This window comes from Camelina sativa, chromosome 17 (genome assembly GCF_000633955.1).
Source record: "Camelina sativa cultivar DH55 chromosome 17, Cs, whole genome shotgun sequence".
Classification (NCBI taxonomy): Eukaryota; Viridiplantae; Streptophyta; class Magnoliopsida; order Brassicales; family Brassicaceae; genus Camelina; species Camelina sativa.
In genome coordinates, this window is record NC_025701.1 from 27,679,175 (window position 1) to 27,734,552 (window position 55,378).

The 55,378-nt window shown below is 37.7% G+C and overlaps 9 protein-coding genes across 15 annotated transcripts; 5 read left to right on the forward strand and 4 right to left on the reverse strand.

The window, feature by feature from the left end:
• On the forward strand, positions 4,458–7,033 carry LOC104758151 (probable inactive receptor kinase At1g48480). The gene is made up of 2 exons (XM_010480972.2): positions 4,458–5,958; positions 6,120–7,033. Exons 1-2 carry the CDS (start codon positions 4,593–4,595, stop codon positions 6,710–6,712), a joined length of 1,959 nt encoding a protein of 652 aa, XP_010479274.1. The 5' UTR covers positions 4,458–4,592; the 3' UTR covers positions 6,713–7,033.
• LOC104758154 (probable serine/threonine protein kinase IRE3) lies at positions 8,067–15,284 on the reverse strand. Of its 2 annotated transcripts, XM_019239704.1 has the most exons (18): positions 14,481–15,284; positions 14,322–14,386; positions 14,050–14,232; positions 12,611–13,969; positions 12,342–12,514; positions 11,879–12,122; positions 11,648–11,740; positions 11,431–11,571; positions 11,251–11,343; positions 10,831–11,017; positions 10,437–10,522; positions 10,103–10,191; positions 9,818–9,869; positions 9,676–9,732; positions 9,392–9,565; positions 9,215–9,292; positions 8,402–8,523; positions 8,067–8,317 (listed from the first exon to the last, which is right to left on the reverse strand). In XM_019239704.1, the coding sequence occupies exons 1-17, from the start codon at positions 14,965–14,967 to the stop codon at positions 8,464–8,466; spliced, it is 3,621 nt and encodes a 1,206-aa protein (XP_019095249.1). In that variant the 5' UTR covers positions 14,968–15,284; the 3' UTR covers positions 8,067–8,317; positions 8,402–8,463. The 2 variants fall into 2 exon arrangements, with proteins under 2 accessions (XP_019095249.1, XP_010479275.1); XM_010480973.2 differs by lacking the exon at positions 8,067–8,317 and having other exon boundaries at positions 8,401–8,523; positions 14,481–14,967.
• On the forward strand, positions 19,483–22,488 carry LOC104758155 (protein TIFY 6A). Of its 2 annotated transcripts, XM_010480974.1 has the most exons (7): positions 19,483–19,727; positions 20,918–21,090; positions 21,192–21,313; positions 21,411–21,504; positions 21,721–21,937; positions 22,025–22,085; positions 22,175–22,488. In XM_010480974.1, the coding sequence occupies exons 1-7, from the start codon at positions 19,652–19,654 to the stop codon at positions 22,278–22,280; spliced, it is 849 nt and encodes a 282-aa protein (XP_010479276.1). In that variant the 5' UTR covers positions 19,483–19,651; the 3' UTR covers positions 22,281–22,488. The 2 variants fall into 2 exon arrangements, with proteins under 2 accessions (XP_010479276.1, XP_010479277.1); XM_010480975.1 differs by lacking the exon at positions 21,721–21,937 and having other exon boundaries at positions 21,999–22,085; positions 22,175–22,213.
• Positions 22,736–25,582, forward strand: LOC104758156 (surfeit locus protein 1-like). Of its 2 annotated transcripts, none has more exons than XM_010480977.2 (6): positions 22,736–23,065; positions 23,154–23,240; positions 23,381–23,610; positions 23,836–24,031; positions 24,130–24,416; positions 24,516–25,582. In XM_010480977.2, the coding sequence occupies exons 2-6, from the start codon at positions 23,166–23,168 to the stop codon at positions 24,772–24,774; spliced, it is 1,047 nt and encodes a 348-aa protein (XP_010479279.1). In that variant the 5' UTR covers positions 22,736–23,065; positions 23,154–23,165; the 3' UTR covers positions 24,775–25,582. The 2 variants fall into 2 exon arrangements, with proteins under 2 accessions (XP_010479279.1, XP_010479280.1); XM_010480978.2 differs by having other exon boundaries at positions 24,133–24,416.
• On the forward strand, positions 25,887–28,510 carry LOC104758158 (surfeit locus protein 1-like). Its single transcript, XM_019239731.1, has 9 exons — positions 25,887–26,072; positions 26,218–26,309; positions 26,395–26,627; positions 26,865–27,042; positions 27,142–27,434; positions 27,529–27,687; positions 27,782–27,940; positions 28,035–28,193; positions 28,288–28,510. Exons 1-9 carry the CDS (start codon positions 25,925–25,927, stop codon positions 28,346–28,348), a joined length of 1,482 nt encoding a protein of 493 aa, XP_019095276.1. The 5' UTR covers positions 25,887–25,924; the 3' UTR covers positions 28,349–28,510.
• On the forward strand, positions 28,413–30,652 carry LOC104759843 (phosphomethylethanolamine N-methyltransferase-like; the record flags this gene model as incomplete). The annotated part of the gene is made up of 10 exons (XM_019239007.1): positions 28,413–28,559; positions 28,665–28,802; positions 28,878–29,021; positions 29,129–29,233; positions 29,335–29,476; positions 29,543–29,823; positions 29,930–30,091; positions 30,186–30,239; positions 30,313–30,387; positions 30,483–30,652. Coding segments are annotated over 10 exons (1,347 nt in total), but the record flags the coding sequence as incomplete, so codon positions are not given.
• Positions 30,746–32,539, reverse strand: LOC104758157 (probable phosphopantothenoylcysteine decarboxylase). Of its 4 annotated transcripts, none has more exons than XM_019239732.1 (3): positions 32,330–32,539; positions 31,802–32,138; positions 30,746–31,190 (listed from the first exon to the last, which is right to left on the reverse strand). In XM_019239732.1, exons 2-3 carry the CDS (start codon positions 32,126–32,128, stop codon positions 30,897–30,899), a joined length of 621 nt encoding a protein of 206 aa, XP_019095277.1. In that variant the 5' UTR covers positions 32,129–32,138; positions 32,330–32,539; the 3' UTR covers positions 30,746–30,896. The 4 variants fall into 4 exon arrangements, with proteins under 4 accessions (XP_019095277.1, XP_010479282.1, XP_019095278.1 ...); XM_010480980.2 differs by having other exon boundaries at positions 31,802–32,160; XM_019239733.1 differs by having other exon boundaries at positions 31,802–32,130; positions 32,330–32,538.
• LOC104758159 (putative DNA-binding protein At1g48610) lies at positions 32,721–35,168 on the reverse strand. Its single transcript, XM_010480983.2, has 4 exons — positions 34,916–35,168; positions 34,028–34,524; positions 33,374–33,436; positions 32,721–33,071 (listed from the first exon to the last, which is right to left on the reverse strand). The coding sequence occupies exons 2-4, from the start codon at positions 34,517–34,519 to the stop codon at positions 32,985–32,987; spliced, it is 642 nt and encodes a 213-aa protein (XP_010479285.1). The 5' UTR covers positions 34,520–34,524; positions 34,916–35,168; the 3' UTR covers positions 32,721–32,984.
• LOC104758160 (formin-like protein 20) lies at positions 36,130–38,915 on the reverse strand. The gene is made up of 4 exons (XM_010480984.1): positions 38,466–38,915; positions 37,456–38,370; positions 36,841–36,915; positions 36,130–36,733 (listed from the first exon to the last, which is right to left on the reverse strand). The coding sequence occupies exons 1-4, from the start codon at positions 38,691–38,693 to the stop codon at positions 36,509–36,511; spliced, it is 1,443 nt and encodes a 480-aa protein (XP_010479286.1). The 5' UTR covers positions 38,694–38,915; the 3' UTR covers positions 36,130–36,508.

The window sequence follows — 55,378 nt, forward strand, 5'->3', positions numbered from 1 at the left end:
AAAAAAAAAAAACGGGAAGGGTTGTTTCATTTTGACACTATTAAATGGCAGGTAAGTCACATTTATTGCATCTTTACTCATATTAAGATTTATAAGTCTGACTTTATTTGGTAGAGTGTAACAAGTATATTCATTTGTAGGAATGAAACTGTAAAGTGTCTTGCAATGGATTACTATGCTAACCTTTTCATATCTTCATGGGAGTCATCTGGATGCCATCTCACATATCAAATTGAACCGGTGTTTTGTGTACTGCGTTTCTGGAGGGTTGGAGAGTATGAAGGTATGTACTATTAATAGAATTTGCTAGATTGAAAAAATTCTTAAGAGTAGGTTGTATACTCATCTAATTATCTTTTTAACACTTAAAACATCCCTAGGTGAACCGTGTATTGTAAACACGTTGGCCTCCTCCAAGATCTATTTAAAACCGGAGTTTGTAGGACTTGAGAATCACAAGGCTATGTAAGATTTTAATGTTCAAAAATATCAAGTGGTGTATCATGTTAGGGTCTAACTTATGGATGTGTTTTCTATTTTTTTAGCTCGGAATTTGCTGGACGTTATTACATTAAGCACATAATGCAGCATGAAGGGTAAACTGGAGAAGTTTAAGCTGAAGGCATATTTGTTAACAATCTTTTGTATATGCTAACTTTATAATTATTTTGAAGGTTTGTATGATCAAGTACTACAAACCCTTTTAAGGGTTGCTTTCCAAATTTTCTTGATGGTTTAAACGAAATATTAAATTATTCTGACCCAACTTCTACCTAATTTAAATTAACCACATAATATGGATCAGGCTCAATGGATTTTTCCCATTTTGCAAATGGGCTTAAAAAATTTTTTAACAAGATAATATATATTGAAGACTTTAATTAAGGTTTTATTAAATACTCTTTTTAAATGTCCATTTAGAAATATCAGATTAAAAGTTTAAAATACAAAATTAATTACAATTTTGAACATAGGTTATTTTTTTTGACATTTAGTNTGCGTTTCTGGAGGGTTGGAGAGTATGAAGGTATGTACTATTAATAGAATTTGCTAGATTGAAAAAATTCTTAAGAGTAGGTTGTATACTCATCTAAATAATCTTTTTAACACTTAAAACATTCCTAGGTGAGCCGTGTATTGTAAACACATTGGCCTCCTCCAAGATCTATTTAAAACCGGAGTTTGTAGGACTTGAGAATCACAAGGCTATGTAAGTTTTTAATGTTCAAAAATATCAAGTGGTGTATCATGTTAGGGTCTAACTTATGGATGTGTTTTCTATTTTTTTAGCTCGGAATTTGCTGGACGTTATTACATTAAGCACATAATGCAGCATGAAGGGTAAACTGGAGAAGTTTAAGCTGAAGGCATATTTGTTAACAATCTTTTGTATATGCTAACTTTATAATTATTTTGAAGGTTTGTATGATCAAGTACTACAAACCCTTTTAAGGGTTGCTTTCCAAATTTTCTTGATGGTTTAAACGAAATATTAAATTATTCTGACCCAACTTCTACCTAATTTAAATTAACCACATAATATGGATCAGGCTCAATGGATTTTTCCCATTTTGCAAATGGGCTTAAAAAATTTTTTAACAAGATAATATATATTGAAGACTTTAATTAAGGTTTTATTAAATACTCTTTTTAAATGTCCATTTAGAAATATCAGATTAAAAGTTTAAAATACAAAATTAATTACAATTTTGAACATAGGTTATTTTTTTTGACATTTAGTTTTTATTTAACTCTTGCCCGCACAAGCGTGCGGGTAACTCTCCTAGTTAGATTTTATTAACTCTTTCCCCCTTTAATGGTAGAATCTCATGGTTCTTAAGAAAAAAAATTTGAATTTTCTAAAACAATATATGTATGAAGTGTTGATAAACATTCAAAACAAGATTCATTTGAATACACATCAAAGACGAACTATACAAGTTTGCAGCAAACCATAACCTGCAGCAACATTCATTTTCGCATCCTTAGCGACTTCCCCCACAAAACTACCAGCTGATTGCTTGGCTTCGTTCCTAATTCAGTAAAAACCATCGTAAACTTTCCACCACAAACATACACACACACGCGCCAAAAAAAAGGGAGATTAGTACAAAAATCATCAAACCTGATGAAGAAAAACCTACTAGTCTTCTCTTGTCATTGTTGTGAGGATAGAGAATGCATTTTCCAATACCAAAACCTTCTTTCAAAAAACGATACATAACTTCTTTTAAGTCCAGCAAAATGAAGTACCTTCCACCTGCAAATGATCCATTTAGTCACACTAAAACGGACAATTTGTTTATACAATGCCAACAATTATAGCTCTACATACGAACCATCTTTACCCAACGACAACAACACAATCAACACAATGAGCAGCGTAAATCGTTGTCGCGCCTAGAATTTAACAATGACCAGAAGAATAAGAGGATTCCAAAGGCAATTTTCTAATATGTAAATGATTTAGAGAACCATAAATTTTTAAAACCGGACATATCTGTAGCCTATTTGAAACAAAGAGCATTTAATCTACATCATCCATCACCACATGATATGTCACAAAAGTTTTCCTAATGGGATTCAAGTAGACTACAAGGGAAGAAGGACAAACAACACCCATCACGAGTTCGGAATCGGGCAGCAAAAGTTTTCGGCTTTGCCTTATCCCATAGAGAGACAATCCTAAACAAAATTAACCTATGACATTAGTCTATTACATTTAATCTGTTTTAATACTTAAGCAACTTATAAGCAACTTATTAGACACATTGATGGAGATGGTCTTAGAGCTTGAATTAAAGATATATACTCATTTGTTATAAATAGAGGTTGCATGCCCATATTAGACTTGGGTTAACGTTAGCTTATAGCTAGAGCGATCTCATTATAAGAAATGGACGTATCTTGTGGGCAGGTAAAGTCAGTAGATACGTTCACGAAATTCATGTACAATTTAACTTAAAAAAAAACTTCTTGATTGGTCCACATGCACGTATACTTTATCAAACATACACTATATATATATATATATATATATATATATATATTTAATATATAATATCTGTAAGTCCATGCATGAGCATGACGTATATGCATATTGTATTTTTAATCCGGTATTTTCTTCATCACAGTAACAAAATCAATATAAACGCCAAGAAAAAAAAAGTCATTTTTTCTTAAAAGGTTTCTAGAAAAAGTCATTTAATATATGATCTTTTACGAGAAAACAATAGAATTATAATTTCTCGAAACTATCTAACAAAAATTCTCTCCAACGACCAATGAAGAATAATCAGTTTTTATAATTTTATTTTTGTGGCTTTGGTCTTTCACGAGTAAATGAAAGTTATTATTTAATGGATTTTGGTGAGAAGAATAGGAGCTAAAAGCACATGAAAATAAAATGTAAGTATTAAATGGTAGTTGTCGTTTCCTTTCGTGTAACGCCCAACCATGTATCCGCAGCACGTTACGACTACCTCCCTTTTTTTGTTGATCTATGTGTGTTAATGATCTAACCTAACACTACTATTACAGAGAAATAAAACTATATATTCCTTTGTCAAAATACTAAATTCCAGCAAAATCTGACACATAACCATATACTATTTAAAAAAGAATTTGCTTACATTTACACCAACAAAAGAAAAACTTAAATAAGAATTTGTTCTTTTTTTTTTTTCTTACCACAAAACGAAGTAGTAAAACTAGCAGATCTCATGCAAAAAACTTAATAAACAGAAAATAAAACGTTACAATTTACAAATGATTTTATTGATCATGATAGTCATGAGCCATCATCGACAAAGCATGCATTAGCATTACATGCACTTGAAAAAGTGATAGTTCTTTCCCTATAACACAAGATATTCAGTTAATTACCAAATACTAGATGATAGTATAAGAGTTTCCATATTTTGGCTTATAGTTTCTACGTTTGAATCCAATATATGATAACAGATGCGCATGCGAAACTTAATTATACTTTCATCTAAACATAATGGTCCCGAACAGTAGACCAATGTCGAGAATTTTCTTAGATACAAAACAAAACTAAAGAAGTTTTCTTTTACCTGTAAAATACAGAGTGGCAGAGACAGACACACAACGAAGAGTTTAATTTCAAAAAAAAAAACTTTAATGTAGGCAAATATGGTTGTGAATGTGATCATCTTCTAACATGTTACGGTCCTACCAATTCTCTCTAGTCTCTACCCACCCCTTTTCATTTTTCAAAATTATATACTACTAATAATTATAACTAACTCCAATCGTATACTCCATAGTTTAATACTATTATTAACTCTGTGAAATGTTCAACTAAACGAGTAGGTAGGTTGCTAAATCATCAAAGAATCTTTCGACGAATGCTAATTAGAGAATTTTGACCAATTTTATTAACATAATACTAATAGTACTATTAAAAGAGGAAATTGAAGAAAACAAACATGGGAAAAGAGGATTAGGCTGTTGACTGCTTTCACTCCCTTTTACACCTCTCTGTCTCTCTGTTCTTCTTAATAAAGTTTTCATTTTTAAGCTTTCTCTCTCTTCTTCTTCTTCTTCTGAATCGTCGTCACAACAACACAATGCGAGTCTTTCCCAACTCGTCCATGGCGATTCTCTCTGTTTTTCTCTTAACCCTTCTCCTCTCTTTCCCTCTTCCATCAACACAAGACCTCAACGCCGACAGAGCAGCTCTTCTCTCTCTCCGTTCCGCCGTCAGAGGCCGTACGTTTCGCTGGAACATCAAACAGACCTCACCGTGTAACTGGGCCGGCGTCAAATGCGAGAGTAACAGAGTCACCGCCCTCCGTCTCCCCGGCGTTTCTCTCTCCGGCAACATCCCGGAAGGTGTTTTCGGTAACTTAACTCAGCTCCGTACACTCAGCCTTCGTCTCAATGCTCTCTCTGGCTCACTCCCTAACGATCTCAGAACTTCCTCCAATCTCCGACACCTTTACTTGCAAGGAAACAGATTCTCCGGCGAGATACCTCAAGTTCTGTTCAGTCTTACAAACCTCGTGAGGCTTAATCTCGCTTCCAACAGCTTCACTGGAGAGATCTCCTCTGGTTTTACAAACCTCACGAGGCTCAAGACTCTGTTTTTAGAGAACAACCAACTCTCTGGTTCAATCCCTGAGTTAGATTTACCGTTGGTTCAGTTCAACGTCTCTAATAACTCGTTGAACGGATCTATACCTAAGAATCTGCAGAGGTTTGAGTCTGATTCGTTTCTACAGACTTCGCTTTGTGGCAAACCGCTTAAACTTTGCCCTGATGAAGAAACTGTACCGAGTCAGCCTTCTTCTGGTGGAAACAGAACACTACCACCAAGTGTTGAAGGAAGTACGGAGAAGAAGAAAAAGAGCAAACTTTCCGGTGGAGCTATTGCCGGAATTGTGATCGGATGTGTGGTTGGTTTCGCTTTGATTGTTCTGATACTAATGGCGCTTTGCCGGAAAAAGGGTAAGGAGAGATCAAGAGCTGTTGACATTTCAACTATCAAACAGCAAGAAACTGAGGTTCCCGGCGATAAAGAAGCGGCGGATAACGGAAATGTCTACTCGGTGTCGGCGGCTGCAGCGGCGGCGATGACCGGGAACGGAAAAGCTGGAGAAGTTAACGGTCCAGCGACGAAGAAGCTTGTGTTTTTCGGTAACGCGACTAAAGTTTTCGATCTTGAAGACTTGCTGAGAGCTTCAGCGGAGGTTTTGGGGAAAGGAACGTTTGGGACGGCGTATAAGGCGGTGCTTGACGCGGTGACGGTTGTTGCGGTGAAGAGGCTGAAGGATGTGATGATGGCTGATAAAGAGTTTAGGGAGAAGATTGAATTGGTTGGTGCGATGGATCATGAGAACTTGGTGCCACTGAGAGCTTACTATTTCAGCAGAGATGAGAAGCTTCTTGTCTATGACTACATGCCTATGGGAAGCTTATCAGCTCTCTTACATGGTGAGTTTTTACATCAAAAACATTTAATAAGCTTCATCTAGGGTTCTTGTAGATTTAGTTTGCATTTACAATAGCTTTAGTGCTTAGTCTCGATTGAATTAGCATTGGGTGCTTTGCTTTGTTTAGTTTAGTTTTTATAATTGTCTTTTATCTGTTTACAGGAAACAGAGGAGCGGGAAGGAGTCCACTAAACTGGGACGTCCGATCACGAATTGCTATTGGTGCAGCTCGTGGGTTAGACTACCTTCACTCACAAGGCACTACGACCTCTCACGGCAACGTCAAATCCTCAAACATCCTCTTAACAAAATCCCACCATGCTAAAATCTCAGACTTTGGCTTAGCCCAGCTCGTTGGATCATCAGCAACAAATCCAAACCGTGCTACGGGTTACCGTGCGCCAGAAGTAACCGATCCAAAACGCGTGTCGCAGAAGGGTGACGTGTTCAGCTTCGGAGTTGTGTTGCTCGAGCTGATCACGGGAAAAGCTCCTTCGAACTCAGTGATGAACGAGGAAGGAGTTGATTTGCCGAGATGGGTCAAATCAGTGGCGAGGGATGAGTGGAGAAGAGAGGTTTTCGACTCGGAGTTGCTTAGCTTGGCGACGAAGGAAGAAGAGATGATGGCGGAGATGGTGCAGCTAGGGCTTGATTGTACGTCACAGCATCCGGACCAGAGGCCGGAGATGTCGGAAGTTGTTAGGAAGATGGAGAATTTGCGACCTTATTCAGACCAAGTTGACGAAGCTGATTAAGTAAAAAATGTTTAATTATTGAAATTTTTAATTATTTAATTTTAATGAAATGGTTGGGGGAAAAATCAGAAATGAAGGGTTTTTAATTTTAATTTAAAATTTTTGACCCTACTTGTCAAAAAGGAAGAAGGGTTTTAGTGGTTAACTCTGCTGGCAATTGAAGTTGTGTTGTGTTTGGGCGTGAAGGATTTGGTGGTGATTTTTGTAATTATTGTTGTTGCTTAAATCTACTTTTCTAAATTGTTGCTAATCATTTTGTCTCTTATGTTATAATCATACTCGTGACTTCATATCGTAATGTAAAGTTGTGTATATAGTGGCAAACGCAGTTGGTCAGTGTTTTGTGAAAATGATGTATTCAGTTTGTCGAACAAAAATACAAATCTGTTTGGATTTAAAATATATTTTTGGTTGGCCACTTGTGGATCGCCCTTTTCCGGCAGATTTGATGCGTTTGATAGGTTTGTTGTACACTTTAGCTTTATCCACTAGAGAATAGTGTTATATCCGAAAACAACATTAGATCATTCGAAATGAAAAATTAGTTTAAAACTACTTGTTTAGGTTTCGCCTGTTTAGCACTTGTTCAGCTTATTATGGTGTGGTGGAAGTTATGTGTAATTTTATGATACCAATACATTAGTTTCGTCAACATGTGATATATAAAGAACATGCTATATAAATTATCTTTTGCTATCACAGAGACCCACATCCAATTTTAGTTCCGATGGAGAGACAGCTAATTATACCCAAAAATAAACACTTAACACATGATCTATAGAATGAATGAATCAATACAAATTTGCTATTACTGAAATGTGGACAACTCTTCAATTAAGTATACCGAACTTTGGAATAATTTGTTTTTTTTTCTCTTTCACAAAATCACTACTATGAGTAAAGAGAGGTTGGCTAGCAAACATTGGCAGCTTTATGAGTAAAGCATTTAATGCAAAAGGTTTAAATAGGTAGGAATGGGTGCAACTGTAACAGTACTAAGGCTGCTATAATTGTATGACTCTTTTCACAGAGGTCCCAAAGGTACACACATGATATAGGGGAGGGACCATAAAGAGAGAGAGAAAGATAAGAGGACTTTGAGAAACTGAGATGATTCTAATATATGAGCAACCCCAAAATAGGGTTTATGAAAGGGTCCTTTTTATAGACGTGGTCTCTTATACCTACATTTGCGGTTAATGCGGCTGCTAATTGCCTACACTTTTAGAAACCCGCAAACGCAATGGCTAACTGTGTATGGGTTTAAGAAGTTTGGACTGTGTCCATCAATTATGATAGGTTTTAAAACTTTGGTTTGGAAATGGTATCTCTCGTTCAGAATCTAATGAAAATATGCTAAAAGAGACAAATTGGGAATCTTTAATAATGAACATTGACATCCCTTTTCACTCGGTTTACTTTAAGACAACATTTCACAACCTTCTGTGAAGGTGGAACGCAATAGCCTCAGACCATGTACATAAATATGTTAAACCACAAATCTTAACAACTATCAAACCGCAAAACAACAATAAACCACATGTGCGGCTGTGCGTTGTGCGACCAAATAATGTTTTCCTTTTGCTTTTGTTTTTCTTCCTGTCTCTGCATCAGAAAGAGAATAACTCAAAACAAAAATCAGCTTGTTATGGATACCACAAATTTAGTAACCAATGATGACTGACTTACATGTACAGAATAATAAGTTATGTTCATTTGTTTGCTATCTTCGATGCGAACTTGGTTGAGTTTCATTCTTTGTGACCTTTGGACATCAGATCATAGTTGATATATGCCAGCTGCGAGAGGTTCTTCATACCATAAAAAGAGCTAGTCAGAATACTAAAACTGGTTCTTCTCTCTTGAGAACACCAGTTTCAAATGCTACTCGAATCACTTGCCATAATGGTACAAACTACAAGCCAGTTATTGACTTGAATTAGGTAGAAGCACAGCCCACAAGTTCATGACCTAGCAGTCTATAGTCTCAACCCAAACTCGAATCTATAGCCGAAGGATTCTGCAAGTCTGTTATAAAAGCTAACAGCCTATGTTTTACTTGAGGTGATGATACTAATACAAAGCCATCTTTGCAACTTTTACCAGGACCCAACTTATATAACTAATAAAGTTTGCAGCAAGATCTCAATTCTAAAATGAATATTTCTAGGGACTTTTTATACAACTGTATAAAACTATGATCAATCGTATACTTGGGTGACAAGGTATCTTAGGAAGAAAGTCATGAGACAATACCTTGAACGAGAAATTATTGAATGGGTAATTTTCAGAGATACCAGTTTCAGACTCCGCAGGTCCGCGGGGTATATCAACCTGCATATCATCATTGATCCAATTCAGGGACTTTATACATCTAAAAATTTAACGTTAATACTTCTGAGGGGGGAAAGAGAGTGGATCAGCAGATATTACCCCCTCGTCGTGATGATTGTTCAACNTTGGGTAACAAGGTATCTTAGGAAGAAAGTCATGAGACAATACCTTGAACGAGAAATTATTGAATGGGTAATTTTCAGAGACACCAGTTTCAGACTCCGCAGGTCCGCGGGGTATATCAACCTGCATATCATCATTGATCCAATTCAGGGACTTTATACATCTAAAAATTTAACGTTAATACTTCTGAGGGGGGAAAGAGAGTGGATCAGCCGATATTACCCCCTCGTCGTGATGATTGTTCAACCGACCACTGCTGCCACTCAAACTGTCACCATCACTAGAATCTTCATTCTCATTGGTTGATAAACATTCTTCATCCGGATATTTCTCCGAGTAGCGACTATGGAAGTAACTTGTGTCAAAAGCATTTTCTGAATCCGGCACAAATGCAGCCTAGAAAAAACAAGCATTAAAATGTCTAAAATAAAGAAAAAATAATATAATAACATGAGTATGAGCTTTGCAAAGCTTCGACTTTAACAGCAAAAGATAAATGAATGCACCTTCTGCTGTGCTAGAGTATGCCAGTTTATGTCTTTAAAGAAGATGTGCTGCTTGACCTGGGTCATGATATTTGTTTCATCACTACACACAATTTACAATAAACTAGAACCAGGCATCCAAGAAAAAAGACATCAATGTCACCTCAGCTGCCCCTCTAGCTCCAAGTCTCTGGTGAGGATCTTGCGTTAGTAACCTAGATAAAGCACATGACACGGTGTTACAGAAAATACTACTTGTCTTCTTCTCGATTTTGTTATAAGCTGATCTTGAACCAAACACTAAAATGGGCATTTACTCAGTCATAACTCGAACAAAACATGAGAAGTGAAGGGTTACTTATTAATGTTTACAACGGAGCTGGTGACAAATTTTGTAAAGACTATTCTTACTACGCATATAGAGACTGAACAGAGGATATTCACATACCGATCTATCAAATCACGGGCTTCATGGCTCATATCTTCAGGAATAGTAGGCCATTGTATATTACGGTTGAGAATATTGTCAAATATTTGCTAAAACCCAACAAAGAAGATGCAGATCAGATATGAGGGAGTTGGGAAGTGAGACTAGATATTAAATACTAGCTAGCAACATATGATGATGCTAACTGGTAGTGTTTGATAGTTAAGAGGCCAATACCAAACACATGACATTTGATGACCAGCCAAAATTATAACAATAGTTTTCAGAACCTTGAGAAACCTCTAGTTCCTCTAACAATATACTTACAAGAACGATGCAATATCTAGTCACTGACCTGAGGATAGTCAGCATTGAAAGGTGGAATCCCCACAATGAATTCATACAAAATGATGCCAACAGACCACCAATCTGCAGTTGCACCTGAACAGTTATGAAAATATATGTCTTTACAATTTTGGTATGTAATAACAAAAATTATATAATCTGATACTATAGTCAGACAGGTAGCAGAACAACAATTTAGTATGAACCTAAAGTTGGGAATAAGTTACGTATTCGAGCTTTCTACTTATACCACCACCAGATAAGTAGAACTGTAATCAACTTGATATATCACACATTGTTATTTAGATAAACAATCTCAACCAAGCACCAATTTTTATTCAAAAGTAAGATTTGGAATGATAGAAAGTAGCAAACAACAAGATGAGAAAGAAATGTGTATGCACCATGTCCTGTCCCCAAAAGAATTTCTGGCGCTAAGTAGTCAGGAGTGCCCACAGCAGACCGCTTATCCTCCAACGTTGGCCATTTTGGTTTCTGCTCAACAAGCAGCGACGTTGCACTGGAAACTGGCCCAGAAAGATCATCTGTGCTGTTGATGAGGCCAACTTTTGAAAGCCCAAAATCTGTCAACTGCTCAGACGAAACAAAACGGTACCATAAGGTCTACAGGGAAGCGTGGTTCTGATAATTTATCCATGTATTATATATACAGATTATAAATGCAGAGGCTAATTATCTGTGTGGATTTTACGAGATTCAGATAGGACTATATAATCGCCAGATCATCACATTGCATGACATCAACAAAACATTCTGAAGGCCTGATATATTCAATACAAGTTCCCAAATGGTTATTGTATTACCTTAACATGACCATCATGGGCGATCAACAAATTGTCAGGCTTCAAATCACGATGCACAACACCCTCGGAGTGTAAATACTCCAAAGCAAGGACCTGACACGAATAATCGACACTAAATCACAACATCTAGATAAATTACTTGTTATTACGGCATGATCTGTGAGAGCCTTCAACACTTACAACTTCTGCAATGTATACACGGGCATTAGTTTCATCCAAGCAACCAAATTTTCTCAACATTGAATAAAAATCCCCTCCATTAAGATATTCCATCACAAGATACAGGTTTTCGCTACAAGTAAAAGAATAGAAGAATCGAACCTGGTAAAAAGAAGGTTACGTTAGCATGAGAAATCTCAGCAGAGGACAAAATATACTTAAAGCTAGAACAGCTCACCACAAAAGGATTGCGGGCATGGATCAAAATATCTCGTTCAGCATGTATACTTTCCACAGCATTCTTGCGGATCATATCTGCCTTCTTTAGAACCTACGGAGTATGGCAGCACCAAAAAACAAGATTTAGAAAAACAGTTTGACTGATTTTGGTAACCAAGTCAGGCTTACTGCACAGACAAAATCTTTCACAAAAGTAACAGAAGCAAAACGAACTGAAATTTTGGAACACCTTAATCGCAAATAGGTCTCCTGTAGTTTTCTTACGAGCCAAGATAACATGCCCAAAAGCTCCCCTACTAATTTCTTTTACGAAATCAAAATCATCGACGGATATGCGGTCCCGCGGATGTACTGGGCTGGTCCTCAAGCTGCGAACAACATCATCTTCCAAAGGAGCATCTTCATCAATTATGGTGCTTGATAGATCAAAATTTTCATCACGCAGAAGCTCCCACAGCTGAAGATACTTTTCCCTAAATAATAAAGAAAAGTATTCTTTTTTTTTTTTTGGAACAAAGTAAAGAAAAAAATTCATTCAATAGATTCATAGCCTGAGCTATTCTTGCCTCAACTGACAAAAGAATAGTTCTGGAGACCAGAACACTTGCATTCCAATTTTCAAGCAAAGACAGCACTGGGTGAGAGCCAACAAATATATATTCAAGACAAAAGTGGTACTAGGAGGAACTCACCGTATCAACTTTTCTATGCGTGTACCAAAAGTTTCTATTATAAGTGCATCGAACTTTCTGTGCTCAATGACAACCCTCAAGTCTTCAAGACAAGAAAGTAAGAGTTGAATAGATTGATCATCAACTGGAATAGCATTTGATGCACATCTTGCAATATCAGCAAGTTCACTCATCTGCATCATCAGTTATCCACGGCTTTATTCGTCAGTGCACATATTCAATAACAAAAGACTGGGAAGATATGAAGATAGAGCAGAACCATCACAAACCTGTGAAATATCATCCTGGTCATGTAATATACCCTTGCCTACTAATATCAATTCAATTGGATCGCGTCTAGGGGTTGGAATAGGGGAATTAGGAGTCATGCTACCGGCAGATGAAGGAGTCATGCCTTGATCAGACTTGGGACCAAAACGAGTTCTGCATGACATTGAAGGTAAACATCTTATATCATCCATGGAAACTAAATTATTAGCGTCTGGAAGACAGTCAAGCATATCCTCCGACCCTCTTCGCGACCAATCACTTAGCTTCGGGGAGAGAACATCAAATTCTTCGCTAAAGCTTGCGTTAGATATTTTCATACAATCTGGGCTTTCTACTACTGCTAGGCTATCCTTTTGTGTTAAGTTCTCGGTTATCTTTTCAAGGGTTACAGCAACTGCCGCCAGCCGCTCATCAACACTCGCACCCTTTTGGTCAGATACATCAGCCAATGCACAGATTCTAGAGTGATCTTCCACATGGGTGGTGGGAACTTCCTCCTCGCATATACGGCAAATAATTGAGTTTTCCTCAGAAATACATGACTGATCTCCCCAATAACCCCAACAAATATTGTGCGGATGCTTGGACATATGTTCTTGAAGAGTGTCTGGAAACTTAGAAACAGCCATATCATCACTCATAGCTACTCGATTTTTAACGACCTGTGGAGGTTCAAATTTGCTATCATTCTGCTTTTTAGATACTGCAGCTTCTTTTACACACTTCGATGCTGGAGATGGAAGTCTTTTCCAAGATGACATTTTATCGATGTTTGCAGGCGATTCAGAATCCTTTGACATTTCATTGTATGGAGAGGAGAGAGATGCTGGACTAACAACAAAGCCCTCGTTCCAATTCAAACCACGCTGCTCCTGACAATAAGCTTTCTGGGTGGATGGTACCTTTAAGTTATTGGCAGAACTTGAACCCATACCGTCCCTAACTTCTCCAGTGGGGACTCTTTTATCAACAGGATGCAAGACTCTTGACTGACATAGTTGTACGGCATCTTCCTCCTGCCCCCAACTTTCCTTATGAAACTGAAGTAATCTGGTACATCTGGTAAGGATAAAAAGTATCCGAGTGTGAAGTTGCTTGAGCACGCCCGGGGGAAGCTCTTGACGTTTATCATCTAAGTCTTGTACTATGCCCTCACACTTACGCCAGAACTCTTCCGAAGTAGTCTTAGCACAAACCTTTGCCAAAACCAACAAGTCTTCAATTGTTTCTAGCAACTCAGGATGACTTTCTTTTTTTTTATCATAAATATCCAACAGATCCCCACCAAATGCAAAAAGGTCCGAATTTACTTCTTCCTTTGCTTTGTCAAATTTTGTTCGAATTAGATCCAAGATTTCCTGCATAAGACAAATCATTAGAGAAAGCACTGCACAGATTTTAGATAAAAGTAATACAAAAACAGGAGCGTCAAAACTACCTCCACGTTATTTGACCATCGAGGCTTCCAAAATGGAAAAGGCCGTACACCTTTAGAGTTGAGCTCATGAGAAAAGCTCTTGATGTCACCAGGAAGCCTCTTTCTTGGAGCACTGGTCATACGAAGTAAGGCTTGATAATGAGGCGACTCTGACACTTTTGTTTTTTCCAATTCATATGAATTCTAGAAAAGATAGACATCAAGTCACCAAGGTCACTTAGAACTGTCTATATATATACATAGCACATACTTAGTAAAAGAGAAAGGAATACCTCTGGCGTGCAAACTCCTGAGCTTCCTTCAGGGCTAGATATGCTAGGTAATACCTTCAGTTGACCTGCTTAGTAACATCAAAATCAAACTTGAGAGAAGCAAAAAAAACTGAAACATCAACGGGTGCCACGATAAAATGCAAGAAGTATTAGCCATACCATTTCCGATATCAGGAGATTTGTGATCAGCTTTGCTACTCCCAGCTTCCTTCTTGCCACTACCCGAACTAGTATCATCAAACTTCGACAGCTTGTAACACGGTAAGACCGGAAGTTCATTATCATTCCCAAAATTGAAGAAATTTTCCTGCGGCAACGGGCCAGACCTCGTCTTGATTCGATTCAAACCAAGAGACGAAGCCATGATAGGCGTTTCAGCAGCTAGCTTCTTCTTCGCCGCCTCAGAACCTGAAGATGACAGTTTCGATTTTCCAGGACTAGAAGAGTGAACTTCTTTACCCTTTGATGAGCCATCCTTCTTCGGGTAAGGGCTCCAAGTCTCCTCTTTGGAATTCGATTTCGGTTTCTTCTTATCGGATCCTCCAACCGGAGAATTAGAGCCAACGGATCGAGGACTGTTTGCGTTATTGGGACTAGACGATCCTGATTTCTTCGAGGAGAAGAGGAGTTTACTCTTAAACACCATTTTTTAATATTTCTTCTCCCAAGCGGAGAGATTTCAAAAAAACCTAATCCTTTACAATTTACAACACAACACGCTACGGCAAAACTCCAAACACCATCTACAATTCGAAAGAACAAATTCTCTTAATATCTTCAATCTCCGTTTTGAAAACCTTGAGAAATTTTCAAAACGAAGCTTTTCGATGAACCCGACGAAGAAGACGATGGACGTAACTGTTGTTAGGTGCGAAGCTAATCCTTTTTTTTAATTAAAACGAAGAGAGATTAGGGATAAACTAGTCAAACCTGTTAAAGACGCAGCTTTGACTATATAATGATTAAACGTTTAATGACTCTTTCAACTTAAGATTAAACATTTATATATGAGAGTAGAGGGGCAAAATTTTCTTATTTATATGAGTAGAGTTGATAAGATTATGATGAACATTGAACACTTTTTTATTTTTTCTTGAGGATTTTGTCATTAATGAATTTATTGTGTGACTTGTAAGTTTTCATTTGTTGAGAAAAATATACAAAGAAATTTCTAAGTTTTCTTTCTATTACGAGATTTCGCGCGTCATTTTGTATTTTAAACGAACAAATCTAACTAATTTTAGAATTTTCATGACCGTTGAGATTTGATATATTCACCTCTAATCGAATTATAATTGGTACATCCCCAAATTTTTTTTTATAAAATTATAGTTTCGATTGATATAAGAAGAGATTTCCTACGTTTTTTCTAAGTTTGAATGTATAAATCCAACTAATTTAAAACTTTTCAGTACTATCGAGATTTGATATAATCACATGAACAAGTAATATTTTGTTAGATAAAAAATTTAAAGCTATAGTTTTTGATTATCATAAGAAAACTTCTCCAGTATTTTTTTTCTAGATTTGAATGAATAAATCTAACTAATTTTAGAACTATTAATATTGTTGATACTTGATATATTTAATAATGGCTAGATACAAATTTAAAACTAGATTTGAATGAATAAATCTAACTAATTTTAGAACTATTAATATTGTTGATACTTTATCTATTTAATAATGGTTAGATACAAATTTAAAAAGTTATAGTTTTGATTAATACGAGAAGATTTCATGCCTATATTTCTTTTTATATTTGAGTTGATAAGACAAAAAATATATATAATTAATGATTGATATTAAAAATTTCCTTGAATAATAAGCATGTATTTTTGTGTATATTTGAGTGTATAAAATTAAATTATTAATACTAATTAATTTATTCAGATTTTATATTAATATTTGTTAAATTTAGTTGATATTTATTAAAATATTTAATACTAAACTGACGGTCTCTAATTTATTGCAATAGAGTTAAAAAAATGGGATCCAGTAATTTTTTACTCCCTCTGTTTCACTAAGAGTGTCCTTCTAAATATTTTTCCCTGTTTGATAAAGAGTGTCACTTTACAATTCCAATGTGTTTTTTACATTAAATTTTCTAATTTACCCTTTAAACCAAAGTTCATTTTCATTGAATTTAAACCATTAGTCATTTATTAAATAGGGGTAATCATGTATAACTATATATTTTCTTAATTTGTGTGCATTTTGTCAAAATGATACTCTTTGTGAAACATGAGTAATGTGTTTTTGAACCTTGAGGATTAGTAGCTGGGTAAGCGCTTATATCTCTCAAAGTATGCGGAACATCCGAACATGACACCTTTGAATGAGTTATAGTAACAATGCGATATATACAGTGTTAGATCAGGTTATTGGGTGGAAACTCATGTCCATACTAAAGAAGATGGAGAGATTATCCCACCTCCTGTGGCTCAGTTGCTTTAAAGAAGAAAATATGGGGACTGCAAATTGCTCAAGAGATTCGACATTTCCTATGGCGATGCTTATCGGGTGCTCTTGCAACACTAACTCAACTTAGAACAAGAACATTTTTGGTTGATCTCATGTCAAAGATGTCAAAAGAAGGAAACAATAAACCATATATTGTTTACGCGTACCTTTGCTCAAGTTATTTAGAAATGTGTAGACAGAAATGACAAACAATTCATAATATCAGATGGTCTAGAAGACAACGTTGGTTCTTACATGTTACTAAAATAATGGCGGACCTATGTAAAAGGAAGGGGGTCAATTGACCCCCCTAAAATAATAAGGGCCTGTTCGTTTCTCTATTTGGATGATTCAGTTGAATGGAAATGAAAAATGATGTTCGCTTTTAACAATTTAACAGACCATTTGGATGTATCAGTTAGATGACTTTTTCTAAAGTCATTAAAAAAATATGAAAAATCTGGCTGAGTCTGATTGGTGCATTCAACTGGAGATGATTCAGCCATAACTATTAAATGTCCAAAATACCCTTGCCTAATTTAAACAATTATACTATGTCACCATCTCTTTCCCCCGACACCGTAAAACACAGATCTAGGTTTTTTCACTCTTCGCCAGATCTCTCGCTGGAGTAATCATGTTTATTTCAATTCCCCTCCCTCTCTCTCGCTTTCTTTCTCTATCTCTACTTGTAGATTGCAACAAGAATACGAATTAGTTTTTGGGTATTGGTTACTTTGTTTGAGAAGGATTTTGAAGAGTATGAACTGGACTCAGTCTTAGGTTTGATTATTGATTTGAAATACTAGTCCAGATCGATATTGATATTGAGATTTTTGTAGTTTTGTTTGGTGTTAATGTTGATTTTTTCTTTATTGGAATAACATGTTTTAAATCTTATAAAAATTTGTATTTCATGAAAATGAAAATTTAGAAATGTCAAAAATAGTAATTTGTAAATTATTTAGGTGTATATATATTTTAGATTAATAATTAAAATTAACATACATTAAGATTTTTAAAAATGGTTATATCAAAACATGGGCATTTTAGTCATTTTTATTATCAAATCCATCTTAATGAGAAATGTAAATAAACAAACAAACACATTTTCATTCAAATGCATCATCCAAGTGAACCATATTTTTGTCTTGTTTGGTTGATCATTTGACATCCAAATGATTCATTTGGATGAATCATTTGAAAGGATCATTTGAATGGAAATGCCAAATGACTAAACAAACAAGGCCTAAGAGGAAGTTTTTTGCATGTAAATCAGTCAAGTATCTGTAGCACAATTGGTTTATTCCCCCTAGATTGACCCCCTAACCACATATCAATTCCCCCCTAATACACCAAAACAAATTATTTTTACATTTTAACAGTTTTCTAAAACAAATTGACCCCCCTAACTTTTTTTCCTGGGTCCACCACTAATAATCGTTACTCTCCACCAGCGTAACTACCGTTTTTGATTATGTGGAGACTTTGGAAATCGAAACGTTACGTTTCTCTTCCAAAATAATGCAGATAAAAGGATAAAAGAAGCGAGGTGTTCAATTTTAACAAAAAAAAAAGAAAAAGAAGCTAACAAATGGATAGAGAAGCAAATAATGATAAGATGCATGAAATGTTTTTCACTCCTCTTGGAAGTAGACTATGAAAAGAGACAAAGGCTATCAATGGTCTCCACCTCCAAATGGATGGCTTAAGTGTAACGTTGATAGTAGATTTTTGTTCATGCATGGTCGTTCTTTTACAAGTATATGTGGCTGCTTGGATATATAGTTATGGACATGTTCTCCTGGCGGGTTATGCACAACAACACGCCTCAACTAGTCCGTTACAAGCCGAAACTCTCGGTTTTTTACATTTTCTTAAAATGGTGTGGACTCATGCATGGTCTGCGATATATGTGGTTTGAAAGCGGTAATAAAGTGTTAATTAACCACTCTAATTAACGGTGGAGAAGTCCTATGTCTTATTGGGATCTTTATTATATAATATACGATACTTGATGTCAAAGCTCCCCACCTCATTTTTTAGATCATGTCAACCGAGAGAGAAATAGTGCAGCGGACAAACTTGCTCAAGCCCATACTTTTTTCTCTCAAGTCTTACTTTGTATATATACGTTATACTCTGTTACACCACCTTTGGTTGGTTAAATTATTATACACCATCATATGTATAAACAAATTACAATGGAATGACTTGGGCCAGAAGCCCCGTAACCTTTGCGCTCAAATGGTTAATTGGCAAGTGGCAACCACATTAAACAAATTACAGAATTGAAAAGAGGTAGCTGAAACTTGAACCCTCGACAAAAAAGAAGATTAATATTTCCTTAATATTTTAACAATTGTCTAAACATATTATTTATAGTATTATACCACATAATTAATTAACTACCATCATGGTACCATGTTGTGTAGTAGAGAATGAGTCAATGCACTTCGTGTTTGCCCTCTTTGAATTTAAGAAGAACGTTTCATGTTATAATTGGTTTATCTCAGCAGCTTTAAGCTTTAGTATACTTGAAATATAAATAAATTAATTAATTAAAATATGATTTCTAAGTCCAATGATTAAATTTGTAATATTGGAAATCTTTATTCCGGAACAGGAAAGCAGACCTTAGATATAGTATATCGCATGGGTTGATTTGTATATTATTAGAAGAAAATTAAATTATATAATCTCGGCGGTGTGTGTAACTTCAACTCACGTTTTTCATTTTTTTTTCCTCCAAAGTCTCTTTTAGTCGTTTATATTCTCTCTATCATTTCTTGATCTCTTCTCCGATCCGGCGACTCTTCTCTCCGGTGAAAGCTTATTAATCGTTTCTTGGTTTCTCAACGATTTGCGTGATGGAGAGAGATTTTCTCGGGGTTGGATCAAATCTATATCCGAAAACTGTGAAAGAGGAAACTAACCAAGATTTAGGTAAAATTCCCCTACCAAATCCTCTCATTATGATTACTTATAAATCATAGCTTTGATTATGGAACACTTTATCGTTAAAGACGTACTCGATTAGGTTTTTTTTTTTGGTGGTTGTCTTGTTGAAGCTTGAACTTTTACGTCCTTGCTTGGGACTTCTATTTTCATGTTGTCTCTCGGGAAACGAAAAAAAGAAACATATTAGGTTAGCCAGACCTTATAATTTGTTTTACGTAGTCGATCTGTCGATGAAAGCATGTTTTTGGTCATCGATTGTTTAAAAACTCATACGTTTACTCGTGAATTTGTTGTGTTTTTTTTTTTGTTTTTAAGCTTGAGTTTCTAGAACTGTTGCCTGTTGGTGTTGATCGATCAGTGTTCTCAAAATAAATTTTTTTTCTTCTAACAGCCGACAATATAGATGCTGTTCTTTTTGTTTTTGTTGTTTCTTACGAAATCATATATTGGTATATGAGCAGTTTTCTCTATATGTATCTTTTTTTTCTTCGTCTAATTAGCCTGATTAGATTGAGAATGAAAACACTGGTTGCTCTTTTTGAAAAGTTTATATGCCATCGTTTTATTAATTTAAACTACTTGAATTCTATATATAATTTAAAAACGAAGACGTGAAATGTTGGGAAAAGAATGGATTAAAATAGCGACCGGCTGACGATTGAGAATTTAACAACAAATGCAAGTTGAATTGTTTAACTAAAATATATGCGATCCATCATCCATACATGATTTAAATATAAGCCAAGATTGATTGTGACTTGATTAATATCATTTTTTCTTTCCAATTGTAGACTAATTGATTAAGTTAGAACCATGTTGGGTGTTAAATTTAGCTTAATTTACAAATTTGGATGAATGATTTACCTAACCACGGGGAATTTAATAGTTCTTGTTTTATATTCTGAAACGTGCAATTTCTTGGAGGTAGTTGGGATTGTTATGTGTGTTTGGACTTTAATATGAGTCTCAACTCTAAGTATTTTTTAAAAAATATTGTGTTTTTGAAGTATTCGTATGATCCTTATATTCCCCAAGGTGTTAGCTTATTCAGATTTGTTTCATTGTTGGTGGATCTTTCCCTTCATCTGCGATGTTTCAAACTTAGATAAGAGTTGTCCACTTTTAACTTTAGCATTGATCTTGAGTGTTCTTGAGACATATTGCTCATGTTTCAGCCCCAAGTAGAGGTATGATGGAGTGGTCATTCTCAAGCAAAAGCTGTTCTGCTCCTCAGATTCTTTCTTTTGGGACATCCCATCAAGACAGGTGTAGAACTTCAGTCAGTGACCATTTGCTTCCTTGTGGTGATACTGATGTAAACCGGAGAACTTACTACAGCTCAGTTCAGGTTAGGGTAATTCTTGGAAAAACAAAACTGTATTTATTAAGTGTGATTTATTGACCTTAATTGTAAAAAAAAAACAACATGGCATTTGGTTTGGTATCTAGAATAAGAAAACTTTCTTGGGAGGCAAAAGCTTCATCAACGGTTTCTTGAACGACCAAACTTTGAGAGGATCTCCTACCATGGCACCTCCAGTTTCAGTCTTTCAAGCTCCAACCACTATTAGGAACGCAATGCTTTTATCTTCCTCTTCTTTACGTAGAGACACAACTCCTTGTCCCGTAGTTGACTCGAGCTTTCACTCTCTTTTTTTTTTGTTCCAGATGTTCTTCAAATCCTACAGGGTCACCACCTGATCAGTTGACAATCTTTTATGCCGGTTCAGTATCTGTTTACCAAGACATATCTCCTGAAAAGGTAACCATTTCCCCCATGCCAATATACATTACATTTTCAAACCACTTTCAACGTTGGAAGCTGTCAATGAAAGAAGTTAGAGTTGGTGGGTGTGTTAGTAACATTAATTATAGGCTCAAGTCAGAAAACCTCTTATCTGGTTCCAGTTAGAAGGTGAATGATTCATTAATCTGATAAATAGTATAGTCTGCTTAAATCTCCATTTGTCCCTCATAGGCCCAAGCTATCATGTTGCTAGCCAGAAATGGACCTCAGGCTAAACCGATTTCAATGCCTAAACCTCAAAACCCGGTTCATCACTCTCCTGCGACCACTTACTCTCCAACTTCATTTCCCTCTAACCGAATCACTGGACTTGTACCCAGACAAAATATGGCGAGCTTAGTATCCACGTACAACAACCAAACCGATGCCTTAAATATGGCTCCACCAGGTTTACAATGAAGTCTTAAGATAACCTAATAATATTTTGTCGTCAAATTTTTTTATGTCAGCTTGATATTGCTATGATCCAATACAGTGGGTTTACCGCAAACGCGCAAAGCATCTTTGGCTCGGTTCTTAGAGAAACGCAAAGAAAGGTACTAAGCTACAAGATCATTGATCACTTCTTCACAGTGATCAAGTGTGATCAACACATGTATTCTGTTTTGCTTTTGTTTTCTTGCAGGGTCATTAACGTATCGCCTTATTACGTAGACAACAAGTCAACAATAGACTGTAGAACACTAATGTCTGAATGCTTAAGCTCTCCTTCAGCTCATCATCTGCGCTAAGACCAATATCCCGTCATGGTTCTAAAAGGCTTTTTCTTTTTTTTCCTCTGGCTATTTTAAGTATCTGTATCTTGTAGACTATATAGTATAGTTATAGCTTTTGTTTCTTCAGATTTGGTAGAATGTGCTTTGTAAGCAAGTTATAAGTTTAATTTTGGAAACTGTCTGCTTTTGTCTTTACTTTTTGTATATATGCGCATAAAAAACGTTAAGATAAAACTCTTCAAGATTTTGTTGAAGTCTACTTTGTTTATAATTCTTATTCCAATAATAGTTATAATAAAATATTTCCATATATTAGCGGGTGATATATAATATTAGATATAATATTAGACAGTTGAGGCCATGTGCAGCAAAACATAAGATAAAGATTTAATCAGTTGACCCAAAAAAAAAGAAAAAGATAAGGTCTTCCATCTTACTATTCTAGCTAGATTCTACTGGAATTGAATTCATCCAAGATTAAATGCCAGTAGACTGTCGACTAGTGTTGAAGGTCCAAGCTGTACTCGACTCATCATAATTTTGTTTTTCTATACCTTACTCATGTGAAACCGATGATGAATTACATGACAGTTGAATAACTTAATCAAACGTAGTCGTCGTCATAGATTGAATCTTGAAGGAGACAAAGATGACGAAACTCTTTTCTAAGACTTTAACGAGGTTTATCTCTTACAGTCAAAGGTCTTCTTCTTCTTCTAAAGCTACTACCAAACTCTCTGCTGCTCCAGAAACTCCCAACCTTGAGAGCAAATGGATTGTTTCGGTTACACCACCTGCAAGTAAGTATCTCGTGCGTGCTCTCTCTCAGCCAAATTTGTGATTAAGCTCTCAATCTTGTTGGATTTTTGTTTTTTAAAATGTTTGCAGAGATGAGAGTCAATGTTGTTATGGTACTTGGTTGGATCTATTACCTACGGTATCGGGGAGGTGTATAAGTTACAACAAGGAGAAGTGGTCTGTGATTTTCATTTATATATTAAACTATTCGATATATGTGTTGTTCTCTTTTCATTTGTATATATATATATAGATATTTCGAGTTGAATCTTTTGATCTGCTAAAGAACTTGTTCACACCCGATCTCTTGTTTCAAGGCCAAGAAACATGTGGATTTCAGACGACAATGCTTGGAAACAAAACCAAGGAAGCTGAATACAATGAAGAAAGTGGATGAGTTAGGATTTCAACGGGTTGTATGCAAAGGCGTTTTCGATGTGAAAAGATCGATCTATGTTGGTCCAAAGCCTAGATCCAAGTCTAAAGATTCCGAAGATGGGTTCTATGTTATTACATCTCTTTTGCCAATCCCAAATGAACCAAATAGGTGAGGGCTTTTGTGATCTCAATATCATCTTGATTCAGATATATCTTGTTGCTTGTGTATTAAGGTGTTGATTGTGTATGTGTTTGGATGCAACATCTAGACTACATGCATATTTTGCACGTTTCTTTATTTGGATTTTGATACTAATAAGATTGCACTCAAATGCAAATAAAAAAACAAGACTAACATGCTCTAATAATTTTTGCTTCTTCCTTTTGTAACTAGTGTGAAGTCCCCTGTTCTAGTAAATCGCGGATGGGTTCCTTCGGATTGGAAAGAAACGTCTTTAGAATCTCTAGATCCTGGTGTTGTTGTTGCTGCTGCGGAGGATGAGTCAAGAAAAGCTAATAAACTAATATCCTCTCTACAAAATCCCTTATCGAAGTTTTGGTACAAGTTTAACAACCCAATGATTTCTGAGGTTGGTATTTATTTCATAAGCTTAAAAAATAGTACTTAATCTCTCGTTAATTGTATATTTTGATATCATATAGATTAGTTTTGTGGGGTTTTTTTTAGCAGGACCATGCCTCTAGGGCTATGCATGTGGAAGTGGTTGGTGTGATTAGGAAAAGTGAAACTCCAAGCATATATACTCTAGTAAATTATCCAAGGTCGTTTGGGTGGTTCTACGTTGATGTTCCTAAACTGGCTCAAGCCATGGGATTTGGTGAGGACACAATGTATATAGAGAGTAACCACAAAGATATGGACGAAAGCAAACCTTATCCAGTTCCGAGAGACGTTATGAACTTGATCCTTAGTAAAGAGTTACCACTGGGCTATTACTACCACACGTTGTTATGGTAGTGAACAACATAACCTCAACTTTATTTCACTCGTTACAAGTTTATATGTTTGGTTAGTTTGTTGATGGTGGTGCGCGTGATTGTTTATATGTGCAGTTTTTGGAGCTCCCTGTTTTGCTTTGGCAAGGCCAAACTGATTCTTTTGGAGAAATATACAATTTATAGTAGTAAGCCAATGTTGATTCTAGTAATTTTTGTCTTTTATATACTTACCAAAATATACAGTCTTCGTAGCCTATTTAGTCAAATAGACACAATTGGTGTTGGGTGTGTCACTAAACTCGACTCCAACGAACACATCTGCCATAATGAAGGAGGAATCAGTTCGACAGATGTGAATCTTCTCAGTCCTTAGTCATTCTTCTCTTATCTTTTATGCAATTTGGTTTACTTGCAGTCCTGTTTTAATCATCCATATATGTAAGTTCTACGGCCAAAGGAAGAAATCAATCAACTATCTATTATTCAAACATATGTATTCTGTTTTGCGTTTGTTTTCTTGCGGGGTCATATTAACGTATCACCGTATTACGTAGACAATAAGTCATTAATAGACTGTACACATGGATGTCTGAATGATTAAGCTCTCCTCCGGCTCATCATCTGCACTAAGACCCAATTTAGACCCCTCATGGTTCTAAAAGTTTTTTTTTTTTTTTTTCTCTGGCCAGTATCTGTATCTTCTAGAAACTATAGTATAGTAGTGCATAGTTTATGTTTCTCAGATTTTGGTAATTGGGCTTGTAAAAGCAAGTTTTAAGTTCAATTTGGAAGCTCTCTGTTTTTGTCTTTACGCTTGTATATGTGTATTAAAAACATTAAAATAAGACTACATGCTCTCTGAATTATTGCTCAAAGTCCATCTTACAATTGTAGTATCAAGTGTAATCAAGTAATCAACATGTGTACTCTGTTTTGCTTTTATTTTCTTGCAGGGTCATTAACGTATCACCTTATTACGTAGACAACAAGTCAACAATAGATTGTAGAACAATGTCTGAATGCCTAAGCTCTCCTTCAGCTAATCATCTGCACTAAGACCAATTTAGACACCTCATTGTTCTAAAGGGTTTTTCTTTTTCTCTGGCCACTTTAAGTGTATGTATCCTATAGACTATATATAGTAGTATAGTTATAGCTTTTGTTTCTTCAGATTTTGGTAGAATGGGTTTGTAAAAGCAAGTTATAAGTTTGATTTTGGAAACTGTCTGTTTTTGTCTTTAATCTTCTGTATGTGTATAAAAAACAATAAAATCTTTTAGATTTTGTTGAAAGTTCTAATTTGTTTATAATTTTTCTTTCGATAGTTGTTATAAAATATTTCCACCTACGGCAACACAGATGATAATAATTTTATAAGTTGGTGCCATGTGCTTTATAAATCAGAAAATAAAACATTAAATAAAGAGTTGGTCAAAGCTCGTCGAGTCGTCGTCGTCGTCATTATAAGATTTAGAATCTTGGACTTGGAGGAGACAAAGAGAAGAATCTTGAAGGAGACAAAGATGGCAAAACTCTTCTCTAAGACTTTAACGAGGTTGATCTCTCACAGTCACAGGTCTTCTTCATTTTCTACGACTAGCAATCTCTCTGCTGCTCCACAAACTTCCAACCTTGAGAGCAAATGGATTGTTTCGGTTAAACCACCTGCAAGTAAGTATCACGTGTGCTCTCTCTAAGCCCCATTTTTTGATTAAGCTCTCAATCTGGGTGATATATATATATATATATATATATATATATATATATATATATTCTCAAGGATGAAGATGGAATTTTGTTTTCAAAATGTTTGCAGAGAGGAGAGTAGGGTCAGTGTGGTTATGGTACTTGGCTGCATCCATTAGCTACGGTATCGGGGAGGCGTATAAGTCCCAACAAACAGAAGTGGTCTGTGATTTTCATTTATATATTAACCTATCCGATATATGTGTAGTTCTGCTAAAGAAACTTGTTCACACTCTTTTGTTTCAAGGCCAAGAAACTTGTGGATGTCAGACTAAAATGCTTGGAAGCGAAACCAAGGAAGCTGAATACAGTGATGAATGTGGATGAGTTAGGATTTCAACGGGTTGTATGCAAAGGCGTTTTCGATGTGAAAAGATCAATCTATGTTGGTCCAAAGCCTAGATCCAAGTCGTCTAAAGATTCCGAAAATGGGTTCTATGTTATTACACCTCTTTTGCCAATCCCAAATGAACCAAATAGGTGAGGACTTCGTGATCTCAATATATATCATCTAAGATTATTCAAATATCTTGCTACTTGTGTATTAAGTTGTTGATTGTGTATGTCTTTGGATGCAACATCTAGACTAGCTGCAGATTTTGCACGTTTCTTTATTTGGACTTTGATACTAATAAGATTGCATTCAAATGCAATAAAAAATCAAGACTAACATGCTCTAATAAAATTTTCTTCTTCCTTGTGTTACTAACTTACTAGTGTGAAGTCCCCTGTTCTAGTAAATCGCGGATGGGTTCCTTCGGATTGGAATGAAAAGTCTCTAGAATCTCTAGGTACTGGCATAGTTGTTTCTACTGCAAATGAGTCTAGAAAAGCTAATAATCAAAGTCTCTTGTCGAACTTCTGGTATAAGTTTAACAACCCAATAGTGGCTGAGGTTGGTCTTCGTTTCATAAACTTAAAAAGTACTCAATCCTTCATTGTATAATTCGATCATATCATATAGATTAGCTTTGTGTGGTATTTTTTTTAGCAGGACTATGTCTCTAGGGGCCCTAGGGCTATGCATGTGGAAGTGGTTGGTGTGATTAGGAAAAATGAAACTCCAAGCGTATATACTCTAGTAAATTATCCAAGGTCGCTTGCGTGGTTCTACCTTGATGTTCCTAAACTGGCTCAAGCCATGGGATTTGGTGAGGACACAATGTATATAGAGAATACATACAAAGTTATGGATGAAAGTAAACCTTATCCAGCTTCGAGAGACGTTCAGAACTTGATTCTTAGTAAAGATTTACCACTGGGCTATTACTACCACACAGTGTTATGGTAGTTAACAACATAACTTCAACTTTATTTCACTCATTAATTACTGGTTTTTGTTTTTGTTAATGGTGGTGTGCGTGATTGTTTATATGTGCAGTTTTTGGAGCTCCATGGGATTTGGTGAGGACACAATGTATATAGAGAATACATACAAAGTTATGGATGAAAGTAAACCTTATCCAGCTTCGAGAGACGTTCAGAACTTGATTCTTAGTAAAGATTTACCACTGGGCTATTACTACCACACAGTGTTATGGTAGTTAACAACATAACTTCAACTTTATTTCACTCATTAATTACTGGTTTTTGTTTTTGTTAATGGTGGTGTGCGTGATTGTTTATATGTGCAGTTTTTGGAGCTCCATGGGATTTGGTGAGGACACAATGTATATAGAGAATACATACAAAGTTATGGATGAAAGTAAACCTTATCCAGCTTCGAGAGACGTTCAGAACTTGATTCTTAGTAAAGATTTACCACTGGGCTATTACTACCACACAGTGTTATGGTAGTTAACAACATAACTTCAACTTTATTTCACTCATTAATTACTGGTTTTTGTTTTTGTTAATGGTGGTGTGCGTGATTGTTTATATGTGCAGTTTTTGGAGCTCCATGGGATTTGGTGAGGACACAATGTATATAGAGAATACATACAAAGTTATGGATGAAAGTAAACCTTATCCAGCTTCGAGAGACGTTCAGAACTTGATTCTTAGTAAAGATTTACCACTGGGCTATTACTACCACACAGTGTTATGGTAGTTAACAACATAACTTCAACTTTATTTCACTCATTAATTACTGGTTTTTGTTTTTGTTAATGGTGGTGTGCGTGATTGTTTATATGTGCAGTTTTTGGAGCTTCATTACACCTCTTAGCTATGGATTCTTTCATATTTCTAATCAAGTGTAGGAACGTGTGACATACTCACCTTTCAAAAAATGGTGATAAAAATGAACTTAGCTAATGTGTTTATTTGGTTCAGGTACTCTCTTTAGTCCCATCATATGAAGGCAAGTCTGTGCTGGAACTTGGAGCTGGTATTGGTCGTTTCACTGGTGAATTGGCTCAAAAGGCTGGTGAAGTTATAGCCCTTGACTTCATCGAAAGCGCCATTCAGAAGGTTTTTTTACTACTTTGCTAGCTGTTGTTATGTTAAAAAAAGTTTCTATGTTACCATGGCTGGCTACTCATGTTTGTTTATTTGGTGATGTTTTGTTTTTTGCAGAATGAAAGTGTTAATGGGCAATACAAGAACGTTAAGTTTATGTGCGCTGATGTAACAACTCCAGACTTGAAAATCGCTGATGGATCTATCGACTTGATTTTCTCAAACTGGTTGCTCATGTATCTCTCTGATAAAGAGGTGAAATCTGATTCTTATTTTACTCTTTTTGACTTTCTAGAGAAGAACTAATCTTTTGGATAATGATGATTGCAGGTGGCACTAATGGCAGAGAGAATGCTTGGATGGGTGAAGCCAGGGGGCTACATATTCTTCAGAGAGTCTTGCTTCCATCAATCTAGGTACAGCAAGCGTGAATCAAACCCCACACACTACCGTGAACCAAGATTCTATTATAAGGTTCAATCTTTTACATATCACTATTTATGTTACTGAGATCTAAATTTTTATATATTGTACACGAGTGTGAGACTAGCTACATGGGGTGACAATGTAATGTAATGCAGGTTTTCAAAGAATGTCAGACACGTGATGCTTCTGGAAAATCATTTGAGCTCTCTATGGTTGGCTGCAAAAGCATTGGGGCTTATGTGAAGAACAAGCAGAATCAGGTAACAAAGTTTCCCTTATCAGAGAGTTTAGTTTCTCCTTATCATTTGATCGGATCAAATTGATCCCATAGAGTTACAAGAGATCCTCTATGCGCTGGCAGATTTACTGGATATGGCAAAAACTTAGCTTGGAGAATGACAAGGACGTCCAGCGTTTCTTGGACAATGTTCAATACAAGTCTAGTGGGATCTTGCTCTATGAGCGTGTCTTTGGGGAAGGATATAATAGCACTGGTGGATTTGGTAATTCCATCTTTTAACTCTTATATTCATAAGGACATGCGTCTAAGTTCCTGGTTTCCTTAACAGAGACAACTAAAGAATTTGTGGCAAAGATGGACCTTAAACCTGGACAGAAAGTTCTAGATGTTGGTTGTGGTATTGGTGGAGGTGACTTCTACATGGCTGAGAATTTCGATGTTCATGTTGTTGGAATTGATCTATCGGTCAACATGATCTCTTTCGCGCTGGAGCGTGCCATTGGACTCAAATGCTCAGTCGAGTTTGAAGTCGCGGATTGCACCACGAAAACATATCCCGACAATTCTTTCGATGTTATTTACAGCCGTGACACTTTTCTGCACGTCCAAGTATAAAGCAAAACTACTACACACAACATATCTCCTCTTTTTCACTCTTGAAGATGCTTTTTTGGGTAATCATCCGATCCTCTGCATCATTTGTCTCTTTGTTCAGGACAAGCCAGCTCTATTCAGGAAATTCTTCAAGTGGCTTAAACCAGGCGGTAAAATTCTCATCACCGACTTTTGCAGAAGTGCTGGAACTCCGTCTCTTGAAGTCGCAGCGTACATGGAACGAAGACGATATGATCTCCATGGTGTTCAAGCTTACGGAAACGTTTGTGTTTCTTTTCCTCATCAAACCTTTCATCATTTTCTGAATTGAGGGGACACTTTATTTTTATAGATTCATGGAAATCTTATACCTGTAGATGCTGAAAGAAGCAGGCTTTGAGGATGTGATTGCTGAGGACCGTACTGATCAGGTGACTCCCACATACATTTTACAGTATACACATTTCTCAAAATGCTGATTCTAAACATAACCATTTATTGCAGTTTGCACAAGTCCTCAGGCGTGAATTAGAAAAAGTGAAGAACGAAAAGGAAGAATACATCAGCGACTTCTCAGAAGTAAAAAGAAAAACATTTCTCACTATTAAATACATTGCCTAAAACACCTTTGTGTTGCGTTAATTTCTCCTATCAATTCAATAATCTTATTACAGGGGGATTACAATGACATTGTAAGAGTATGGACAGCAAAGCTTCGAAAGGCTGCATCTGATGAACTAAAATGGGGATTATTCACAGCCAACAAGAAGTAATATCCATGTTTGTTTTTACCCACAAATCTCTATAACCTATCCTCTGGTGATTCTCTACACTTCAATATTATCCTGGAAATGCAAATTGAAAGAAATGTGTTGTTCGATTTCTACTCCAGTCTTTGTTACGGACAAAATCTGCATTGCTTTGATTTTCATAGACATTTAAAAATATATGCATGAGATTTATTCTCCAGAGAATTCATCAAGCTAGGCTTGTTCTCAGTAAAATCAAGAAAGAAAAAAAAAAAGATATGGGATGAGTGATAATATATGACTCTACAGACAAGAGAGGAATTAATGTCCAAGTAAGAGTCAACTGGTTCCATCACTTTGTTTATGAGCCTGGGACTCCCAAAACAGTCTAACGGTGGAATAGATCAGAGAAGGCTCGGCCATTGCGCCATTACCGTAATCTCCACAGGCCAGTTTCTTCTTGATGGGGGGAATGAGAGTAATTCCAAGTTCATCAAGCAACACAAGGTGCCGTTCTGTGAAGGGATTGTTCCACATCAAAGTGTTCATCGCAGGTGCAACAAACAACGGTTTGCTATAATCCCACGCTCTTACTATACATGTCAACAGATTATCACATAACCCACCAGCAATCTGTAAAAAAAGAGAAAGAACAAGAGTTTTTTAGATCATGAAGAAACAGAAAAATATGGAGCCAAAAAGCTAAACTCTACATCTTCTTCTTCAGCTACGCACGCTACAGTTCATATGATTCTGTTTCTTGATGATAAGAATATGACCCAAAGATAACAAAAATTTCAGAACAGCGGCGACATATAAATGAACAAAAGAGAAGTAAATTTAGATCATTAGAAGCAAACAATCTCCAGAATTTGTAAAAGCTATATCTTCAGCTATAGCGCTACTTTAGGATCTTGAAAAAAGCAAAGAATATGGAGCCAAAGAACTTAACTCTAAGTTCTTCAGATACACACTACTTTGCATTTGCATATGGTTCTGTTGCTTGATGACAATAATATGACCCAGGGACTTACTCTAGACTATAGCTGGTATTATCAAACAACCTTGTAACAAGGATGTATCTGCTAATGGCGATACTTATATGATCAAGATAGAAGTAAGTCATTGCCAACTTTAGCTCTTCAGCTAAGTGCCTATGATTCTGCAGCTACTCTAGAGTCCACACTACTATCCAATACTAAAACAGGGAAGATCCATCTTAATGAGAATAGTATTTGTTATACCTTGCCTAAAGTGTTAGCAGACAAAGGAGCAATGATCATAACATCAGCCCAGCGTCTAAGCTCGATGTGAAGCACGGGATCACCAATCTTGTTCCAGCTAGACCATTCATCTTCATCAGTATAGAGAGTCACGTTCAGAGGAAGAGAAGGTTTATCCACGAAATTGAGAGATGATTTAGAAGCGACGGCTTTGACATCAGCCCATTCAGAGAAACAATAGCATAGATTGCTGAACTTAATCGCAGCTACACTTCCACTTGCAGCCAGTAAGATACGAGGCTTCCTTGTTACATCATCATCCACTTGCATATTTATCTCCGCCTCCATCTCTAACAATCTCCTGAAGAAATTGATCGAATCTATCACACACGGTCGATTATATATATATATATATATATATATATATATATATATATATATATCAATTCGAACATGGATGTTACATGAAATCGATCAAAACGATCCTAGTTTGTGAAATCGGTAGCGAAACGAGAGAATCAATCAATGGATTGTTGTTACAGACGTTACCTTGTAAAGCCGAGGAAGGAGGAATCTGCGAGAAACCCTAACTGAAGGAGAGAGAAATCGAAATAAAATGCCGCGAGGGTTTTGTTTTGAGTTTCAAACAAAGACGGGAGAGACAGAGAAGTTATCACTGGTCAGTGGTCAATCTAGTCGTTGACTGACTGAGTCGGCAGAAATGGGCCTTACTAGGAACAAGAAGATTTCGATAGTATACGATCCAATCACCCAAATTAGGGAATTACACATACAGTAATGTTGTTTCTTTTTTTTGAGAATGCAGTAGTGTTGTTTTTATCTACAGATTTAATGTGATTGGCCGGTTAATTAGTTCAAAATGTGAATTTACACTAAAAATTTGAGAGTTTCAGAATTATGATTTTCAAATAAAGCCCTCTTTTAAATCTCCAAACAAATTTCATAAACCTCAAACGAAAATGAATTGTTAAAATTGTTGACGACAAAGACGTAGCAAATCTAATCGGAAAAGTTTCCCTACATCTCAGAGCTACACAAGGACCATTAAGTAACACTCTTCTGATTTAACCTCTGATAGCAAATCTCAACGAACGTACAAACAAACAATCCTAATGTGAAATATCAAACATCAACCAATCAGTCTTTCTCCCAACGAATGTAGATGAAGTCAAATGATAGCCTTTTACATCCCAGCCACTAACGCTTGGATCTCGTCAATTGCTGTAACTGCTGTTTTCAACTTGGCTGCAGCTTCCTTCACTTTCTTTTGCTGCAACAATTTTCAATTTCAACAACTTTATTATCAGATTCTTTCTTTTTTAGCTGAAAACTATATATACAATAAAAACCCAACCCCATCTTAAAAACCAACCAAATGACCATTCAATTCCATCTCCTAAGGGATACTGCATAGATGATAATGTACAATTCTCTCGAATATTAATGCTATACCATCTTTTGTGATCCACACAACATACATACATAATGTCTAAACCAAATTGATGCAAAGGATAGTGCTACCAGGAATACAGTAATGTTGACCAAGAAGCTAGTTGGGTATAGTTGACTTACTAAGAGTGCGGTTCTTTTCTTGAGATCTCCTGGGGCTGCAGCTACCGGTGCGACTGAAGTGCTCTTTTGTTCATGCACAGAAAACCCGATTTTGACATAAGTATACACAGTTGTATAAGCATCGTTGTGTCTTACATGAACTAAACATTTGTAGATAGATATTTACTCAAATGAAATGATAACGACTTACCACATAGACCAATCAAAATTTCATTTCACACATTATACAAAAAAATAAGATTTATGAAATACACCAAATCCAGATAAGTTTTTCAAAAAAATACAAATAATTTCTGCACTCATAAACAGACCACATTTGAGACCAGAGACAAATAAACACATTACTCTGAACTTTTTCCACTCTACGCAGAAGAAACAGTCAAGAAGAACTAAATAGTATACGACCGTTTTTACAAAATTATACAATCAAGATTTTGGAAAATATATCAAAATCCAGATAAAGATACACATTTTTCTAAATTGACAACATTAAAGACAAGAATCAAATAACACGTTTCCCTGAACTATTTCTACACTATATCTACGCAAAACAAACAGTTAAGAACAATGATGTAATTTGGTATAACACCTTTTTCTAAATCATTTTTTGACATTTTGTGGATAAAATGATAATGAAGTTGACATAGATAATACCTTCCTAGTCCTGCGCACAGGCTTTGCAGCAGCAGCAGCTACTTCAACATTAGGTTTCCGTCCACGTTTTTTAGCCGGAGCCACTGAAACAGTTGCAGCCGCCACGTCATCTCTCTTTGGCCTCCCTCGTTTTCTTGAACCCTCTCCAGTAGCAGCAGTAACCACAGACGCCGTCACAGACCTCTTTGGCCTACCAGGCCTCTTCTTCACAGCCGCAGCTACAGACGCAGTGGGAACAGCTGGAGCTGCGTTTCTCCTCGGACGACCAACTGGTTTCTTACTCGGCTCAGCAGAAACGGCACCGGAGTCAGATTTAGCCTTCGGAGGTCGACCACGGCCGCGTTTCTGAGAAGAAGAAGCAGTAACATCAGTGGCTGGGACGCCGGAGACATCAGGTTGAGGTTTGTCGCCAGACGGATCTCCGGGTGTATCGGATCTTGGAGCTTCGGAAACTGTGTTCCTCCTGGGAGAAGAAGAAGCTGTTCTCGCCATGAGATCTGTAGATCCGAATCAGACAAAAAAATGTGAAAACACGGCGGTTAAATCGGAATCTAAATCCTAGAAAACGAACTTCAACGGAGACTAAACTTAAGACTAGACAACCAAAAAAAACTCAATTTCGATATCACAAACCACGAATCTAGAGATGAAGCTAGTAAAATGCAGATTTCAAGCTCAGAGAAGAATTAATCGGAACCGGAACCCTAGAAAACAGACTTCAATGGAAGATTTCAAAGACTTATAAGCTCGATTTCATCGCTAAAAGCCAAAATCTAGAAACGAAGATAGTAAAAAGTACAGATTCAGAGTCTCTCGCGTAGCAGCAAGGAAAAGATTTCGTTTTTTTTTTCTTTTGAGAAAAGTTAGGGTTTTCGCAAATGTACGTACCTTGTTTCAGCTCAGGGAGAGAAGGATTCGCGAATGAGAAATGCTAAAGAAAGCTTGAAAAATTCTGGAAGAAGAAGAAGAAAGAAACTGGCGAGGAGAATCTTGACGGAGAAGAAAGATGAAAGAGACAGAGAGAGAGATGGTTATCGCGGTTAGAAGAAGAAGGTGACCATGGCTGGAGCTTGGAGTCTGGGAAAGAGCAGCAAAAGAAAACAAACGAGCCGAGAGGTTCAGAATCCGTTGCGTCAACCGATATGGGTCCACGCCTTTAGTCCTTCTCTTTTTTATATTATCGATAATTTTTGTTTTATCGGAATTAATTTTTTATAGATTTAAAAAAAAATAAATCACTTCATATTTAGGGGTTGCTGGATTTATTTTAATTTAAAATTTTTGGTTGTATAATATTTTAAAATCCTTTTTTAATGTTTAGGTGAAAATGAAGAAACCTTGTTGTATACAACTGTACATATGCCAATTATACAACTGTACATATGCAAATTTGGTGGTGATTTCTTTTTTTTTTTTTTTTCTAAAAAAGTTGATAAAAAAGCAAAATTGAAATGTACCCTGCTTTTTTTTTCAAATTCAAATTTTTTTGGAGACAAAAAGTATTGAAAAAATGGTTTTCTTTTCTCCTTTTTTACTTAAGTGGTATTTCATATTATTTATTGCTTTCAAATTACAACTTATACCAACAATAGAGACACCATTTTAGAGTGTCATTAACTGTAACATAGAAAAAAAGGGTACAATTTAAACAAGTAAAACACAAAGACATGTAAAGTTTTTAGTCATATAAGCTCAAAGTGAAGAAGCCCATTGTCTGTGTTGTAAAAGAGTCATAAACCAAAACATCATCCTCTTCATCTATGCCCAACTTGCTACAAGGTGTTAAATATTCCAAGATCTACAAAACATATATGCTGCAATGATCTTGAAACCACTTCTACTCCACAAACTTTGAATATCAACAGAATCCACCAGATTGATCTTTCGAAAGTTTTACTAAAACCTAAGTCAAAACCGAGTAGATGATGATGGATCATTTTATTAAATGGTGTGTTTCGAGTAAAAAAAGATGAAGGTGAAAACAGTTGTACCTACTACCTATTACCTAATATTTGCAGTAATTACATAAACCGGATTTCGAAGTTCAAGTAAAGCAACATTTAATTTAATGGTTTTAAGAAAAAGGAAGAACGCATCATAAAAGTGGGGGACGAGGTCATAAAAATTAAAAATTACATAAGCGGTTTGATAAACATCAACAACAAACTTCTAAAAAGCCTAAAAGAGACAAAATAGAACAAGAGCAAGAGTGAGTCTAAAAAAAACATGAGGAAACAAAGAGCACTAGCCTACACAGATATGGACGATGGAGAGAGATGGGGGAGCATAAACAATGGTAACATCCTACTTCACTTTACAGACGTTACCCTACCTCTCCTTGTTGTTTGGTTAAAGACACAATCATCATTCCATTGTTCTTTTTGTAATCTCTCCTGCAAACACTCCTTATAAGATTAAATATTCCATGGAACACACAACACGACCATCATCACCACTAGCTTTTTTGTGTCAAGGTTCTCTTTAGAACAGAGCTTCTTGCATTGCCTCTGCTTCTGTTTGTCCTTGCCCTTGTCCTTGCACATGTCCCTCGTCTGGCAGCTGCACCGTTTCCATGTGCTGTGGCTCGTTTGATGTCTCTGTTTCCGTTAACCCTTCCAGGTCCTGTATGGCTTGAATCACCGCTCGATTTTCACTTCCTCCCATCTCAGATTTCAACACAATAACAATATCCTTAGCTCTCGCTTGCTGCATAAATGAGACATCCAAACCAAGCCATAAGCAATTAAACATAGAAACCAAGAAGTGACCAATAATATTGTATTTCTGTTCATTAGATGATAATAATAACTTACAAACAACTCAAACTTCTTCTTAAGTTCTCCATAGTCACCATCTTGCCGTCCAGAAACTCCCGTTGACACCACATTCTATGTTTATAAAACGCAGTAATAAAAGATTTAATCAGATAACTCATCAATATAATAGTTCCAGCAAACTGTAATAGAAAGACTTGGAAACACACAAATTCTTTAACTTTGATTGATTAACCAAATTTAAAGAAAAACACAAGTTGCTGGACGTGTGTCTCAGTCTCAGAAGGTAGTTCCTATGTAATTCCCCACACATCAACTGAAACAATAAAGCGAGCTACCAACCACTTGCTCTTGATTACCAAACAAGGAGACGTCTTAAATTAATAGTACACCAAAAACCAGATATAATTATAGGCCAAAAGCAGAGATACGAATATAATTTAAACACTGTGAAACTAATTTAGATACTCTCCTACTACTCACACGCTCGAAAGAGACAATGTTCAGAATGGAAAGAAAGTGACATTTATTCACAAGACAAAAGTTCCAACTTTTCCTCTTTATCTATATTGACTCTTAGATTATTTGAAAAAATCAATTTGTTATAATAGAGATGGCAGAGACACTGAAAACAAAAACAGAAAAAAATTGTACCTTTCTGGGTCGTCCCACGGGTCTACCAGAACGAGGAAAACGTCTCAACGGTTTCATAGGCTTCCTGATAACACCTCCGACCTTAGGAGGCCGTCCACGTCCTCTTTTCTTGACTGCAACCTCCACCCCTCCACTCCCCGCGCTAACTGGTGGTGGTGGCGGTGGTGCAACGGAGGAAGAAGCACCAGCATCAACTCTCTTTGGTCTCCCTCGACGTCTAACGCCACCATTAGCAACGTACGGGAACACCGAAGTTGGAGCTGAGACTACTGCAGGCTTCCTCTCCCTCCCAGCAGCTCTTCCACTCGGAGGCCTACCTCTTCGTTTCACAGTCTCCACACCGCCGGAAACCGTAGCAGCAGCCTTCACCGTCGGGGGAGTTCCATCTTTTCTAGGACGACCCGGTGGTCTCTTAACCGGCGCCTGTGGCTGTATCTGTACCTGTGGCGGAGGTGGAGGCGGAGGCTGTGTCTGTACCACCTCCGGTCGAGAAACAGGTAATTCAGTTTGTTGTTCCCAGGTGGGTTTCCCGTTAGTCTGAGGTTGAGCTTGAACATCGGGTTTTGGTTTTGGAGGTCGACCACGACCACGCTTCTGAGTCGGAGGAGTAGAAGAAGGCATGACCGGATCAGGTAAAGTTTGGTTCTCGTTGACTAAGAAATCAGATCTGGGAGGTTCAAGACCAGTAGCTGCAGCAGCAATAGCTACACTAGTAGGAGGAGGAGTAGCTGCTAACTTGTAAGACTTCTTAACCATCATAAGAATCCCACTGTTCTTCAAAGTCTTGAGATGGTGTGTCAACAAAGCACCATGAGTTGTAGGCATCCCAGTGTAAATCCTCTCTATGTACCTCGAAATCGCTTGCTTGCTTGACCCATCTGGTTCGTTCAACGCTGAAATCGCCGTACAAATCATCTGAAAAAAAATCAAAAATTAATTTTTTTTTTTTAAAAAACCCTAACTTTTTTTTTGAAGTCAAAATGTAAGAGTGAAGTCAGATGAGCTTTTACGTCGGAGTAAGGAGGATGGCTTAAGGATGGGTGAGTAGGAGCCGGAGATGTTAGCTGCTGCTGATGCTGCGGCGGAGCTTGGAACAGATGGTTGTTGTTTGGCGGCGGGACGGCGAAGAAGGGGTTGTTTGGAGAGGCGTAAGGGTTGGAGTTGGTGAAAGGAGGGAAAGATGTGGCGAACGGAGGAGGGTGATGAGGATCATTGGTTACAGAGAGAGAAGGATCCATGGATTTAGAGAGAGAAAAACCCAACCAAAAATACAGAGCAAGGAGGAGAGAAGGTGATGAGATTTTTGATTTTTAGGATTTTTTTTTTTTTGTTCTTTTAAATTCAGATAAAACTTTAAATAAAAAAAAAATAGATTTGTGGAAGGAGAAGATTAAAAAAAAAAAAAAAGTTAGGTTGGAGGAGAGAGAGTGGTGTGTGAGTGTGTAAGAGAGATGTGAGAATGACGAAAGGTTGCGAAGAGTTAGAGTAGTTTAAATCTGACTGTTGAAAGTGTATTTTGGTGCTGATTTACGACACGGATCGATGACGTGGCGTTTTGTTTTTTACTTATAAAAATTAAGTTTTGTGTTTCTTTGCAGTTTTTATGCTTCTATTTAACCATATTAAAGTAATATATAAACACTTTTTTTAGTTTTGAAAAAAAATTATTTCATACCAATACATTTTTTTAATTTCTAGAATAAGATTAATAAGTTTTTTTTCATCGAATAATAATTAATTTAATTCTCATAATCCAAATACAATTGTTGGGAAGATTAATAATTTTATTTAATTGAGTTTCTAACACGTCAATTTTTTTGAGATATGTTCTTATGTTTTAACTTTCTTTTAAAATAAGATTTATCATTTTTTTTGTTTAAAACGATTAATAATTTTGATTTCTAAAGATAAATTATGATGTGAATTAGCACCTGATAAATGTTGGTAGATATTATTTTTTGATTGGTTACGAAAAACTTTGAAATTTCTCCTTTCTAAATTGCTTGAGCTAATTCCTCAACTATCATATATGTATGGCCATGACTCGGTTTGGCAAACGTCGAGGCAAGAATGTCCAAGATCTCGGAGGAGTTGGTGGCATCATAGAGGTGATAAAATCAAGCAAAGCAATGTACACGAGTTTATCTTGTCTTTTTAGAAAATATAGTTTGGAATCTTTGGATTGACAATGATCGTCTCGTTGGTTTTGGTTGTTTTTGCTACTGGTGGCGCAGTGGTGGAGTCATCAAGATAGTTTGCGCATTCATAGTTATCGAACAAAGCGTTGATCTAAAGACTCCACGTCAAGTAGTTTGTAAAATAAAGTTTGGCGACATTAGAGTGTTGATATTGAAAAGCATTTGATGGTTGTTATTTATTCACCGGCAATGACAAGAGTATCATTAGCAGTAGCATGGAAGCAGTGGTGATAATTCGAATGTGAAGCCAAAAAAAATTAGTTTAAAGATCTGTGTCCCCTTTTGATCCCGATTTAACAATATTTTCTTTGTATTTCTAGTGTCTTTAGTTCCCATTCCATAGAATAGAAGTGTGGTCACTATTTGGATACACTTATATCCATTACCCTAAATGGATTGGATATACTTCTATCCTCCACCTTGTTTCTGCTTCTTTTTCCAGGTTTTTGGTGAAGAGCACTCAATCGCCATACTTGTTTCTGTGGCGGTTCAACTGCTGCTGTTGTTTTGAGCGGCCAGCATTTGTTATTAAGGGGTGCTTCCCAGAAACTTCTTTCTCTGATGGTTTCGTTAGCTTGTCAGCTTGGTGTCCTGTCACCTTTGTCGCTGCAGCCCAATTGTGGATTGTTTTATCTGCCCATGGGGTAGACTCAATCTCGTGCAACATCTCATCTCAGGTATGTTGTGTTGTCCAAAGTGTCTTCTCACTTATCTGCTTTATTGTTATCAAGGATCAAGGTTTCAACAATTTCAGTTATTGTCGATGTGTTAGGATTGCTTTGTTCTATCAATCTATCTGCTTTTATTCGGTTATTGATCTTGTTTTGGATCAGGGAGCTTTAGCTTTGATTCCTCCCTTTGTAACTTTCCCTCTTTGGAGGTTGATTTAGTATGATATAAAATCTTGGTGCACAAAAAAAAAAGTGTGGTCACTAAGAAAGGTGGCTGCTAAAGGGCTTTGACCCCTAATTCAAATCCATGTATATGAAACATAGATAAGAATTATAACCAATGTGCTACAGAAGATTTTTTATTATGATATGAATTCATAAAATATTTGTTTTGATAAGAATTAATATTTAAAGGAATATATTAGCAAAACATTCACTTTGTTGCTAACCGCCTTATTAAGACCCAAAGACATGAGAAGAAAGTGAAGTGACCTTAGTGCAGTGGCAGGAGGTAAGTCCATTTGAAGAAGGCACCATCACACCCGAGATCGAGTCCCGGTTCCTACGAATGTAGGAGTTTGGCTAATGGGCCGGCCAGTTGTGGCCCAATGGTTGACAAAAAAAAAAAGACATGAGAAGAAAAACAAAGGTATATTTATAAAACCTATATTTTAAATTAACAAAAATACTCCAAATTTTTTTTCCTGCTTCCGACCGTTGAACACAGAAAGCAAAGCTATATTTATTAAACATAGGTTTTGATTTTAACAAATGTGCTACAGGAGGAATTTTCATATTTCTCTTTATCATTTATCTCTAGAAATGCAAATGTAAGGGCGTATTTTTTGGCGCGTCAAGCGCGTACTTTTCCGCATCATGTTTTGTATGTAAACAGTTTACAATCCAATTGGCTCGTTTAAGATATTCTTTTGTTGACAAAAAATATACTACAGGAGATCTTTCGTTATTACTATATGATTTTATAAAGTATATATATAGATATATGCAAATATTTTGTGGTTATATTATGTACGCAAATACTTTGTTGTTAAGTGTCTTATTTAAAACGGAAGACATGAGAAAAAACACTATATATGTTATAATGTTGAATATTTTAGGGAATATATTAGCAAAGCATTCAATATGTTGCTAGATGTTTTTTTAGAACCAGAAGGCAAAAAACAACATGATACATTATAGAGTTTTAATTAAGAAAATATTAAAACAATTTTTTTTCCTACCGGGCTTTGAACCCAGATTTGAAAACCATATTTCTAAACCATAGAATTTGATTAGAACTACTTCATAAATATTGTAACAGCTTAGTTTCACGAAATATGATGGTGCATGCAAAAATGTTTAAAAGAATTGATTTGGTCACCTATGTCACTAAAGTGAACCTATATTTTTGGTCAACCATCTCAAGAGAACCCCACATTTAAACGTGCTAGAGCTGTGAAAATTTTAAGATGGGTGACCTTTCGAGAAGTGATTGTCGAAATCATATGACTGAGGTGAAGACAAAAAATGGGGAAATATCACATGGAGATTTGTTGGATCGGTAAACAAGTCTTTAAATCCTCTTCGACGTAGCAAACTGGGTATCAGATAGAGTAACCCCACAGGCTGAGAATAGAAATGCGGTCACTAAGAAATGTGGCAGTCCTAGCGTTACAATTATATATTTAGATATATTTGAATATTTTAAGAGATATATTAAGCAAATCATTCACTTTATTGTAGATGCATTCTTAGAAATTATAAAGAGATATGCTTAATTAAAGTAAAAATAAAACAAAAAGAATTTTCGCTGCCGGACTTTGAACCCGTAATTCAAATTTGAATCCATGTATATGAAACATAGATAAGGATTATATCCAATGAGCTACAGCAGATTTTTTATTATGATATGAATTCATAAAATATTTGTTTAGATAATAGTTAATATTTAAAGGAATATATTAGCAAAACATTCACTATATTGCTAGCCGCCTTATTAAGATCCAAAGACATGAGAAGAAAAACAAAGGTATATTTATAAAACAAATATTTTAAATTAACAAAAATACTCCAATTTGTTTTTTCCTGCTTCGGACTATTGAACACGGAAAGCAAAACTATATTTATTAAACATAGGTTTTGATTTTAATAAATGTGCTACAAGATGAATTTTCATCTTTTTCTTTATCATTTATCTCTAGAAATGCAAATGTAAAGGCGGATGTTTTGGCGCGTCAAACGCGTACTTTTCTGCATCATGTTTTGTGTGTAAACAATTTACAATCCAATTGACTCGTTTAAGATATTCTTTTGTTCAGAAAAAATGTACTGCTGGAGATCTTTCGTTATTACTATATGATTTTATAAAGTATATATATAGATATATGTAAATACTTTTGTTGTTATATTAGCTACGCAATTACTTTGTTGTTAAGTGTCTTATTTAAAATGGAAGTCATGAGACAAAACACTAGATATGTTATACCGTTGAATATTTTAGGGAATATATTAGCAAAGCATTCAATATATTGCTAGGTGTTTTTTAGAACTGGAAGGCAAAAGACAACATGATACATTATAGCGTTTTAATGAAGAAAAAATTAAAATTTTGTTTTTTTCTACCTGGCTTTGAACCCAGATTTGAAAACCATTTTCTAAACCATAGAATTTGATTAGAACCAATGTGTACAACATGTCCTTTCTAATCATACTACTTCATGAATATTGTAACAGCTTAGTTTCACGAAATATGGTGGTGCATGCGGAGATGTTTAAAAGAATTGATTTGGTCACCTATGTTACTAAAATGAACCTATACTTTTGGTCAACCATCTCGAGAGAACTCCACAGTTAAACGTGCTGGAGCTGTAAAAATTTTAAGATGGGTGACCTTTCGAGAAGTGATTGTCAAAACCGTATGACTGAGGTGAAGACAAAACTTGAGGAAATATCACGTGGAGATTTGTAGGGTCGGTAAACAAGTCTTTAAAGCCTCTTCGACGTAGCAAACTGGGTATCAGATAGTGTGATTCCTCATGCTGAGAATAAAAGTGGGGTCACTAAGAAATGTGGCAGTCATAGCGTTACAATTATATATTTAGATATATTTGAATATTTTAAGAGATATATTAAGCAAATCATTCACTTTATTGTAGATACATTCTTAGAATTATTAAGAGACATGTTTAATTAAAGTAAAAATAAAATAAAAAGAATTTCCGCTGCTGGGCTTTGAACCTGGAATTCAAAGCCATGTAAATGAAACATAGATTAGGATTATAACCAATGTGCTACAGCGGATTTTTTATTATGATATGAATTCATAAAATATATGTTGAGATAAGAGTTAATATTTAAAGAAATATATTAGCAAAACATTCATATTGTTGCTAGCCGTCTTATTAAGACCCAAAGACATGAGAAGAAAAGCAAAGGTATATTTATAAAACAAATATTTTAAATTAACAAAAAAGCTCCAAATTTTTTTTCCTGCTTCAGACCATTGAACATGGAAAGCCAAACTATATTTATTAAACATAAGTTTTGATTTGAATAAATGTGCTACAGGAAGAATTTTCATCTTTTTCTTTATCATTTATCTATAGAAATGCAAATGTAAAGGCGGATGTTTTGGCGCGTCAAACGCGTACTTTTCCGCATCATATTTTGTATGTAAATAATTTACAATCCAATTGGCTCGTTTTAGATATTCTTTTGTTGACAAAAAAATGTACTGTGGGAGATCGTTCGTTATTACTATATCATTTTATAAAGTATATATATAGATATATGTAAATATTTATATTAGCTACGCAATTACTTTGTTGTTAAGTGTCTTATTTGAAACGGAAGACATGAGATAAAACACTATATATGTTATACCATTGATTATTTTAGGGAATATATTAGCGAAGCATTCAATTTGTTGCTAGGTATTTTTTTAGAACCAGAAGGCAGAAGACAACATGATACATTATAGCGTTTTAATTAGGAAAAAATAAAAACAATTTTTTTTCCTACCGGGCTTTGAAATTTGAAAACCATATTTCTAAACCATAGAATTTGATTAGAACCAATATGTACAACATATCATTTCTAATCATACTACTTCATAAATATTGTAACAGCCTAGTTTCATGAAATATGGTGGTGCATGCGGAGATGTTTTAAAGAATTGATTTGGTCACCTATGTCACTAAAGTGAACTTATATTTTTGGTCAACCATCTCGAGAGAACTCTATAGTTAAACGTGCTAGAGCTGTGAAAATTTTAAGATGGGTGACCTTTCGAGAAGTGATTGTCAAAACCGTATGACTGAGGTGAAGACAAAACACTATATATGTTATAATGTTGAATATTTTAGGGAATATATTAGCAAAGCATTCAATATATTGCTAGGTGTTTTTTTTAGAACCAGAAGGCAAAAAACAACATGAAACATTATAGAGTTTTAATTAAGAAAATATTAAAACAATTTTTTTTCCTACCGGGCTTTGAACCCAGATTTGAAAACCATATTTCTAAACCATAGAATTTGATTAGAACCAATGTGTACAACATATCCTTTCTAATCATACTACTTCATAAATATTGTAACAGCTTAGTTTCACGAAATATGGTGGTGCATGCAAAGATGTTTAAAAGAATTGATTTGGTCACCTATGTCACTAAAGTGAACCTATATTTTTGGTCAACCATCTCAAGAGAACTCCACATTTAAACGTGCTAGAGCTATGAAAATTTTAAGATGGGTGACCTTTCGAGAAGTGATTGTCAAAACCGTAAAAATTTTAAGATGGGTGACCTTTCGAGAAGTGATTGTCAAAACCGTATGACTGGAGTGAAGACAAAATACGGGGAAATATCACGTGGAGATTTGTAGGATCGGTAAACAAGTCTTTAAAGCCTCTTCGACGTAGCAAACTAGGTATTAGATAGAGTAATCCCACATGCTGAGAATAGAAGTGTGGTCACTAAGAAATGTGGCAGTTGTAGCGTTACAATTATATATTTAGATATATTTGAATATTTTAAGAGATAAATTTAGCAAGTCATTCATGTTATTGTAGATGCATTCTTAGAATTATATATAGATATGCTTAATTAAAGTAAAAATAAATAAAAAAATTTCCGCTGGAGGGCTTTGAACCCGGAGTTCAAAGCCATGTAAATGAAACATAGATTAGGATTATTGTAACATCCGCAAACCGAAATCCCGGTTTAGGGATTTTATCGGTCGATGTACTATGTGCATCAGTCGATGCAAGGTCGGTTTTTCTGCGGACGAGTTAAGTTAAACGCTGCGTTTTGGGTTAGGAAAACCCTTAACACGAGTTTTGTCTCATTCGTCTTGTTTTGGCCGTTTTTGAGAAAAAGAAAGAGAGAAAAAGCTTTGCTAGAGTTCTTGAGCGTTTGGGTAGATTCTTGGAGGTTAGTGGCGTTTCTTGGTGAGATCTGTAGCTGAGATCGTTGTAGGAGCGTCCTAGGAACATTTCTCCTTGTGTTTGGGTCGGATTTCTTCTGTGGCAAAGGTAAGTGCAGGACCATGGCTTATCTAAGCTAGAGAACTCTTTAATCTGCTTGTTGCGTGATGTCNTATGTCACTAAAGTGAACCTATATTTTTGGTCAACCATCTCAAGAGAACTCCACATTTAAACGTGCTAGAGCTATGAAAATTTTAAGATGGGTGACCTTTCGAGAAGTGATTGTCAAAACCGTAAAAATTTTAAGATGGGTGACCTTTCGAGAAGTGATTGTCAAAACCGTATGACTGGAGTGAAGACAAAATACGGGGAAATATCACGTGGAGATTTGTAGGATCGGTAAACAAGTCTTTAAAGCCTCTTCGACGTAGCAAACTAGGTATTAGATAGAGTAATCCCACATGCTGAGAATAGAAGTGTGGTCACTAAGAAATGTGGCAGTTGTAGCGTTACAATTATATATTTAGATATATTTGAATATTTTAAGAGATAAATTTAGCAAGTCATTCATGTTATTGTAGATGCATTCTTAGAATTATATATAGATATGCTTAATTAAAGTAAAAATAAATAAAAAAATTTCCGCTGGAGGGCTTTGAACCCGGAGTTCAAAGCCATGTAAATGAAACATAGATTAGGATTATTGTAACATCCGCAAACCGAAATCCCGGTTTAGGGATTTTATCGGTCGATGTACTATGTGCATCAGTCGATGCAAGGTCGGTTTTTCTGCGGACGAGTTAAGTTAAACGCTGCGTTTTGGGTTAGGAAAACCCTTAACACGAGTTTTGTCTCATTCGTCTTGTTTTGGCCGTTTTTGAGAAAAAGAAAGAGAGAAAAAGCTTTGCTAGAGTTCTTGAGCGTTTGGGTAGATTCTTGGAGGTTAGTGGCGTTTCTTGGTGAGATCTGTAGCTGAGATCGTTGTAGGAGCGTCCTAGGAACATTTCTCCTTGTGTTTGGGTCGGATTTCTTCTGTGGCAAAGGTAAGTGCAGGACCATGGCTTATCTAAGCTAGAGAACTCTTTAATCTGCTTGTTGCGTGATGTCAGACTTGTTAGATCGTTGCTATGGACGTTAGGAAGCTTTCTTGTGGCTTGGGATCGAGTTTTGTGGTTGTAGGAACAAAGATCCGGTGAGAAGCTTCGGGGAAACACGTTGCTCGACATTGCGTCGGTCGATGCAAGTGCGAGGATGGCGCGTAAAACTCTAGGGTTTTTGTGTTATGTCGAGCATGCGTCGGTCGATGCGGATTGGGTGTCGGTCGATGCAGGTTACACTTGCATCGGTCGATGCAGCTTCTGCGTCGGTCGATGCATCCCCATGTGGCGTCGGTCGATGCATGTTGGTGTCGGTCGATGCAGTGTCCTAGTATGTTATTGTTGATTGTTGATTGTTGTTTGATGGTTAGAGATGACTATATTGCTTATGTGTATAGCCCAGTAGATGGGAGGATTGCCTTACTGAGTGTTTATAAAATACTCATGCATTGCAATATGTGTTTGTGGTGCAGGTAAAGGCAAAGTGTGATCGTGGAATCAAGGCAATGAAGAGGAGGATGTTCTAGGGACTCGATTGGATGTTGTCTGGCATTGCTAGGTTGCTAGAGTTGAGTCATTAGAAACATTGCTAGGTTGCTGGTTTCAAGTTTCTGATGATTGGTTATTAATGGATATTTGTTGGTATTGGTTATTCTGCTGTTGGTTGTGATTGTGGTTAGGTGGCTAGTGGGTATGGGATCACTAGCTGTAGTTTAATTATTTATTATATTTATTATTATTTTTTTTTTAAAAAAAAAGGTCGGTTGTGTGATTCCACGGTGAGTTTGTGTTTCTGTGTTATAATAGGAATTGTTTGCTTAGTCTTCTGTTCATGGTAGTGCAGATGGCTAGAGGTGATGTTGTGGCTGGTCGTGGTTGTGGACGCGGACGTGGTCGTGGACGCGGACGTGGTCATGGTAGGGGTAAAGTCCCAGTGGTTAGTGAGACTGAGGACCAGAGTGTGACAGCTGAGGGTGTTGGCGAGTCGCAGGGTGTTCCNACGGCGCGTAAAACTCTAGGGTTTTTGTGTTATGTCGAGCATGCGTCGGTCGATGCGGATTGGGTGTCGGTCGATGCAGNCCCGGGTGTGGGAGTCCCAGCGGGTGGAGTCCCTGGTACTGACGTTGCGGCTATGCGAGCACAAGTGTTAGCGCGGTTACCACCAGTGGTACCGGCTCAGGCTCAGGTAGTGCACCAGTGGTGGCGGAGGAGCGGCAGCCAGTGGCTGCAGAGGCAGGAGTTCATGGACGTTATTTGTCTATGCTCAAGGAGATGAAAGGTCTTTTCACTGAGAGGTTTTCGGGTGGTACAGATCCTACTGTTGCGGATGCGTGGAGGACGAGTGTGGAACGTAACTTCCATACTCTGAGATGTCCTGAGGAGTTTTGGGTGGACATAGGGGTCTACTATTTGAGTGGTGATGCTGAGTTGTGGTGGAGATCAGTGGCTGCTAGGAGAGAGCAGCGGGAGATGACTTGGGCTGACTTCGTCTTTGAGTTCAACCGCAAGTATTTTCCTAGAGAGGCATTGTATCGGTTGGAGGTGCAGTTCCTTCAGTTGTCTCAGGGGACACGGTCAGTGCGGGAACTAGACTTGGAGTTCAGTCGACTTCTTTTCTATGGGGGTCGGGCTTTGGAGTCTGAGGAGGCTCAGATCAGGAGGTTTTTGAGGGCTCTACGTGATGATTTGAGAGTTCACTGTAGAGGGTGGAGTTATGCTACGCGTGCAGAGCTGGTTGAGACTGCAGCAGAGATTGAGGAGGATATCTGGGCATAGTCAGTGGCGGTAGCTCCAGCAGTTCAGCCTAGTAAGGCTCAGCAGCAGGGTGGTTCTAGCAGGGGCGGTAGGCCTGCACAGGGAACCAAGAGGAGGTGGGATGCTACGCAGAGGCCGAGTGGTGCGAGTTGTTTCAGTTGAGGGAGCAAGGATCACAAGGTTGCTAGTTGTCCCAAGAGAAGTGCTCCGACGGCAGGGCCTCGGGTATGTTATCATTGTAGGGAGACATGGCACATCAGGCCTTTTTATCCCAAGTTGCAGCTGGCAGCAGTGGCAGCGTTGCAGCCGGTGCAGCCTGGAGGTCAGCAGGTGGCACGGATTGAGCAGGCGCCACGGGTTTACACGACAGCAGAGACTGGTGGAACCAGTGCCGGGGCGATCACATGTATAATTTCTGGTACTTAAACTTTATGAATTTAGTAGGTTCAGATTTTATGTGTTTCCTGTGATAAAGTGTTAGGTTCTCAACACATTAGGTTTGTGTAGGGACCTTGTGGGTGGGCAGGTTTAAGTCCCATGTTATGTTTGATTCTAGAGCTTCTCATAGCTTCATTACTCCGGAGTGTGCAGAGACTGCGGGAATCAGAGGGGATCCCGGGGAGCGTACTGGAGTTGTCAGAGTTGCGGGAGGCAAGTTCTTGAGAGTTATTGGACGAGCTAGAGGGGTTGATATTCAGATCGCGGGAGAGTCGTGGCCAGCGGATTTGCTTATCAGTCCAGTGGAGTTGTATGATGTTATTCTCGGGATGGATTGGTTGCATCGGCATATGGTGCATTTGGATTGCCATCGGGGTATGGTGGAGTTTGAGCGTCTTGGAGGGAAGTTGGTTTTTCAGGGTATTAGACCGACTTCAGGGTGTCTCGTGATCTCAGCCATTCAGGCTGGGAAGATGATTTAGAAGGGCCGTGAGGCTTATTTGGTTACTATATCTATGCCAGAGTCAGTGGGGAAGTCTACGGTTAGCGGTATTCCAGTAGTGGAGGAGTTTGAGGATGTGTTTCAGTCTTTGCAGGGATTACCACCATCTCGGTCGGATCCTTTTACCATTGAACTGGAACCGGGGACGACGTCATTATCCAAGGCTCCTTACAGAATGGCTCCAGCAGAGATGGCAGAGCTGAAGAAGCAGCTAGAGGATTTGTTGAGTAAGGGATTCATCCGTCCTAGTGTATCACCGTGGGGAGCGCTGGTGTTGTTTGTCAGGAAGAAGGATGGGAGTTTCCGGTTGTGCATTGATTATCGGGGTTTGAACCGGGTCACTGTGAAGAAAAGTACCCTCTTTCTAGGATCGATGAGTTGTTGGATCAGTTGAGGGGTGCTACTTGGTTCTCCAAGGTAGATCTGGCGTCGGGTTATCATCAGATACCGATAGATGAGGCAGATGTGAGGAAGACGGCTTTCAGGACGAGGTATGGGCATTATGAGTTTGTGGTGATGCCTTTCGAGTTGACTAACGCGCCAGCAGCGTTTATGAGATTGATGAACATCGTGTTTCAGGAGTTTCTTGATGTGTCTGTCATCATTTTCATCGATGATATCCTGGTTTATTCTAAGAGTCCTGAGGAGCATGCAGTGCATTTGAGGTCAGTTCTGGAGAAGCTGCGGGAGCAGAAGTTGTTTGCAAAGTTGAGCAAGTGTAGTTTCTGGCAGTGTGAGATGGGCTTTTTGGGTCACATTGTTTCTGCAGAGGGGGTTTCTATAGATCCAGAGAAGATTCAGACTATCAGAGATTGGCCTAGACCGCAAAATGCCACAGAGATCAGGAGTTTCCTGGGGTTGGCAGGTTATTACAGGAGGTTTGTGCAAGGTTTTGCAAGTAGAGCACGCCTTATGACTAAGTTGACAGGGAAGGATGTTCCTTTTGTTTGGTCACAGAAGTGTGAGGAGGGTTTTGAGAGCCTTAAGGAGATGTTGACTACTACGCCAATGTTGGCTTTGCCTGAGCAGAGAGAACTCTATGTGGTTTATATTGATGCATCTAGAGTTGGTTTGGGGTGTGTGTTGATGCAGCATGGGAAGGTGATTGCCTATGCTTCGCGGCAGTTGCGGAAGCATGAGGGCAACTATCCTACTCATGATTTGGAGATGGATGCTGTAGTTTTTGCCCTGAAGATTTGGAGATCTTATCTTTATGGTGCAAAGGTACAGGTGTTTACAGATCATAAGAGCCTGAAGTATATATTCACTCAGCCTGAGATGAATTTGAGACAGAGGCGGTGGATGGAGCTTGTGGTGGATTATGATTTGGAGATAGCCTATCACCCTGATAAGGCTAACACGGTTGCAGATGCTCTGAGTCGGAAGAGGGTAGCTTCGGCTCAGGAGCAGGAGATGGAGTCCCTGGTGGGAGAGATCAATGCTTTGAGCTTGTGTGCTGTTTCACAGGAACCGTTGGGTTTGGAAGCAGTTGATAGAGCAGATCTTCTGAGTAGGATACGGTTGGCTCAGGAGAAGGATTTGGGGCTGGTGAATGCCTCTAAGGATGTGGATTCAGAGTATCAGATCTCAGATAATGGTACTATCTTGGTGCACGATCGGGTTTGTGTGCCCAAGGATGAGGAGTTGAGACAGGAGATTCTGAGAGAGGCTCATGCGAGCAGGTTTTCTATTCATCCAGGAGCGACTAAGATGTACCGTGATCTCAAGAGGTACTATCACTGGGTCGGGATGAAGAAGGATGTAGCTAGTTGGGTCTCGAGGTGCGATATGTGTCAGCTAGTGAAGGCTGAGGATCAGGTTCCTGGCGGGTTGCTGAAGAGTTTACCCATTCCTGAGTGGAAGTGGGATATGATCACCATGGATTTTGGGGTAGGTTTGCCAGTGTCACGGACCTTTGATGCTATTTGGGTCATTATGGACCGGTTGACTAAGTCAGCACATTTTCTGGCCATTAAGAAGACTGATGGAGCAGCGGTCTTGGCTAAGAAGTATGTGAGAGAGATAGTCAGGTTGCATGGGGTGCCAGGGAGCATTGTGTCTGACAGGGATTCTAAGTTCACTTCAGTGTTCTGGAAGGCATTTGAGGCAGAGATGGGCACTAAGGTGCATATGAGTACAGCTTATCATCCCCAGACAGATGGACAGTCTGAGAGGACGATCCAGACACTGGAGGATTTGCTGAGGATGTGTGTGTTGGATTGGGGTGGCCATTGGGCAGATCACCTGAACCTGGTAGAGTTTGCTTACAACAACAGTTATCAGGGGAGTATTAAGATGGCTCCTTATGAGGCTTTGTATGGGAGACCATGTCGTACACCATTATGCTGGACTCAGGTGGGGGAGAGGAGCATGTTTGGTGCTAGTTTTGTTCAGGAGACCTCAGAGAAGATTCGGGTTCTCAAGCTGAACATGAAGGAGGCTCAGGATAGGCAGAGGAGTTATGCAGATAGGAGGAGGAGAGATCTTGAGTTTCAGGTAGGAGACAGAGTGTACCTCAAGATGGCCATGTTGCGGGGTCCGAACAGGTCATTGTCAGAGACTAAGTTGAGTCCGAGGTATATGGGTCCATTCAGAGTGATTGAGCGGGTTGGACCAGTGGCATATAGATTGGAGTTACCTGAGGTGATGCGTGCATTCCATAAGGTTTTCCATGTGTCTATGTTGCGGAAGTGTCTCCGTGAGGGAGAGGAGGTGTTGGCTAAGATTCCTGAGGATCTTCAGCCTAACATGACTTTGGAGGCGAGACCAGTGAGGGTTCTCGAGAGGAGGATCAAGGAACTTCGGAAGAAGAAGATTCCTTTGATGAGAGTCCTTTGGGACTGTGATGGTGTTGAGGAGCAGACTTGGGAGCCTGAGGCGAAAATGAAGGCAAGGTTCAAGAAGTGGTATGAGAAGCAAGCCGCGACTTGAGCTTGTTTAGCCTGGTCCCATCTGTAATCCGTGGCTGGAGCGGGAATGGAGTATTCCAGCCCATCTCTCTTGTTTACTCGGTCGCTTGGGGTGGTTGGTTGTGCGACTCAGTAACAAGATGAGGTGGTGCTCAGGGTAAAAAGTTTCCGTGTGGCGGGGTTTTTGGAGGAAAGTTTCCTGAAATAGAAGTTTCCAGAAGTGGAAAGTTTCTAAAAATGGAAAGTACTAAATATGGAAAGTTTTACAGAAGTTAGAATTTGTCCATTTTAGCGNGTGGCGGGTTGTTTAGCCAGAGTGCCTGTTTAGGCGGTCCTTCGGGACAGGTGGTCTTTGTGACGGTCCTTTGGGACAGATGGTCTTTGTGACGGTCCTTCGGGATGAGTGGCCTTGGTGGCGGTTCTTTTTAGGACATTTGTTTGGCCTTGGTGGCGGTCCTGTTTAGAATATTTGTTTGGCCTTGGTGGCGGTCCTCTTTAGGGCATTTTGTTTGGCCTTGGTGGTGGTCCTCTTTAGGACATTTTGTTTGGCCTTTGTGGCGGCCCTGGTGGCATGTATATGATCCTTGTGTGGTCATGAGGTATTCCAGTAGAGGATATGTGGTTGGTAGGACATTGAGATGTTTTACGCGAGCCACGGGAAGGAAACCTAGATAGGGATAGGACTCAGACGTGTTTAGAATTGTTTGCTCGCGGCTCTTGGGGAACTTAGGTTCTCCTAGTACTGCCATATTCAGAGACTTTGTGGCTTGGGAATATGGTTGGTATATCGACTTCGAATGACGATCAGGGGGCGCGCTGTAGGGTGGCAACCCGAGAGACGAGTTTTGGATGTTTCCTTATATATATTATGGCATGCAGGTTTAGGCCCGATGAGGAGCCAACATTGGCATGTAGACTTAGATCTGATGAGGAGCCAATGAAAACTAAAGGTTTAGGCCTATGAGTAAAGGGAAGTCCAAAAAGTCGAGAGCAAATAATGCCTAGAGCGTGAGTTTATCGCCTAGAGGTGACCTTCTGTAGATCGGTCGGAGGAGTGTGGGCCGTGGAGATGGTTGCACGGGAGTCCTTGGCTGATGGTTGTTCGAGATTCGAGGACGAATCTAGATTGGTGGGGGAGAATTGTAACATCCGCAAACCGAAATCCCAGTTTAGGGATTGCATCGGTCGATGCAAGGTCTGTTTTTCTGCGGACGAGTTAAGTTAAACGCTGCGTTTTGGGTTAGGAAAACCCTTAACACAAGTTTTGTCTCATTCGACTTGTTTTGGCCGTTTTTGAGAAAAAGAAAGAGAGAAAAAGCTTTGTGAGAGTTCTTGAGCGTTTGGGGAGATTCTTGGAGGTTAGTGGCGTTTCTTGGTGAGATCTGTAGCTGAGATCGTTGTAGGAGCGTCCTAGGAACGTTTCTCCTTGTGTTTGGGTCGGATTTCTTCTGTGGCAAAGGTAAGTGAAAGACCATGGCTTATCTAAGTTAGAGAACTCTTTAATCTGCTTGTTGCGTGATGTTAGACTTGTTAGATCGTTGCTATAGACGTTAGGAAGCTTTCTTGTGGCTTGGGATCGAGTTTTGTGGTTGTAGGAACGAAGATCCAGCGAGAAGCTTCGAGGAAACAGGATGCTCGACATTGCGTTGGTCGATGCATATCTTGCGTCGGTCGATGCAAGTGCGAGGAAGGCGCGTAAAACTCTAGGGTTTTCGTGTTATGTCGAGCATGCGTCGGTCGATGCGGATTGGGTGTCCGTCGATGCAGGTTACACTTGCATCGGTCAATGCAGCTTCTGCGTCGGTCGATGCATCCCCATGTGGCGTCGGTCGATGCAGTGTCCTGGTTTGTTATTATTGATTGTTGATTGTTGTTTGATGGTTAGAGATGACTCTATTGCTTGTGTGTATAGCCCAGTAGATGGGAGGATTGCCTTACAGAGTGTTTATAAAGTACTCATGCATTGCAATATGTGTTTGTGGTGCAGGTAAAGGCAAAGTGTGATCGTGGAATCAAGGAAATGAATAGGAGGATGTTCTAGAGACTCGATTGGATGTTGTCTGGCATTGCTAAGTTGCTAGAGTTGAGTCATTAGAAACATTGCTAGGTTGCTGGTTTCATGTTTCTGATGATTGGTTATTGGATATGGTTTATGTTATGATATTGGTTATTAATGGATATTTGTTGGTATTGGTTATTCCGCTGTTGGTTGTGATTGTGGTTAGGTGGCTAGTGGGTATGGGACCACTAGCTGTAGTTTAATTCACTACAAGAAAACAGCCCATTTGCGACTACCTTTTGTGACTGATTTTTTAGTCGCAAACATTTGCGACGGTTTTGTGACTATTTTAAAACCTATTAACGACCATATAAAATACGGAAATAAAACCGTCGCAAATTTACGACGAAACGACACAGTCACAAAAACGTCTCACCTTTGCGACCGAATACATACTCTTTTGTAACTGATACTATTTCGTCGCAAAACAAGATGCATTTTGTGACTACTTTGCAACTACAATTTTGGTACGTGAGAGTCGTCGCAAATAAGTCGCAATATAGAGACTTATTTGCAACGACTTTTTCGAGTATCATGTAGTAGCAAAGTCGTCGCTGTATGTCGGCAAAAAACGTTGAGAATATGGAAGATATTGTACTCAACTTTTGCGACTACATTGAAAACGGTCGCAAAAGAGTCGCACCATGTCGGCAAAAAACGTGCTTAAAGTGTGTTAGGTGAACTGAAATTTTGTGACTTTTCTATAATAGTCGCATAACAGTGGCAAAATTTCTCTTATATATATGCCACCACTTCTTCTTTCATTTACATCAACTCTAAAGAGAAAAAAACGGGAGAAAGAAAAAAAAAAATTTGTGAGAAAGAAAAAAAAAATCGAGAGGAAGAAAAAAAAAAAAAAAAAAAAAAAA

Excerpts from the sequence above, each read along its gene's own strand:
- LOC104758157 (XM_019239732.1), bottom strand. The coding sequence starts at position 32,128 with ATGGAGGCGGAGATAAATATGCAAGTGGATGATGATGTAACAAGGAAG. Across the intron at positions 31,191-31,801 it reads CTGCTAACACTTTAGGCAAG|ATTGCTGGTGGGTTATGTGA; the intron begins GTATAACAAATA and ends CTTTTTTTACAG.
- LOC104758154 (XM_019239704.1), bottom strand. The coding sequence starts at position 14,967 with ATGGTGTTTAAGAGTAAACTCCTCTTCTCCTCGAAGAAATCAGGATCG. Across the intron at positions 10,523-10,830 it reads TCTTTTGGGGACAGGACATG|GTGCAACTGCAGATTGGTGG; the intron begins GTGCATACACAT and ends ATAACTGTTCAG. Across the intron at positions 9,293-9,391 it reads ACAATCATCACGACGAGGGG|GTTGATATACCCCGCGGACC; the intron begins GTAATATCGGCT and ends GATGATATGCAG.
- LOC104758159 (XM_010480983.2), bottom strand. The coding sequence starts at position 34,519 with ATGGCGAGAACAGCTTCTTCTTCTCCCAGGAGGAACACAGTTTCCGAA. Across the intron at positions 33,437-34,027 it reads CTGTGCGCAGGACTAGGAAG|AGCACTTCAGTCGCACCGGT; the intron begins GTATTATCTATG and ends CATGAACAAAAG. Across the intron at positions 33,072-33,373 it reads AGAAAAGAACCGCACTCTTA|CAAAAGAAAGTGAAGGAAGC; the intron begins GTAAGTCAACTA and ends AAATTGTTGCAG.
- LOC104758160 (XM_010480984.1), bottom strand. The coding sequence starts at position 38,693 with ATGGATCCTTCTCTCTCTGTAACCAATGATCCTCATCACCCTCCTCCG. Across the intron at positions 36,916-37,455 it reads CCGTGGGACGACCCAGAAAG|AATGTGGTGTCAACGGGAGT; the intron begins GTACAATTTTTT and ends TTATAAACATAG. Across the intron at positions 36,734-36,840 it reads AGAAGAAGTTTGAGTTGTTT|CAAGCGAGAGCTAAGGATAT; the intron begins GTAAGTTATTAT and ends TCATTTATGCAG.
- LOC104758155 (XM_010480974.1), top strand. The coding sequence starts at position 19,652 with ATGGAGAGAGATTTTCTCGGGGTTGGATCAAATCTATATCCGAAAACT. Across the intron at positions 21,091-21,191 it reads CTTACTACAGCTCAGTTCAG|AATAAGAAAACTTTCTTGGG; the intron begins GTTAGGGTAATT and ends TTTGGTATCTAG. Across the intron at positions 22,086-22,174 it reads TTAGAGAAACGCAAAGAAAG|GGTCATTAACGTATCGCCTT; the intron begins GTACTAAGCTAC and ends GTTTTCTTGCAG.
- LOC104758156 (XM_010480977.2), top strand. The coding sequence starts at position 23,166 with ATGTTGTTATGGTACTTGGTTGGATCTATTACCTACGGTATCGGGGAG. Across the intron at positions 24,032-24,129 it reads ACAACCCAATGATTTCTGAG|CAGGACCATGCCTCTAGGGC; the intron begins GTTGGTATTTAT and ends GGTTTTTTTTAG. Across the intron at positions 24,417-24,515 it reads TACTACCACACGTTGTTATG|TTTTTGGAGCTCCCTGTTTT; the intron begins GTAGTGAACAAC and ends TTATATGTGCAG.
- LOC104758151 (XM_010480972.2), top strand. The coding sequence starts at position 4,593 with ATGCGAGTCTTTCCCAACTCGTCCATGGCGATTCTCTCTGTTTTTCTC. Across the intron at positions 5,959-6,119 it reads CTTATCAGCTCTCTTACATG|GAAACAGAGGAGCGGGAAGG; the intron begins GTGAGTTTTTAC and ends ATCTGTTTACAG.
- LOC104758158 (XM_019239731.1), top strand. The coding sequence starts at position 25,925 with ATGGCAAAACTCTTCTCTAAGACTTTAACGAGGTTGATCTCTCACAGT. Across the intron at positions 27,435-27,528 it reads TACTACCACACAGTGTTATG|TTTTTGGAGCTCCATGGGAT; the intron begins GTAGTTAACAAC and ends TTATATGTGCAG. Across the intron at positions 28,194-28,287 it reads TACTACCACACAGTGTTATG|TTTTTGGAGCTTCATTACAC; the intron begins GTAGTTAACAAC and ends TTATATGTGCAG.